The following is a 50591-nucleotide window of genomic DNA, read 5'->3' on the forward strand; positions in this document are numbered from 1 at the left end:
GTCAAGAGATCAATTTCATCTAGGTTCCATGTCAGGGAGTCACTCACCATGTTTTCACCGCCAGCCATGCAGCTCCGCCACCATCACGCAGGCAGCAGCGGTTGCCATGGCACTGGCGCTATTTAACGCCTTTCTTCATGTGGGGTGCTGGGAAAGGGAACCTGCCATCACCACCCCTGCCCTTCGGTGGCCAGGCAGGCAAGGCTTGCTGCAGGCCGGACCGAGATGGAGACAACTGTGGCTTTTTTATAAGGTTTTAATAAACCTTTCCAAATTTTTGGAAGTGAGTAGCATTTCTCACAGTCCCCTGGTCTGTGATTTGACAGATATTGATAGCCAAAGAGTCAGTGGTAGATTCCTCCTTGCTCTTTTGGTGCTGTTTGCCCAATTCTTTCCAATATTATCTTATCATACAGATATTTTTGCGTTTTTACAAGTACTTTCAATTAATATTAGCCATTTCACTATGGTTAGTTAGTTACAAAAATAAGGCATTAGTTATTATTTCACAACTACAATTACTTCCACAAAAGTTAATGTTATAATATACAGCACAAAGACTCTATTTTAATATTTTGCGAAAGCCTAAACTATATTTTATCACACTAAAATATACAATCTACGCAGGGATTATGGCAACCATAAAAGTCTGACAAATTATACTATGTTAAAAGCAGTTAAAAAGAGTTTACAAACTCTACTATATCAAAATATTTTGTAAAAGCCAATATATAATAACGAAAGCCAACAATTACACGTTTTTTTTATAACACTAGGGATATTGTGTGAGAAGTTTTGGGCTCTGCCCGAGACTTCACTGGGGGGGGCGGGTCCGCCCCCCCTTTCTGCCATTTCTGCGGAGCAGAGGCAGCGGTCGCGCGGTGCCGTGGGACATTCGTGGCGCTGTAGGACAGTTGTGCATTCGGCTCCAGGACATTGCTACGCTGCAATTTGGCACTACGGTTGAATCTGCCTGCTTCCCCTGCTTCTTCCAGCTGCTCCTTGGCAGTGGTGATATCGAATTCTGCCCCTCAGCTTGCAAAAGGAGCAATTTCCTTCCTTCCCTCCTGGAGCGGAATGAGGGGATCATGGTATGCTCTCTGTCTCGTGCCCTGCCGGCCATGGTCATAACTACACCAGAGGGGAAACACGGCACTCAGCAGTTGTGAAACTTCTGTTTCTGTGGTGTAGTCTGTTCTGCTGTCTTACACAACTACACATATGCATATTTTCCAGTAAAGAACTGTTACTTCCTTTCCTGTATTTTTGCCTCAAAGCCCTGTAATTTCTAAGTTACAATAATTTTGAAGGCGGGATCATCTTTGTATTCCAGGAAGGTTCCCACCTTCCTTGGCAGACATTTGTCTTTTAAACCAAGACACTGTGTCACCAAAAGCTGGGAAATAAATTCTACAAGCAGTATGCTAGGTTACATAGCCAACAATAATTAATTCCTAATAACAACAAATCATAATATCATTATAAACATCAGTTTATTCATAATAATATAACTTGTTTGGTAACAAATTGCCCCTTTGAGACTTTAATATAATTTCTTCAAATTTTCATATCCACTTATTATATTGGCCTAGTCTATACAGCAGTATGTATTGCAACAAGTGATCAAGAGCATGAGTTAAAAATAGCACAATAAGTACAAAGAGTTGTTTTAACCATCATAAGTTGGGGAGCCACAAATCTACTTCTTGCACCTTCACACAAGTATTGATGGTTAGCAGCACTTGATACGGTCCCTTCCACTTTTCTTGGAGAGGCTCGTCACTCCAGGTTTCGAGGTAGTCTCCTGGTTGGTATGGATGAGCTGTGATGTCCAGTGTCATGGATGCTGCCAGCACAATGTATCTGTGGAGAGAAGACAACACCTGCCTGTGGGGGCCTGAATATATGTATGTGGGGGCCTGAATATATGTATTGTTATGGAGAGAGTCCCTGTTAAGATCTATGTATTGTAGGATCTATGTATTAAATAAGTGAGTCCTTATGGAGAGAGTCCCTGTAAGATCTGTGTGGGTCCTAGTTACTCCAAACGAGCTACAGCTGCAAAGTCCTTAGTTGGGCAGCAGCTGTAGCTTGTGAAGGTAACTGGAATAAATAGGGGTGGGTCGAGAGCCCAGGAGGAGCCCCTGCGAAGACACATGAAGGACTGTGCTGCAGAGAAGAACAGTTTGGTACAGCTTGGGACTTGAGAAATATGAAATATAACAAGAATACAACACCTGCCTGTGGGATTGAATATATTCTATCAGACTCTGGTTTATTCTTCCTACTTTCCCACTAAACTGAGGTCTCCATGGAGTGCGGAAGCCTCACTTTACCCCTAACATTTTTGCTAGGCTTTTGCTATTTCAGCAATGATGTGGACCTCTGTCTGGTGACATTCCCATTCATACTGCAAACCTTGGGACAATTTCCTTCACCAAATCTTTACTAGCTTTGTTAGCGCACTAAGAAGAAGCTTCTGGCCATCCTGAAAAAGTATCTACCAGTACCAATAAATACCTGTGGCCTTTTTACCATGGCAGCTCAGAAAAACCTGTTTGCCAATAGTCTCCTGGACAACTTCTTAACAGTCACAGGTGTGTGTGTGTAGGCTATCTAATTTGATGTGCCTTGTTCTTTAAGTGTTTGGCACTTTTTAACAATGCTTTTTATTATACCAGTCATTCTTATGTTCAAAACCTGAGATTTCATTGCTTCTACCATAAACTCTATTCCTCAGGGAGTTACCATGTGTCCTTCTCCTGAGATTTTCTTCATAAGGTGTTGGGGAATCACGATTTGTTTGCTGGATGTAATCCACCATCCTTCAGGACTCTTGTCAGTATCTAACTATTCTGCCAATTTCTCATTCTTAGCCTGGTAATCAGAAGCCTGCTTGTCCAAATGCTGTTATTTCTCAGGTAAGACCAAAAGGACATCCTCACCAGCAGCCTTCTTGGCTCCTTTGTCAACCAGGCAATTTCCAGTATTTACTGGGGTCTTCTTGACTTATGAGCTTTACAAAGCATTGATGCCACCTCTCAAGGAGCTGCACCCCCTCTAACAATCACTGTGTTATTTGTCTATGTTTCACAAGGGATGCCTGGGAAATTAACAGCCCTCTCTTTCCAAATAGCTCCATGGGCATGGACCACGCCAAAAGCAAATTTTAAGGCTGTCCATGTATTTACAATCTTATTCTGTGAGAGCTCCAATGGTTTTGTCAATGAAATCAGTTCTGCTTTCTGAGCCAATGTGTTGGGGGTTTTAGCTTTGGCTTCTAGTAACTCATGCTGAGTTACGACTGAGTAACTTGGCTTTTCGGACTACGTTTTTCACAAAGCTGCTCCTGTCCACAAGGAGTTCCCAATCCATGTCTTTCAAGTTCTTTATGTCGTCTCAACAACAGTACGCCTGTTCAGTGCTCTGCAAACAACCATGGGCCAGATCTTTTCATAATGGGTTAGCTGTTAAGAACACTGCTGGATTCAAGTTAGTGACTTTTAACTCCAGGTTAGTTACTTTTAACTCCACGTCATCTTGTTCTAGCAGTACTGTCTGGTATGTTAACATTCTGCTTGGTGATGACTAGTGTCCTTCTTTTTGTTCCAACACCACTACAACTGTACAAGACACAAAAACAGTCAGTTGCTGCCCCATGGTTATTTTATTTTTTTCCTTCTTGGATTTGGAGGACAGCTGCCGCTACTGTCGTGAGGCAGGGTGACCATCCTTTGTTCTTCTAGGATTCCAGATGTTGTGTCAATACCCCCAATGCCAAATGGAATTTTTCCTGCATAAATAGTTCAAAAGGTTTACCAAGTCCAGTAATCCCAGTGCAGGAGCAGCCAATAGAGCATGCTTCATTTACTGAAAGGCTTTGCTGCATTCAGGCTCAGTTCTTTTTTAGAAAGGGGCTCAGCATTTTAACAGAGAGCCTCCTTTCTTTCCTGGTGTTGACTCCTTTGCCCATATGGAACAGCAAATCTCCTAAACTGCAAGTACCCTGCTAGTTACAAGGTGAAACCTTTCCACAGGACAGTTCACCTGAGCTGGCACAGGCCTCTGCAGTGCTGCACCAATCCCTCAGCCTCAGGACAAACCCAACCAGCTCATACTAACAGAGGAGCCTGCAGCCAGAAACTTGATTTTTTTTTCTTTTTCAAGCATAATTTGTGCATTTAATTTAGTCAACACGTCTCTTTCTAGTATTGGTATGGGACATTCAGGTATATAGGGAAATTGATAGGCTAACATCAATTTATCAATTCCAAATTTTAATGCTCAAAGAAAGGCCAATTTTCCTTCTGCTCTGTCACACCAACATGAATTGTTCTGACTAAATTTTCCTTTAGGCATATTTAAGACTGAATACACCACTCCAGTGTATACTAAGAAATTCTATTTGTCATTCCCAGTGTTAATATAATCCCCACAGGTTTAGCTGGGGATGACATCTCCAGTAACCATCACACATCTTCTACCAGTGGGAGCCTTCCAGCCTGATCAGGAGATTTGGGTGAAGTCCAGGGTCCACCAGCTTGTGTTTGTCCCTTTCCCCACAGATTTTCCCATGGCCCTTCTCTTAACAAAATAGCACACAGACCTCTGTACAACTATGCCTGTAATTCCTTCTCTGCCTCTCTCCCATGGTGCCACCATTTCCCCACCCCCTACCCCGCAACTGGGCTTTGTTCTGCTAACACAGCTTTCGCTCCTAATTATTGTACATGTTCCATGCTGCTTCTAACAACTTACTCAGATCCCTAGGAATAACATATCCAATCACCACATAGCTTCACAACTTTCTCTGGGTCTTCCCTACAAGTTTGTGCTATAGGACTAAACCCTTCATGAGTTTCCAAACCCAAAATCCTTTTGTCTACCCGTCCATCATTTATCATTATATTAACTTGAACATTTATGCCTCTTCTGCCTGCAGCTGGAGGAAAGTCCCCAGCTGCAACCTTATCTATTCAGTTAGCCCCTCTTGTCCCCTTGTGGCCTGTCATGGGTCCTCATGGCCCTTCTCTTCCGCAACCATACTTTATACAGCAGCAGCCATATAAAAAACACATTGTATTGGAAAAAGCATTTCCCAATACTACAAGCCTAGGCTCTTTTCTTGCTTTGTCTCTAAAGCTAAAATCACTTAAGGACCCCTTAATAACAGGTATAATAACACTGTGTGTGTGTGTGTGTGTGTGTGTGTGTGTGTGTGTGTGCGTGCGCACACGTAAAACAAATCTACATACAACACCTTAACAATTATGCATTCCTCAACTCCTACCACCTGCTGCAGCAGGAATTGTACTACCTGTGTGCCCCCCTACCACGCTTGTCTGCCCTGTTATGGACTAAAATTTTCACTACCATGATCACCTTCTTCTTCCAATTCCACACCCACTCCATGCCTTTGTTTCCCCTTTGTGCTCCTATTCCTCAATCCAGTCTCCCTTTATACATGGATAAATTGACACTGAAATGGACTCCAGAAATTTTTTGTGCTCTTATCCCCACCCACATGGCTAACTGTCCCTACTGAGAAATCTTGTGCAGTTTGCACTGGAGAAATTGGCAGGACCTCAAACTTTAAACAATTTACACTTTCCTTGTTTAATAGAAGTAAGCTTGAGAGAGAGAAATGTGGTTTGATTATGATCATGTGGTTGAATCACCAGCAAAATGACAGCTGGTGGCAGATCCTCTGAACCAGGTTAGGCTCCTATTAGACCCATATGAGCATTTGCAACTTCAAGATGCACTGCCTGAGCATGATGATTAAGGGGGATATGTTAATTGATGTGAGCAGAGCCAGAAGGGAGTATATCAGAACATCAGCAGTGCAAATGTTCTGATATACACTTCCACAAGACAGTACATCCTGTAAAACCTACTGTGTTTGGTTTTACTGGAATCAATGTCACTGACTCCATTCACCCATTTATTTTCCTTTTCCCTGTTAAATAATGACAACTTGGATCTGCTGTATCATATATTTGCCTTAAGTCTGTACAGGTTTTGCTGGCTAGTGGTTCAAATGGTTCTGCTTATAAGAGGTCAGTAGTCCAGAAGTCAAGGGAAGAATGACGAAATATATTAATTGTGGAATGTGTCCACCCAGAAGGCAGAGGAAAGAATGAAGAATAAATCTCATTCGTGACAGAAGGAATTTTAAATTGCCTCTTCCACCAGCATACAGGGTGTATTACAGCTAAATAAATAAGAAAAAATGAACAAAGACCTCTTTGAATTTTTGGACAAGAGCTCTCTACTTACTGTCTTTCTCACTAACTTCAAAGCATTTATAATAGCAGAGAGTCTATGTCACCTTGGCTACCACCAGCTCCAGGTACAGATTCTTTGTACGTAACGTACAAAAACCTTGTAAAGATTGCTGAGCGGAGTCAGGTTCCTGTAAAAAGAAACAGTTGACATTAGAACACAGAATAAGGCAGAAGGGAATTTTTGTGCCTTGTTCTTCTCTAAATATAATTTGAATCTTCCACTATTGCTGGTTTATCTGGAGTATTTTTCATTTCCTTCTGTCTGCCCTGAGGTTACCTCTGGTCTTTGCCTACGATTTCAGGATCATCCCTTCCTTGCTCAACTTTAATTTATTCCCTCTCTTCCAAAGGAGCAGCCCCCTTGTTTTCTGGACCCTTTCATCATTTTTTTCTTTCTTCTCTACATTTCTCCAGCCCACTGAATGAGTAATAACATTTGCCTAAACACAGACATTTTCCACCTCAATAGATGTGAGTTACTATAATATATCATTCAAATTCCCCCAAAGTCCCCTTTATTTTCATTAAATAAGAGCAGGAAGATATCACTGGGATTTCCCTCCTTTTGTTGCTTTGATGGAACAGGGCACTTCTGGACAAATTTATTTTAAGCTGTGCAATGCGCAGTTAACTGGACTTCCCTCTAAAATCCCCTCAGCTAGAGTGAAGGCACGTGAGCACAGGAAACTTGCTAATGCATTTTTCTCATTAAAACAAAAAGAGTGTGAAGTGTGTAGATACATCAGTCTCAAACAACTGGTTTAGTTGCTGGCCTGTTTTAGAGGGACCAAAAAGGGCAAGGCTGGCGGAGTGAAATTTAAGTGATTTAAGACATAGTGATTTATCCTTGGAGGTAGAAAGAAAGGTAGAAATAAAGGTAGTGGTAAAGTTGAAATTTTGTTGAAAAGCCAAGGGGCTTTGGTCAGTTAGTTGGCAGAGGGAAAAGGTTGCACTAAATCCAGCACAGTTGTGGGGAAGGTGTCTCCAAGTACAGCTCTACGCATCTGGAAGAAACACTGCCCTGATCTCCAGACCCCAGCCAAAAGTTGGGCCAAATCTGTTGGGGACAGCAGAAGCTTTCTATTTCTACGGGTCAAAAGGCACTCCTTCGTGCACCAAGGTACTGAGAGCAGCAGGACAGGTGATGTTAATACATGGTGAGCCCAGGGTGACCCAGGAAAGCTGCAAACATCACCTTCTTCCTTAAGACAGTTTAGTAGCATTGCTCATAATATTCACGTGTCTTAAATAAGAATGAGTTTCTAGGTTTATGTAGGCATCTTTGTCCATTAACTTAGGTAAGAGGCTGAAATTGTGGTGTTTGATTTTTCCTGTGAGCAATGATGGCTTAAAATAGTCTGGCAAGATAAATATTGCAAGTGGTGTGAACAGTGTATGAACGTGTGCATGTGTATGAAAGCATCTGAAGAAAGAGCAGGCACTGAATGTCCTGTATTGATCACTGAGAATGCTGTTTCTAATTAATCAGATTGAGAAATGTGTTGTTTCTGCCAAGCCTGCAACAAGGCCTAATAAGTTATCCCTGTTGTAGTTTTATCAGCGGAAGATCCTAATCTAACAACACAAAAATAGCACAGAGATTGTCCACTATCCCTCCTGCTGCGCCTTTTCCTCCCCACCCAACAGGAAGGTAGCAGCGAAAGCAAAAGACCACTCCCAGTTACATATGCGATATAGCCTAAAATAATTTGTTACTGGGCTGTTATGAATAACCTTGAGGGAAAGGTTAGCGCTGGATGGGACACCAGCTCAGCTCTGGAACAAGGACCGCGATGCGGTCTGGGAGCTTCCGCCTCCACGGGATTTATGTTATCTTTCTCCGTGTTTCCACGTACTTGGCTGTGAGCAGCCATGCCTGTCGCTTCCTTCCCCGGACGCATTCCTACGTCCGAGGAGGGTTTCGGGCGGAGATGAGCAGTGAGTGCCGGGTGCGCGTCAGCCTGACAGCGCCGGCGGGAGGGGGACCCTGCCGTGGGGACGAAAGGCCGGACGCACTGCCCGCGTGCCGCGTCTCCTTCCTCCATCCTCCTCCCTTCCTACTCGGGAGGGGCCTCCAGCTGCTGGGCTCAGTCGGCAGCTGCCTTCGAAAACCTCTGTGATGCTAACAGCGGGCAAGTTACTTTGAAGTTAAGGGAAACTCCCAGACAGTAGTGGGGGGCGGTTTGTCCAGGGAGCGGCGCAGACCGTGGCTCAGGAGCCCTCCGAGGTGCGGTTTTGGAAGACGCAGTAAAGGATTTGCGCTATGCTTGCCCCAATCTTTAACGGTTTTTTTTTGGTTGGTTTTTTTTTTTTTTTTTTTTTTTTTTTTTTCTTTTCTCTTTTTCTTCTTTTTCTGTTCGTTTTGGTTTGTGTTTTCTCACTCTCTACAGCACCCGTGACTGGAGTTGTGACCTAAAGGGACTTCTTTCTGTGCGTGGTATAGCTACACGGTATAGCCTCGTTCCTCACTGTGTGAATTCTTGTTGCTACCCCAGGTGTGTGCAATGGTGCATTAAGGGCTTTAATGGGTACTAAAGCAGTGAAGCAAAGGATTGTTATTGAAAACTCTGCTTACCTGCAGGCGTGGTACATCTTCCCGTGCTTTATAAAGAAGCTCTGTGACTCGCAAGTTTCTGCTTGCTATGCTGGCCCTTGATTTCTCCATGCTTAGGGGAATATTTGAATTTCTTATAGCCGTGCTCAAATATCTGATTACACAAACTTTTTTCATTGGGCTCGTTGCTGATATGTTCTTGTTTGCTGATTCTACATGTAACATCTTGGTCTCTATTTGTTCTTGGTAACTGGAGAGTTATATGAGGAGTTGTTTTAGCGTAGTGTGTTTAAAATTTAAATGCAGGCTACTGGTTGTGAGTGTACGCAGTATGTACACAAGTTCTTGGCAATTTGTTTTTAAATACTTTTTTCTTTGTCTTATTTATTGATTTATTTACCAGCCCTTCTTTTTTAACCTGTATAATATAGAAAATGCTTGTCAGCTGACTGTCTCTTTTATTTTTTGAATGTTGTGAAAATCTTTAAAAGGTTTAAATTCTTGACAGAAGATGGTCCCAGGATGCTTCAGCTAGTTTTGCAGGCATTGACAAAAAAAAACTCAGGAGTGGGTAGAGTGTGTTACAGAAGTATGTTTTGCAAAATTGTGTTTCCTCTTGACTATAACACCAACTTCAGTTCCAGGCAGGTCTACAATTCAGTTGAAGGAAACAGGGCAATAAAACTTATCAAGTCTTGCTGTCTGACCCTCGAACTAGATTCTTTTTCACATGAAAAATCTACTGTTAATTCTTGCACCCTGAATGTACAATATCACCAGAGGATGATCTGTCATCTCTGTTTTTCTTTAGGTGAAGCAGATTTTCTCTTCCAAAATGACTTTACAAGCTCTGGTTTTGTGTTTGGCATATTCTGGGCTTGGAAAGGCAAATGGTAAGTTGAATTTCCTGAAATCTGCTTGAAATTGTTTGGGGAACTGGTTTCAGGTTTCTGAGGCTTCAGCAGAGTAAGAGACAAAACTAGGTGAAATACAGATTGCTGGTGCTGCTTGACTTACGTTCTTACATAGATGAGATAGAGACATGGAGCTGGTAGTTGTGACACAAATCCTCCTGGAGCAGCATTTAGAAATGAGAAGGACAAGAAACATCCCATATTGACAGTGACACTGGACACCATCGTTAACCTGAGTTGACAGCTTCCAAGAGTGGGGCATCCGAAAAGGACTTCCTTCCCTCCATCTCAAATGCACTGTGAACTCTGAAACTACAGTTCAGAAAGTCTTTTAAAGGCATTATGCTGTTTACTTCTCTGATAATGGCTTGTTGCATATTTCTCTTAGGCATTCAATCTTCCTCTAGCTCTTAGGAAACAAAAATTGAGTATTTGCTGAGAATAGGAAGTCGTGAGCTGATTTAGTAAAACTTAATAGGGAAGTCTGCAGATACGGGTACTGAAACAGGTACGTCTTTTTGTTTTTTAAGTAGCTTAGAAGAAAGCTAAAGTCTCAGCCAATGCAAATCAACATAACTTCATTGATTCCTAGGAGTATGCAGGAGATGGACTTTTTTGTAGGGGAAAGCCACAGAAACAATATGTAACTGAAGGAGTTGTGTCTGTGGGTAATCCAGGCCTTAGAATCAACATTAGGCTTCTGAATGTGTGATATCTGCCCATTTCATTAACTGTTCACTGTCATTGCAGTGGTTCCACAGGCTGGATACACAACAGTGAGGATGGGTGACAGTGTGACTCTGAGTTGTGCCCTGACAAAACCCATGGATGTTCTGCAAGTGACATGGCAAAAGGACTCAGAAGAATTACATGATAATATAGCTACGTACAGTGAAACGAACGGATTAAGGATTCAGAAGCCCTATAAAGACAGGATGAATTTCACAAGTTTGGAACTCAACAAGACAAGCATAACTTTTTGGGACACTAGAATGGATGATTCAGGATGTTACAAGTGTCTCTTCAATGTTTTCCCTTCTGGTCCTCTCTCAGGAAATACCTGCCTGAGTGTTTTTGGTGAGGTTCTCTGCAGGGATATGTCTCTAGTGAAGTGTTTTCTCACCCACAGTATTTCCTTGAGCAGATTCATGAATTGCAGTGATGGGAGCATCCCCTGGTGGAACGTGATGTAGAAACAGAGCACTACTGCCGTGAGAAAAAATTCTGTGGGTCATATTCAAGATTATTGTGGTCATTTTGGCTCTTGTTTGTTACTCCTTGAGTAGCAGCTGAAAAACAAGGAGTGGAATCTTTCCAAGTCCTTGATCAGTCCCATCTGGAACTTGGGCAAACCAACATTGCCCATTGGAGTTTCCTTTTGGTGCACAGTACAACTCCAGTGCTGTCAGCTGCTCTTCCAAACCCTACCATTGATAGGGAATTAGCAGATAGGACCATAAATTATATTACTTAACAGATTATTTTAATACTCGGATTTCAGACTGAGTGAAATCTTTGGGGTGTACTACTTCAGTGTGGAGGAAGGAGTATTGAGTCATGGAAGGGATCTTACCCGAGGAACTCTTCTCTTCTTGCATTCCTTGCCATTGGGCTCAGTGTGAATGCAGTAAGCTTTGCTCTAATTTGTAATGGTTAGGCTGCTACTACTGCTTACGACCAGGTGCTCACTGTGGTGGTGACTTGTCTCATTTGTGTGTTGGAAGGTCTCAATGCATCTGTCCATCACAACATTTCTGAAGATCATCTGATAGTCATCTGTAATGCTAATGGCCTCCCAGAGCCCACCATCACCTGGAACAACCTGTTCAACTCTACTCCTACACAGAAGACAGTCAAGCACAAAAATGGGATTGTGTCCATCACCAGTACACTGGAAATCTACACTATTCAGAGCATCAGTGCACAGGATTTGATCTGCAAAGTAAGCAACACAAATGAAACATTTGAAATACCTGTGAAAATAAAAGGAGGTAGGTGATAAGTACAGGCAACTTGTTAGCATTCTCTTGGCTTCCATGTTTTGCAGTAGCATATTTGGATAGGAATCTTCTGGGAAGTAGAGGGAATGAGATGTTTATATGTCAGGAAATCCTATTTGCATCCACTGTTGTCTTTGAGGTAGTAACATATTGGAGTCCTATCCAAGAAGGGAAAAAACCACACTAATCAACTGGGGAGATACAGGGTGTAGAGGCACCATGCATTGTACAACAAGTTGAACTTAGGTTTCCACATTGAACTTAGGTTTCCACGTAGGCCTTCATAATTTTTTAACAGCTTAAAAATAAATATAAATATATGTCAGCTAATATCCACGAGTAGAATGATGAGTAGAAACTCTATGGGTTGTTGATCAAGTCAGAAATTTTGAAATTCATAACAAACTGTCTCTGAATCAAATGTTCAGTTCAACTTACTGCATGTTTTGTTGTATATAATCTGTACATGATGTTTTGGTTTCTCTGATTTTTTGCCAAGGCGCATGTCCACTGCAGTAATGGTCAGAGAGGAGCAGTATTTTCAGGCATACAGGGAGGGGGTCAGTTGAAGATACTTATGTTTGGTTTATACAAAAATCTTAGATATATTAATGTAACATCTGAATATCTTATAGTGTTAATTTATTTCTTTTTCCAACATTCTGTTCTGCTGGAAAGACTTTGACCCTGTTTCTGCAGATAAGAAATAGAAACATTAAAAGCTGAAGAAACATTTTTACTTAATACAGGAGCATTGACTTGAGTGATTTAAAATTCACATCTCTGTATATAGAGCCTTAAATTGAAGACCACTTGTAGATTAGCAAGACAGGAAAAGCAGCTTGTAGCTGTGGGTTGATTCTGAAATTACATGCTCAAGAAGTGATTGTTATAGGAATAGTAGTAAAGAGCAGGATCTGATTTTTAATATCTGCTCTCTTAAACATTCAAAAGCAATTTAGTTCTTAATTCTGAATTACATTACAATTCTGAAAAAAACATACTAATCTTTTTGTCCTGTCCCCAGTATTCTTTTGTTTTGGTCTTCTAAAAAGCAAATGCATATCTCAGAAAGCAGAAAACTAAGACTGTTGTTATGTCTTGTTAAGTGGATAAAAAATCAGCTAAGAGCTTTTTGTTTTAACAATCTTATATTTTAGAGGACAAGAAGTTCAAAGAAATAGCTCAACATAAATTTGTTAAAATACATAATCGTTTTGGCTCAAGTCAAATAAATTTCAAGTCATACCATTTTCCAGCTAATATCAGTGAACATTGAGATGAGCCTTTTGATTAATAGCAGTCAAATGAAGTGGTAATGTCTAACCAGGGAGGAACATTTACACTCAGCTGTTGGGTAGAGCTATTTGCAGGCAGCAAAACATAGCCGGTCTTATTTTCTTAAAATTATTGTTGCCTTTTCATCGGTGTTTAAAGGTTTAAAAAGTGTTTAAAAGTAAAAAGTGAAACAAAAAAAAAAAAACTCTTCTGAGAGAGTTAAGACTTGTATGAAGTTCTACTTATGTGTGTATGCCAACCGCTGTATCAGGTATAGGAATGGCAGTATTCTTTGCCATGAGCACATCTTTTCTTCAGATTTTCTGTGGAAAAGTAGCTTTGTTTTTGAAGACACATGGGTTTATTTTCTCTTTTGAGCAATTGCTGCTTTCATTTATCCTAGCAGTACCTTTAACAATATCAGAGGAACCACTGTCATTAATCAGACATCCTCGTGGTTTGTTTTGCTTTTTTTCACAATGAGATTAATTTGCTGTGGATGTGTTGTTGTTTTGTTTTCACAGAAGAGGGATCATCATTGCTTTGGCTGGTGATTATTGTGGTGCTTTTAGTAGTCATGATAGTTCTGATTCTGTTCTGGAGGAAGATCCTATGCAGGAGGAGTTGAAGTGGTGAGTCACCAATGTGTGGAAACTTGTGGTTTTCCTGGAGCCCATAATAAGGTCTGATCATCTGCAGAGAAGAACAAGACTTTGTTGGGATACCATTTGGGGGTTTGAGAGTGTCATACTGGACAAATTAGTAATAATAAATAATAATAGTAAACTTATTAATAATAAATAATAATAGTAATATGTTTACAGTTTTCAAGGTTGCCTCAGTTGCATGTAAATTTAACAGCTGTTTTCCCACTGCCAAGGGACAATCCAAGACTGAGAATTGTGAGGGAAGGATCCAAGCAGAGCATGCTGCACTTTCTTTGGAAGTAGCAGTCTCAGCAGAAATAATTCGCTCATTTCAAATTTTCCTGGAAGCTTACAAAGTGTAGTATGCTCAGATAATTTTTGGCAGATGAAGTAAACATTGGTGAGGAACCCACTCATGCAGAGTGATGTCCCTTCAGGGGAATAATTTTCTTCTGGTCATGGCACCATCTTTTTATTTTTTAAGATAAACGGTAATATGATTAAGAAGTGTGCTCAAATTTGGCTTGAGTGTGCTTTCTAATGATGAGTCAAGGAGAAGTTGCAGTGTAAAGTCAGTGTAATGTCTCTGAGTGTGTAATAACCTGGTCATGGATAAATTCAATTCTCTAGTTTTAATTAGTAGTAACATAATGAACAGAAAAAGACTGGAGGGCAGGGGGTGATGAGGGGGACACCATAAGCTTCAGAAATCACAGAAATTTGATGGTCATTGGTGGTTTCACTGTTGTTTAACTAAATCCACATTCCATGTCTGGCTTTAAATTCCACTAATATATTGAGAAACACCAGTACATATTTACTCAGTTCCTGCCTAAATACCTGCTTCAGGGCAATAGTACAATTTAAAGAAATGCTTCAAGGAGTATCACACCTATCTATTGTGCATTTGGACCTACAACATCTACTATTAAGAGGGTGTGACCTAATGAATCTGCTGTTACCAGAGATGCAAAAGTCTCCACTGAGAGGAAAGAGAAATGAACACTTACTGCATCCCAGATAGAATGTCTTAATTGTAAAATGTATATGAGGCTTTCATTGATCCGATAAACAACTCAGAAGGTAAAATTTCTGGCTGAATTTTCAGACCAACCTGGAATTTAAAGTGCAAGGAGTTTGTTCCTAAACCCTGCTTTTTAAAGGATCAGAAGAAAAATGTGAAATGCTTACAATAAAAACGTATCTTTACTCTAGAACAACCATTCCAAACACAAATGAGCTTGTACGAAGAATACTGTGAAGGAGAGACCTTGAGATGGAGGTGATCTGGTAGAGCTTTGGGATCACTCCGTGGAGCAGATCTGAGACTGACCAGGAAAAGAGTGCTGCTTTGCAGTGTTTTGAAGCCGCTTGGCTTCTTGCGTGGCAGATGAGAAACACACTGGCACGCTGCATCTGGGACTGGGGCATGAAGCTGGACCAGTGCCACTCAGTGAAATGCTACTTGATAGGACCAGGTTGTTCATGTTTGGAGTAGGCTGAGGATCTTAACATGTCCTAGCATGATTCTGGCCCATGGGTATTAGTAGTTCCCTGGGCAATGCCATCAAGTGGGTTCAGCAATAATTTGTAACAGGGTCATCCCCAGCAGGCAGCAGGTTTCTTACATCTTACACCACCCTAGGTATTGGGCTTGGAGCCCAAGCCATTTTGTGCATCCTTCTTCCCTGACGTGGCTCATGTAATACATTATTTACTGCTGCGGAGACGCCACTGTGATGCGCACAGCAGCAGAGCCTACAGTATCCCTTACTTGGGAAACTGAATAGATCCCACTTCCCTGCCTTGTAAGGAAAGCATAAGACACAGAAAAGCATTAGTTTCAACTGAAAGCATTGTGCCTCTTTTTCCTTAGCTAAGGGCTCAAAGCTTTAAGACCCTCTGTGTCTCCAAAGAAAGGGCATCTCATGCCCTGCTGTCTGGGAAGACATCAAGATTCCTGGTGCCACATGCATGCCAACTGTCACAAGGTCAAGACTTAATGTAAATACCTGTTCACTGGAGCAGGGAACATAAATTAGATGAGCACTGTTTAGTAGTGGGTGTTTGTTGGATTAAAGTTTATCAAGAAAAGCAGGATTTGAATGACATCAGTTATTTGTATTCCTTCCCATTTTTCATGGGTTTTGTTTAACTGTGATGCCAGGATGTGATTTCTGCAGTGAGGTTGTAAGTCAGTAATGTTCTTTTAATGTAGTCCAGTTTTTATTAGCCATAGTCTATATCTTTTCAGTCGCTCTTTGGCCTTTAGTTTCAAAAATGTATTGCATTGACCTGGATCAGTTTTGAATAAAGGCAATGTTACTTTATCCAGAGTAATTTTTACCAACTGAACATATTCCTTCCTATGTGACCATCTAAGTGAAATATGTAGAAGGTCTTCCTAATTTACACCTGTTTCCTTGAAGGCATTATTAATTAGTTTGCTGTAAAACTTCAGTGGCAGTGCAGTTTGATCACTGTCACCATCTGATTTTTTTTTTCCCTCTCCCAGGAGGCTCTTTTCTGCTGGTGGCTAAGGGCTGCTAACAGTTTATCTTGTACAGGATTCCACTTTGACTTTCCTGGGCATCCTTAGAATACTAAGAATATCTGTGGAGTTACAGTAATTTTTAACACTGTACCTACAGTGTGTTACCACTCCACAAGTACTATGATGAGGAAATCCTCTAAACTTCTTAGCTTTAGATCCTAGTCTGGTTTTGTGGTGACTTGTTTTTCCTTGATCATCTGTAAAATATGTTTATGCTTTTTTAAGCATTGGTTGTAGTTAGTTCACCTAAATAATAACTTGCAGAAACCCCTTTTCTGGTTTTACCCTCTGTTGTCCTCAGACTGGGTGGAATGAGGAGCAGCACCTACACATGTACTTTTGGAAGTGCTGTTTGTAACACCACAAGAGAGAGCTAACAATAGAGAGCTAATAGCACTGGCTCAGGAATACCAGGGTCTGTCTGGGGCTTCAGTACTTCTTTTCGTTCTGCAGTAGATAAAAAGCACAGCCTTTCCAGGCTTGTCAAGATACTAATTTTTTAAAGTAAAACAGTAGCTTTTTATCTGGGTGGCTGGGGAGCCTTCTCTGACAAAGTTTCTTCAAAGTACTTTTGCATCTGAGAATGTGGTTAGGTTTTGCTTTGCTTTTGTTTTTGTTGTTCCCTTCCTCTTCATGGTAGATACTTGGGAACCAGGTATCTGGGGCTGAAAGTCAATGTCCCATCCCTCAGGCATTTGCCTTGTGTATCTGTTACAGAGCATACATACATTTTGATTCACCCTGAAAATGTCCCCAGTGAAGTGTCTTCACAACATTTGTGGATAAGTGACTTATCTGGAATCAAACTGAGCGGTCTTTGTAGCAAGTGCTGACATAGGAGCTTTGGAAAACTTGTATCGCATCCTCTACCAAGTAGGCAGGCAAACCCAGCTGTGCCCATCGTTTGATGTAAGTGCAATGAGCAGGCTGCAAAAAAATCACCAGGCATAAATTCTCCCATGCCTGAAGTCTCTTGATACTGCTCATCTGATAAAAAGTTAAATCCTTTCATTCCTTACTCAGCTAATAGAGCTTAACACTGAGATAAAACAATCCAGTTAAGAAGCTACATGCCTGGGTAGAAGCAAAATAAAGGCTATTCGCCTGAATAAATTCCTGTGACTTACCTGTCATTTATGTGTCTTCACTTGAATGCTTTCCATAGCATCACTTGCTTATTTCATGGCTTGCAGGATACTCATATTTCAGCCTGGACAGTTAAAAAGCTTTATAGTTAATTCTCAGGATGTATCAGTCTGCAGGGAGATAAAATTCCACACATACGTTTTTTCTGGAGGCTTGTGGTAGCCTGTGAGGAAGGACTATGTCACCAATGCATTTCAAGGCCAGAATGTTGTTTTTGTTGGTTTTTTTTTTAATTTGGTTTGGGTTTTAGGAATTGGTATGTTGATCTCTCTTGGGTAGCTTACGCAGATTTTGCCATGTGGAAAGCTTCAGAAATATTCAAATAATATACTTGTGTTTAAAAAAACTATAACAAGGGGGAAAAAAATTGGGACTTGAAATTTAGTAGATACGATACTGAATAGGTAAGAAAGCTGAACAGAATAGGTTAACCTGGAAGAAGAAAACTTGAGCAGTCATAGAAGAAAACTTGAAGAGTCATAGAAGAGAGTAGGCCAGATTAAAATTCCATTCTGCAGAAAGCAGCAGCATAGAAATGTGGTTTTCGTGTTTGGAAATCGAAACATTCAGGCTCTCCTTCAAGTGGAGATTTTATGGAACTCAGATGTAAGCAGCATTGCCTTTACCTCTTAGTGCTATGGTTTACTTGACATGGTGGTGTTTGGTCAAAGGTTGGACTTGATGATCTTGGAGGTCTTTTCCAACCTTAGTGATTCTACGATTCTGTTTGTGTCTGAACAAACCAGTTATCTGTATTCCAAAGAAATGCTAAATCTCCATGTGCTTAATATGTTAGACAAGTACTCCAAAACAGGTTCAAAATACCTCTTTGTTACAAGCTGGAGATCACTCAATACTCTGAATAGGAATTTAAGATTCCCTGATTGAATTCGATAAGATTCAAGATTCCCTTTTGAATTTGACAGTTGCTACAAATACCGTATAATCAGGTCTGGTAAGTGTAAAATAGCAGTTTGGCTGATCAGCTATAATATGTGGATATGAGAAACCCAAATATTGGTGGTCAAATATGTCCTGGAAGGCTGGGAAATAAATACTATGCAGGAATTCCCAGTTTTTGAGAAAATTTATAAGAACAAGTACTTGGTTACGTTTTTCATTTCTTTGTTTATAGTAAACATACTAATTCTGGAAGAGTCATTATAGCAGTATTCTCTAGTCTCTATTCAGTTTGGGGAAGGCTGTTTGAAGCTCTAGCTTAAAAATTACAATAATTCTTATTTTATCTTACAACTTCAGAGGTTTCTCCTGTGTTTGCTTTGACATCTGGTTTTCTTATTAGTGAGAGATTCAGTAGTTGAGAACAATATAGTAGCAGCTTGGTTTTAGAAGAATTTTCAGAATAGTAATTCCAGAGAAGCCCACTAAATACCAGATTTTCAGATGATAAACTTGAGTTATAACTCCCTCTTTCCTGAGGCAGATGGATATAACATGCTTCCTCTGCTCACAGAGGAATGGGTTTCTGGCTCATTTTAAAGTAGCCTTGGTTTCCTCTTAAGTGTGGCTGTTATGGAAGTAGGAGATTATATTTGTCCTATTTTGAATTCCTGAAAAATAGCAAAAACTATGCTATGAATATACAACAGCTGCATTCCTTTACCCTTCTTAATGCTAAACCAAAAAAAATAAAAACCAAACCAAACCCAAGCCAACCAACCAAACAAAAATCCCAAAACCCAAAAATGCCACAGAGTAAAAACAGTATAGATAAGCAGACCTAAACAGAACTACTGAGCGGAGGAATTAAAAAACCAAACAACCCTCATGACAAAAATGTCAGTGAAAGGGTAATTCTGCTGTCAGGCTGCCCATCAGTTTTCCTTCAGACATAAATATTTTGCAACTCAAGTAAAGTTGTTTTCTGGGCTATATCACACACTGTTTTAAGACAACTCTTGTTACCTAGTGATTCCACCTAATTTTTTGTTCACAGAAATGTGCCTGGCAGTACCCTCTGGTCTGTATCATATATAGAGGGAGGATGGGCATACTTTGCAAGCTTTCCATGCTTTACTGCTGTCTGTTTTCTTTGTGAAGGACAGGGATGGCAGGTGTTTTGTTTGTTTTCCCTGTCACATTTTGCTGGAAAAAGCATGCTCCTTATCCTGCTTTCCTTTTAGAAGAGCCAGGAAAGGGGGGTGGCAGGAGGAGGAAGGGAGGTGAGGTCACATGGGTGAGTTCTGCTCTCCTGGTTCATGGCTGGGGTTTTTGTCTGGAAGGATTAAATAAATCCTGTTTTGCTACCAACAGGATGAAGGTAGTGGTGTAAGAAACATCTTGGAGTTTGTCCTGTGCATCTAAAGGAGGGCATGCCACTAGAACACAAAGCCCTTTCTTTGCAAATAGGAAGGCTCTCATGTGTCTAGTACAATTGCTATCCTGTACATCATATTTGTGCTCATATTGCATTATGAAGTAATTTTCTGGTCCTTCCTTCTACTTTTCATTCCAACAATAGGGCTTTGTATATAACAAGAAAATAAAATGGCTGGCAACTGAAAGGGAGAACAAATGGCATTCCTGTAATATGTGAATAGTTGCCTCACTGTTTCAATTTTTCATTCACTTCCTTGGTAAGAATTATTTATAAACTCGATTCCAAAGTCCTTTACAAAATACTTTGTCTGAATGCAGGGTTATTAGATATGGAACGTCTTTCATACTCTTCTACATGAAAAGTAAAGATACCATATATTTTATTACTGTCTTCAAAGCCATGTAAAGATAGTGTTGTAGACTGAATCTCAAACAGATAAAAGATATTCTGAAATATCAAACTATTTATATACTCAATATATGTGAGTTAATTAATAACTGGTGTATTATTACTAGTGAGGAAAGTTGGTTTACTTTTCACAGTTTACAAATCCTTTCAGGGTTTTGTATATTCATTGTGTCACATTCTGAATTCTGCACAGTGTGTGATTTCCAGAATTAAAAAAGCAGGGAAGTTGTTCACCAAATGGTGGGTTTGTAACTGTTGCTCCCCACTTTCCCTCCCCACTGTGCATTTCTCCTCCTCCTGTCCCAACAGCAACCACACTGCTAAGCAAAACCTGAGACAGCAACACAATGGCCACAATTCATCCTTTCCTGGTGTTGTTTTTGTGTTTCCTAGGATCCTTGAGGATTTCCATCCATCTACTAGATCATTAGAAGCTAGCAGCCTGAAGTCAACATTACACATAGTGACTTGACTGGCTGGAAAAAGCAGCAAAAAAAGAAGACATCATATATACTGCCCTATCTGGAAGCTGAGTTGATCACTGAAACAACTAACACAGTGTTTGCTATTTGGTCTAGGCCCTTAATCTTAATATGTAGGACTGGAGGGACTACTTGGTTGACTACTCTGCAGAGGAGGAGATTTTGTCAGGCAAAACCTTTGCCCATGCCACTCTTGATACTGCTGCTGGGCAAAATGTATTTGTCTTCTTCCAGCTGAGTTCTGAAAATGTCCGGGGATAGAAGCTCTGCAGACTGTCTAGGGATTCTCTTCCAGTGCCCAATTGCTCTTGCATTAGAGAGTAGAGAGGATTTAATTTTTGCCAACATGTGTCTGCAATTTCACTTTCAGCAACTCTTGAGTTCATCACCCTCTTCCTGTCATATGGTTTTTCTTCTCTTATCCCGTTATTCCAGCTCCTTTTTCTCTGTTTAGAATATCTGCTGGACTCAAAATCACAGGACTCAAACTACACAGCATTTGGCAAAATTATAGGGGAAGAACAATAGGTTTCCAAGCAGGTGACTAAATCAAGGCAGTAGCAGCCACAATTTGGAAAGAAGAATTGTAAATAATTTGTACAATATATAAATAATTTACTTTATTTTACTTTTTTTCCTAATCCTAGAGTGTTTTCTTCTGTGTTTTATGAGTTTTTTGGAGATGTGTGTGGTGGGGTTAAATATGTAAGTGAGGAGAAGACGGTTACAAAGCCCAGTAGTGGAAACATTGTCTCTATTGTACTCCTTGCTGCGCTGTCAAAAGGCATGGATTTTGTCAATAGTTTTTGTGCTCATCTTACGCACTGTTCAGAGTAGTCTTCCCTGTCTTCATCCATTTTTATTGTGTCTTTTTAAACACAGATAAATTGCTTAGCTGGCTAAGAGCCATTATTCCATGACTGGACCTCATTGGGTGGGATGTCACACGCTGAGTAGTGTCACGCTGTCCTGTGTCACCACTGTGGCTGCAATATCAGCTGGCAGTCTTACAGAGACAGAGATTACTGATTTGTCAGGCTTTTGGGAGCAGACAAAGACACTGTACTATTCTTAGGAGCTGGGACCTAATTCTGCTCCTGTCCCAGGCTGGATTGCAGCTTCTCTCCCGCTGTTCCAAGTTGCTTATCACTGCCAGCCCAAGCCTGCTGGTCTGGCCATTTCCATGCTTAAAGTTCCAGGTGCTTGACCCCCTCTGAGCAGGCTGCTCAGGAGTGCCGTGCACTCCTGGGCATTGCCCTGCAGCTCCTCATCTTTGTGAGGGGTTGAAGGCTCCAGGTGTCCTCTGCCTCTGTGCTTGTTTTGGTTGGGACAGAGTTAATTTTCTTGATAGACATTAGTATGAGGCTGTTGTGGTTCAAATTTATTTTATTGATTCCTTGTTAAGTGGTTTGTTCTGTTGTACCCCCATGTTCTCTCCAAGTTGGTTTCCCCCGGGGTTTTACCCTCCCTCAAAGCTGTCCCTCATGCCATTCCCTGCCTCTTGTTCCAGCTCTTTCCCTGTCTGTCAAGGCAACCCAACCCTTGATTCCCAAACGTTCTCTGCTACTTAAACCTCGGGCCAATCCCTGTCTGCAACATCCCTTTGGAGTTCCCCTACTCCTGGAAGCCCCGTTGGCCCATATGACCCACCCTCACCCTCCTACCACTATTGGACCCAGACACTTGATGTAATCCCCTCCCTCCTCCCCATAGGGTTCCCTATTGGTTAGCTGTTTGTACCCTGACTTGTATCTGGCCCAAACTGCTTGTACAATGGAGCCTGAGGCTTTCTGTCCCGCTCCCTTCACCTGGAATAAACCATTCCTTGTGGAACCTCAAGACAGAGAGCCTCCTCCTTTCTCCTGTGCCTAGTCCCTGTCATGGCTTGTGTCTGGCACCTTAGAGCAAGTGACTCTAAAGGTTCTGCCTCTGGTAAATTCCCATACCGAGGCAGGTCCCCACTCCTGGCGTGGCACCAGAGCTCTAAGAGCTAGCCCAGGTTCTGGCAGCCACTTCATGAGGCTACCGTTCTGACTGTCCCCTTCCTTCCTGGGGGACTGTGCAAGCAGCTGAGTGGTGCTCAGTTGCTGCTGGGGTTAAACCATGACAGCATCTGAGCACCTTTGCAGGGCTCTGCACCTTCTCCACAGGGCAGATTGCTAAATGCAAGCCTACCTCTGGATGTACCTTCTTAGTGGCCCATGTTTACTGACAGGACAGACAGATGAGAGGACTGCAAGGGATCCTCTGGTGATTTTTTGTTCAACTGATGAGTGCTAGAGTTTAAGGTGTTTCTCGTTCTGTTCTTCCTTCTGTCTGAATGTTTATCATTGTATCAAGATCACTGACAGTATTCTCTTTTTCTTTTGGCTTTGATGAGCATTTGTTTGTGCATCTGAAATACTCCTTCATACCAGAGTGTGTAGCATTTTGGATTGTGCCTTTTTATCTTATATGTTTCCTAAGGGTACCAACTGTCAAGCTGAAAAATCAGCAATAGAGATTTAAAACTTAGTGTTCAGAACAAGTATTTTGCTGGTTCTAAAGCTGTGGCCTGTGCAGAGTCTGGAAAAAACTTTAGTGTGTCTGTCTGCTTGTGTTGCTGAGGATGTGAGGGGTGATCTTTGCTCTACTGTTGTCTGTGCAATATGAATTATTTATTTGTACCTTTCACTTTTTCTAATTAAAATAAAAAAAAATCAGATCCAACCAAAACACCAACTGGTCCTTTTTTTTCCCCTACTTTTTTAGGATACTAAAAATGTATCCTTGCAAACTAGGCTTTTTAGTAGTTTTGATTTATAGTTTGCTTCCTTTCTGAACAGAAAATGGGAGTTAATGGGGGTTTTAGGGTGTTTTGGGGCAATCTTTCTTTCTAAAAGAATATTTTGAACAAAACTTTTGAGATAAATTTGCAGAAGTATTTTTGACCACAGCAGCTGCAGTTTAGTTCAGATTTGAAAATAACTTCAGTCAATTAAAACAGTGTATTCTATATTTTTACAATTATTGTCTGTGTCATGTGTGTTCCTTAATTATTTTTTATCTAAAGTTACATGCTGTACTGATATATTGTCTGTCTTGTTTTCTGTATTTCCTTGGATGAAAAGAAGCCAAATAAAGCAAATTGAGCATAAGGCCACATAATTTCTTTCATTTGTAGCACAGTGTTTGTGAGATTTTATAAATCAATGAGAGAAGTATTATTCATGAGTTCTAAGTGTATGACTAATTAATTTGGGAAAAGCAGTAGTGATCCAGTGTATTCTTTAATACGTGTGGCCTTTAAAGATCAATTGTGAAGCCACAATAATTTTTGTTTGCCGTGACATCAACTTGTACTTTTCTTCTTAAAAGATGTGGTAATGAGAAACTTGAATATAGTTAGAAGGATGTGTCAATGGTACTGTATCCCTTGAGGTGCTGAATGTCCTGGGATTGTATCCCAGATGTGCTTGTTGGAGCTATGTTTGTTGGTAAAATACAATAGACAGTGATTTCCAGAGGTTTTCCAGAGATTGCAACATAAAATTTTTATTTTCTCAAGGATACAAATGGTTGCTAGCGATGTTTTCTGAAGAACTTCCTCCTGGGTGCTGGCCAAAGGTGCTAATCTTATGTCTGCAATATCTCACTCACCCTGAGCAATGGGATTTTGTAGTTCCTTCTCCTGGGAATTTGTTGGTATAGAATAAGGCATTACAATTTTAAACTAAAAGAGAGTCAATTTAGATTATGTATAAGGAAGAAATATTTTACAATGAGAGTGGTAAATCAGCGGAGCAGGTTGCCAAGAGAGATGGTGGATGCCTTATGCCTGGAAATATTCAAGGTCAGGCTGGATGGGGTCTGAGCAACCCGGTCTAGAGGAAGATGTTCCTGCTCATTGCAGGGGGAGGTTGGACTGGATGGCCTTCAAAGCTCCCTTCCAACCCAAACTCTTCTATAATTCTAAGAGTCTGACACACTCAGATCAGAAGGCAGCGATCCAGCAGTGCTGCTGCCCTGAGCACAGTGCAGGGCAAGCTGTGGTTTCCCCAGGAAGAAAAGCAATGTTTGTTATGCATAAGAGCAGAAGGGCTGTTTGCCTGGCCAAGGAGCTCCCGGCACAGCTGGCTCAAGTGCTCCTTAAGCCACCAGTTGCAGGGTGGGTTGTGCTGACAGAGCAGGGCAGAAACCAAACTGTGGGCTGAGGTGGTTCATGCTGAGGCTGAGGTATGGTAGCACAGTTAAGTGGCCTTAGAAAGAGTAGATTGGCCACCCTTAACTTCACAAAATGTAAACATGTGCAGAACAGCATGTTTCCTCAGGGAAACCTCAAGGTCACTGTAAAATCTATAAAAGGTTGCTTTTTTGGCTGACAGCCTGGTCCTTAGAACCTGTCAAAACATTTGCCTTGCTTTTCAAGTCACAGTGCATTGTTTAATTCCTACAGATGTCTCTTCTCTTTGTGTTATTTTATCCCTGACATGCTCAAGGATGTCATTACTCTGAATTGTGCTGACATAAGGGACAGGAAGGTAAAGTGTCTGTGAGAGGTAACATAACCACAGGGATGTAGAGAGGGTCTTCAAACCACCAATACACAGAGCTTGGTTCCTATAAAAGACAGAATTTGAAAAAAAAAAAATCACTTCTGATCACACTGTGAGAATGACTTCCTTTTTGCCTTGGATGTTTTGAGTGTTTTCCTGTTGCCTTGCCACACTGACCACCCAGCCCAAGGTTAGGCAGCTGCTTCAGCTGCCTCTGAAGTAGTGAATGCATATTGTGTTTTTTCCTTTCTCCTTATCCTTCACCAGCCCATGAATTTTGCCTCTGCACATTGTTTCCAGTTTCCAAGTCTGAGAAGTAGACTTGGGATGCTCCTGGGTGACTTTACCATATCATATCATGCCATGTTCCTGCCTTCTTCACTTCTGTGTCTCCCAGCTGCTATTCTGCCAACTAAAATGCTGTTTGCTTTGAAAGCATGGTGGCAGCTGCTCTCAAAGTCTGTTACATAACAAGACGTGAGGGAAGGAAGCTAAGCTAGAAACTAAGAGGATGTATGGTGGCGGTTTGTCTGGATTTTTTTTTCCTAAGATGGATTAAGTTGGTGGCAGAATTCACACTGAACAAGAACTTGCATGTTGATGACCAGTATTTTTTCACCCAGAAAGGTCTGAAAGTCCTGCAGCTTCAAGTTGAAAGCGCTTAGGTTTTTTGATGACCATATTCAGTGAGCATCCTGGGAGAAGGTAATAAAGTGAATTTGGTGCTTTGAGACACTCTGCCTGTGAGAGAAGGAAATGTGGCCACCTGGACAGGCAGAACTGGGAAATAAAGAACAGGATTGCCAGCCCAGCCTAATCTGGGTTTCCTTAGAGGAAAAGGAGGAGACATATTTCCTTATTAATTGCAGTCTCATATATCACTTCTGGAAAACAATGTATCTGAGTGTAGTGGTTGACAAAAGAAAGTTTCCCACTTCTCACTTAAAACAGAGGTTAAGCAGGTTGGTCCTTGCTTATGAAATATGGATCAGACAGATTGCCTGTTTTTTGTAAGAGTTTGTTATTGTAATTTGATAAGGAAACACACACTGAGATAATGATTTATATTTTATTCACTCCTAAAGTGATCTTGATTTCAGCTTCCTTCCTCCTGATTTTGCACTTCGCTGTTCAGGCTTCCCTGATTTGTTGTTTCTCTTGGTCCTGGACAAGTTCCTTCCTGATCATTCTTGTTCTTTGCAAAGGACTTGGCCTGAAGCGTGGTATTTTCTTGCTCATTTGGACACCCTCTCCATCTTTCCCTCTCTGGTACTTGAGTGTTCACAACAGTCACTCCATCATTGGAAGGTGTTTTCATCTTCCTGGTTGACAGTAATCACAATGTGAAAATGGCTTCTTTGAAAGCTTGTCTTTGTTTCCAAACCAGGAGGCAGCCCCTCAAGGAAAAACAACATACACACCAGTAAACAGACCTAGGGAGAATGTCCCTGCTCCTGTCTGTCTGCAGGAGCTCCAGAGAGCCCAGATCCTGGGCACACACTGCCTGGAGTTCATGTGGAACCCACTGACATGTGTCTGCCGCCCTTGCTGGGCTGCGTGATTGGTCCATCAAAATGTACAGAAAAAGAAAATGTGCAACTGGGGGCCTGAGTAACATGGTTGATGTCTCAGCATGGAGTAAAAGGAAGGCATACTCTCACGACTGTTGCATGTGTTAAATTTGATTTCTGTTAAGCAACCAGTTATTTCAGCTGACTGATCCTGTCTAGGGATGATAAATATTGGCATTTTCTGGTGTCCTTTATCTTGTCACAACCTGACATAAATGGCTCAGTTAGCGCATGGTGCTAGTGAAGCCAAGGTGGAGGGCTAGATACCAATATGGGCCATTCATTTCAGAGTTGGATTTGATCATCCTTGTGGGCTGCCTTCCAACAACTCAGAATATTTTGTGATTCTGTGATAACTTTGAAATTCACTTAGTCAGTCTTATTTCCTTTCTGGACTAATTAACCTAGGAGTGAGAAATCTGTGATGATGATAGCAGCAACTAGGAGAACTCATTAGGCTTTGATCAAAACAGAAGAGAATACTTTCTTGGACAGCATGGAAGGCATAATGTTTGGAATGAGAGATTAGAAGACTTGGGGTGAGAGAAAGCTGGCTTGTTTCCCTGACAGCTCTGGGTGTCCCAGCATAGAGTATTTGCACTGGAGAGATGAGAGAGAGCTGATGTGTCCTGCTCTGTCTCCAAGTGATGTGCCTGAAGTCAAGTAGCTATTTGTGCTGTTGTCTCTGTGGAAGAACAGGATTGGAGTTGAGTCAAACGAAGGTAAATGTGTTCTGTGTGACCTGAATTGATAGTAAGATGTCAGATGAATTATTCAGGAATATTTTTACACTTAGGTATATAGTGCTTCTTGAGATTGATATTTTAATTTTAGAATTTTCAGTTTGTCATAATGTTATTTATTATCAATAGGGTAAGAGTGCTGTTGGCCAGGGTTCTTCTGTTGTAAGCAGTTCCCTCTCCCACTGCCCTCAGCACTCCCATCTCTTCCTAATTTGCAGCTGAGAGTTCTACCTTCTATGTAGCAGACTCCATAGAGCTTGGGAAAGCTCCATGGAGGACTGAGACTTAACAGTAGGAACTGCTGAGTCAGGATGAGACAGCAAAATAAGCTCCTGTCTCTGACCCCCTGCCCCTTAGCCTTATCTTAGTAACCTCATAGGTCATTCTCCCTAACCCTTACTATTGGACAAGTTTGGATCCCCCTATACCCTATAAAAAGGGGCTGTTTTAGCCCTTTCGACAGAAGAAGAGCTGTTGCTGAGACCCTTCACAGACTCCCCCAATAAAACCATCGCTGTGAAACACCTCTCTCACGTCTGCTTCAGCCTCAGTCAAGGGCACCCTAGCAAGCAAGCAAAGAGCTGATATCCTAAGAGAGCTGATAATCACTAAAGAGCTGACAATCACCAAGCTTGCTAAAGGGTAACCTGCGGCTACGGCCACGAGCTAACTGGGCATTCGGGCACTCTGTCTCCCAGAGGGACTGGGCTCCCGGACCATCCTTGCATTGCTCGATAATAAGGCCAAGATCGAGATTTTATTATACTTCTAGACTGATTTCAGCACCAGAAGAGATAAATCTTATTGCAACTTCTAGTAGTAATCATGAGCTGAAATCCTTTTCCCATTTGCTTCACTGGAAGGAGGATTTGTTGCTCTGCCTGTACTCCCCAGCCATGCTTTGGTTTGGCTGCCTGTCGGAACTGCAGTGTTTATACAGTGGCTGTCTGGCCACTTGAGCAACTGAAAAATTGGAATTGGATAAATTTAGTTCCTTGAGTAGGTTGGCTGCTTCTTAGGCGAAAGTTGAGTTTTCCCTGGAAGAGCAGAAATCCCAGTGTCAAGGAAGAGAAAAGACACAAGTTCATAAGGTTTACATAGGAGCTATTTGGTGATCTACCAAGAATGAGAAGCATTGAGGGGGAATCCTTCCAGTGTGGTCCTAGTCGGGGCTTCTAGCTGGTCAGAGTGACTCTGAGAAAAGTTGGAAAGTCTCTTTTTTCAGCCCAGCACTTGAAGAAAGAGTCAGGGCTCTTCATTTCTCAGTCTCAAGGTTGTTTATTGTATCTTATCTATAAAATTCTTTCTCTTGTGCTGCTGAGGTCCACTCAGCAAGACAGACAGAGGCATTTTGCCTGCCTCCGGGGCAATGTTATGTCTTTATACTAAAAACTATGTATACAGTGTTTACAATAACTTTCCAATACTTATCACTTATGTTAGACAGTCAGCTTCTACTCTAAACTAATCTAAAAGTGCCAACGTCACAGCAGAAGATGGAGGCTAAGAAGAAGAAGAAAGGCTGGATACACCCAGATCTTTCCATCTTGCTCTTCTGAATTCTTATTCTAAACTCCAAAACCTACTTTTTCACCTTGTGATAAATTCACTATCATTCTACTTAATTTGTCATGGCTTGCAGATCTTCATCTAAGGTTGGTAACTTGCTCCACGGGTCATAATCAAAACTACAGGCATTTTTGGGCTCTGTGTCAGGGTCTCTGAGACCCCTGGCAGGGGTCTTGGCTGCTGAGGACAGCCAGAGGGATGTCCTGGGTCCTGACAGTCCTGTCTCCTACAAATCAGTAAGGAAGCAGAGGTGATGTAAAGCCCTGTGACGGACATACAGCATCAGGCTATAGAGGTTACTCAGCATGGTCTTGTCGAACTATCAAGGTTGAGGTTTTTGCCAGTCTCCTAGTTGGATTCCTGTGAAGTGCTTTTTGGGACTGTTCAGGATCACGTGAAATCTGGACTCTGAGTTTTCCAACACATTTGTATTTGTGCTGTGCAGACTAAATTTCTGTGAGAAACTTTGATCTGCTATTAAATTTTGGAAAGATTAAATTCTCTGCTGTGGGATGAATGTTATGCCTAACAGTCCATATAAAGGACTTATTATGCCTTTATTTTTTGTCATTTAAGTAGCACTTCCATCTATGGGAATAATCTAATTCCAAGTGGGAATTTGAAACTGTGTCTCTGCTGGCAACCCAGATATTTTCCCTCTCCCTTCTACATAGCTTTCCATGTTAATCTAGCCAAGAGAAAGAACCTAGGGGTAAAAATGAACCCTAGTAAACTGTATGGGCACCCTGAAAATTTATTATGCTAAAACTAGGGAAGGCAGAGCCATTGAGAAAGATCAGATTTGGAAATCACAAATGGTTTATGTAAGCAGCTGACTGAATCAACGGGAAGAGATTTCTGGTTTCCTGAAAACAATTTTCAGGATGTTTCCCCTTGTGTTTAAAATGAGTTTCTGCTTCAAGATCTTCCCTGCTCAAACTTTTCTGTATTGGTTGAAGGGTTGATGCTTTAATATAAGAGGGAAGACATTCCTGGAAACTGCACAATTGCTTCTTCTGTTTGTTATGACCTTTTTAAAGTCTAAAAATTTGAGGGGCTAAGTTCTAAAAAATAGGCATAAATTTACTTTCTATTGGCCTAATTTGTATTATGTGGATATTATGACAAATTATTTAACATTAGCTGTAAATCCTCTGCTCCATTGTTTAACTTCATTCTTGGGGTTACACAAGAAGGCTCAGTTTAATATCCTTGCTTTGTTTGCTTGCATTGTGTAGAGTGGCTGTTTGGATGGTGTGTGCATAATCCATGCCATTATGGAATGGGTTTGGGCAGGCACAGCTTTCCTATAGTTAGAATTTTGTATTTCTAACTGGTTATATTGGTAGACATTTGTTAGCCTTTTCTGACAAAATATTTGGGAGAGTTTTAGAATTAAAAGCGTTTACATCCTTTTGAGAAGGTAACTGGCTTGGAGCTGTTTCTCAGAGTAAATTCCACTGAGCATTTGGAGAAGTGGGTCTATTTTTATAACTCTGTCCCAAAACACTGTCTGTTTTAGTTCAGATTTGGTATTATTTAGCTGCTTCGAAAGCATTTTTGTCTGCTGGCATTCATGTATATGGTGCATTCTGGTTTTGAAATTAAGAGTTTATTCAATATTTATAATTACAGTGTAAATAATGTTGACTCAAGAAAAGAAAGTATTACTTCACCATCTTCACTGCCAGAACTTTTGCCTCTAAAAATAGGGCAAGTATAAACAATTGCCTTTCCCACTGAAATGGTGGAAAGTTCCTTCTGTGGACTAAGCAAATATCTTACAAGAGAAGTATTTCAAGGTTTAATAAGTCTTTAAGTTAAACTGTTCCTTAAATTTGATTTTAACTTTATAAATTGCTGTGAACTGTCATGGTTTGACACTGGCACAATGCCAGTGCCCCCATGAAAATACACCCTCCCTGGTGTCTGCTGTAAGATGTGACCAGGAATAAGCAAAGCAGGCTCCCCCTTAGAAACAAAGACGACTTTATTAACTAAACTACAAGACGGAAAAAAAAACCACACAAGGAAAATGAAAACTCGTCCTTCCCACCAAGTTTCCAATACAATACATTCCCCAAATCACCAACTCTTGGTCTGGCACTACCCTTCAGACAATCAATCTTCAGTTCATCAAGAGGAGAAGGAGTCCTTCCTATGCCATGGTAACCACTTCCTTCATGTCCAGTGCTCTCACCACTGAACACGGACCAGAGCTGCTTCCAGGGTCATCTTTTAAGGATGCCTTGTCCCATTCCAAAAAGGGCACAGTCTCTCCTTTGGGACACCTGTCCCCCCCAAATTTTTTCACGCCCTGGGACCGAGGGGTACCAACACTGAACCCTCCTGGTTCTGAGGCATTACCTCCCCCCTGAAATGCAGTCTGTGTATCACAAGGAAACATGGTTCTGTCCATGGCTATACAAAAAGAGTCCAGCAAAAGAGCCACTCCATCATCTCTTCCACCCAAGGTTCTTCTCCATTCTTTTCAAATCTCTCCCATTCAACACTTCAACACATGCTCAGTTCCCTCTTCATCCTCCATCTCCCCTCCAGGAAAGGTCAATACTCTGCAAAGTTTTCATTGTCCACAAAGGGGTTAAAAGCTCCTACAAGCGGGGATTCGCTGTACCACCTCCACCTTCGCCGCAGGCTTGGCTGTGCCACAGCACATGGTATCAAATTTCAAGATAACCGTCCCCGGCACGGCTCTCTCTCTCTCCGTCTGGTGGGGGGAAATACCTCTCAGTACTTCTTCCACCCTTGGGCCAGGCGTGTCCCATCTCTGTCCCAGGCCCGGCCTACCTCACAGCCGCATGGCTTCCCCCCCTCCCCCCCAGCCGGCAGCTGGAACGGGGGAAGAGATCCAAATCCTTTTCCCGCCAGAAATCCCAAGTGAGCCTTCTAGGGGAGAGCTCTGCGTTTAACCTCTGTGTTCTCAGAGGCGGATCCTATGCCCCCGTGGCCAAACTGGGGCGTAGATTAAAATCTGATCACCCATTGGCCTGACCACAGCACGCCAGAAAACCTATTTCCTGTCAAACCTCGTCGCTGTTTTATGATGAGGGATAGCTTGTGAACAGCCCTAAATAATGCCTATCTACATATTCAGACTCTAAATTGCTGCTCTGGTTCAAGATAAGAGACTACAGTCAAGGGAAAACAGAGAGCAATGATTAGGATGTGCAACAAACAGAGTAAGCTTTTCTGAGACACCAGGTAGAGGTTTTAGAATGCCACTTTAGAGACTTTAGGTAGAGGTTTGACAAAGCCCCTGGGAAAGGAGATTCATCAAAATATGGAATAAAAAATGAATTTATAAATATGTGAAAGAGTCATAAATATTAATGAGGTTCATTAAAATATAAAATAAAGATACAAATTCATAAAAATATTAATCTCTTTTGCCAATGGCATTCTCAAATCAGTAACTATGTGGAAATAAAATTGCTTCTTACCTGACTTGAAGAGGAATTGTCTTAAAGGAAGAGCCAAGAGCAATCTCCACATGACTCCGTGTCCTTGTCTTCAGAGCACTGACAGACACATGATGGTGAAGCCAAGCCCCCGGGTTAGAGGAGAGACTCTGAGCCTGCCCTGTGTGGTATGGGGTGCCATCAGCACTGGGCTATAGAGCAGGAGAGGAACTACAGCAGGTAGCAGACATGATTACGGGAATTATAGAGGATTATGGGGAGAGTTTACTTTTGTGAAGAGGAATTGAAGGAGGCCACTTCTTTCAGTCATGGGGAACATTTTGATGGGAGTGCAAGTCAGAAATCAGGTGCAATTTGAAGTACAGGAGGAGAGCCCCTTTGAAAAATCTATGCCTGATATAGGATTTCTGATTTTTGCTGCCTGTGTGAACTCACCTGTTTCCAGGTTGTTTTGCTAATGGCTTCTGTGCTAAAACACCCCAAACCAGACCCACACAAATTCTCATGTGTACAGGATAATTTCTGTTTATATGACTTTAGTTCTAGATATGTCATTAGTTCTAGCTAATAGAATCAAATAGAAATATGTGGAAATATAGATGTTTGGGGTTTTTTCTTGCAAAAAAACTTAAAGAATACTCCAGATTCCTTCTTGTGGTACATGTAGCCCTCTGTTTTAAGATGAACACACATGCATACATATGTACATGCAACTAGTACTTTACTATGCCGCTTGCCAACTTCTGTGATAAAATCCTGAGATGGCTCCAGCTTTGACTTCAGGTAACCCTATTCCCAAGACAAGAGCTTCCACTGATAAACAGAATGACTTGTAAATTCAAAAAAAAGTAGGGTTTAGTTAGTATTTAAGCTAGGAGGCTTCACATTCTAGAAAGAGAAAACTGAGGTGACAGAAATAAAGGGCCTGTGTGTATCCTTTTCCCAGCTTGCTGTGTCCCTCTAGGCAGGTCCTTGCTTCTAACAGTGCTCTCTAGGTGCATTGAGTCCAGGTTGTCCACGATATCTTGTCTTCCAGAAGGAAAATATCTGATTTTGCTATGTATCAGAGATTTTCATCTTTCCTAGTAGGCGTTAGAGAAAACCTCAGACCACTGAGTCTTCTGGGAGAAAAATATATGAAAATAGAAAATGCAATACTAAAAAGAAGAGATGTGACATAACTCAGTTGCATAAATCTGGTGAGTTCAGGCTAGAAAAAAAATCTTTTGGTGTGGAAACTTAGATTTTTTTCTCATGTTATTTGTTCTCCATATGATGAAGCAGTGTAATGTAGAAAAGTACTAAGAGTGACACTTTTCTGCCCTTACTTGGAAGAAAAAATATTTTGTCCTGTGGGGGTAGTACTTAAAATTTTTCACTAAATCCTAATTTTGAGTTTGTGTTTTCTTTCTCATTCATAATCTCCGGAGAGTTAGCTTCCAGCAACACTTTGGCTTTTCCATATCCTGAGAAAGTTTAGATTGCTTTCTTCACAGCATTTCTTTTTCCCTTCCCAAGCAGTTGAGCAGGAAGGCGCACAACTACAAGTTTGCCTTGTTCCCTGTGAGCAAAGCTGTTGATACAATGATCCAGTCCAGAGAGGGGCAGGAAAGGGGGGAAACGTCTCAGCCTTGCAGCAAAACTTTTGAAATGGTGATCCTTTGTTTTTCTTACAGGTTTCTGGTGGCTACCACTAATTTCCTACAAGTAGAGTGCAGAGGAAGGGCAGATGACAAATGTATATGTGGATGTGGATTGCTTACTGAGCTATTTTCTTATTTTGTAGCCTTCACTACTTCAATCCATGAAAGGTATCTGAAAATTGCCAGGGGGAAGAGAATGTGGATCTGTGAGTTTCAGGTTGCAAGAAGTGATTAGGAGGGAAGGGGGAGTGAGAGCCAGAGCAGGTCATTGATGTGGGTAGGAAAGGAACTTATATAGTGACTTTTGTGGTTCAGATTCACAGATGGGTTTTCTCTGTCCCCATCTTGCATATTCTCTGTTCTTGTGCCTTAACTTTTTTCATTACCCACATTCTCTCTCTAATTTTTTTTTTTTTTTGTACTTCATAATTTGGGGCTCTTTTGACTGTTCACTTGCTATTGTTTTTGTTGTCCCCTAGTGCCACACATAGTGCAGTGAAAATAAGCCAGCAATGCATATTTTGGCTCTCAGTGGATTGCGTACGTTTTGGAGGTGTTGCTCGGATGCCTGCAGATCTTTATTAGTGGGTTTCAAGCTGTTGTGGTTGTAATGGAAACATTTGCTTTGAGCTGAAGAAGGGTGTGGAGACAAGGCTCAAAGGAAGACTTAATGCCCTTTATTTTCAGCCAGGACAAATGTGCTGTGAGTGTTGAGGTTAGTCCAGTGCTATCAACCCTTTCGATGAGGATTTATAAAAAAAATTACAATATTTGTACAATATTAAGTATTTAAAATATCAAATGTTTTAATGTTTATTTTAACAATAAAAGGCAAAAAAGTGGGAGGGAGCCCCATTTTTTCAGAACCTGTTACTGTAAACATGCTGAAAAGATAATTATAAAGGAAACTAGTGCAGACTGTTGTTGCAGCTTGAATTGCTGCTAGTAAAGTCCAGGGTAAAGAAGCCAAAAAGGCTTTTGCATAATATCCATAGATGTTTAATTCAGCTGCACAGTGAGATGTTCTCCTCTCAGACACACTCTCTCCCCTAAGGTCCCGCTCTCTCCCCCAGGGGCCTGCTGGCTGACCTTGGTCTCCAGGCAGTATCAAGGTGAGGCTGAATCAGGGAAAAGGGAGGGAGAGCCTCAGGAGCACCGATATTCAGGCATAGGAACAGGGGAAGGAGCCAATGGGGTGTAACTTAGCAGAAGCCCCTCCAGGGCCTCCACAGACTGTACACCCTAGTATTTCACAAGTGACTTTTATCTGAATGACTCAGTCCACGTCAAAGAAAACAACATGGCATTAAAGCGCTTCACTTCCAGAACTGAGATGCTCTGATTAAATGTCATAAACTGTAACCTTTCTTGTTATTTTTTCCAGTTTGGTTTTGGTTTGGCTTTGGGTTTTTTTTGGTGGTGTTTGGTTTTTTTTTTTTGTTTTTTTGAGGAGGGGGTTTTTTGTGGGTTTTTTTTTGTTTGTTTTGTTTTGTTTGTTTTTTTGTTTGTTTGTTTGTTTGTTTTTTGGGGTTTTTTTTTCTGATATGTAGATGTTTTGCCGCTTTCTTTTTTAAATGAGAACAATTGAAAAGCTGTGAAGATTAAGAAGGAAATGTTTTGTGCCAGTACTCATGAGGTTCATTCTGGGAAATAATAATTATAAACCAATTTTTAGGAAGATAGGGGAAATGTTTTCAGACATGTAGTACAGTACCACATTCTGCTTTCACTTCCATAAATGCAGCTGTGCTGAAGTCCTGGAGCATCAAGAATACCATGTGTATTCTGTTATCTCATTTTACCTATGCCTGGGGATGCCTCTGAACGTGACTATATGTTAGGAACCAGTGGAAAATCCCTCTTTCCAGGGATAATGAATCTGACTAGGTCTAGTCCCTTACTTCATATGAAGCTCCGGCACAGCGCTAAGCTATTCTCAGACTTTTGGAAAATCTTTTGCAGGGTAAGCTGGATGGCACCTTGATAGGTCTTGTGAGCGAGGCAGAGATGCAAGAAGGGAGAGTTAGGGGGGTATGGTAACTGTGTCATAGCAACCCTCAGTTGCCAGTCAAGGCAAAATGATCCTCCACCTCAGGCAGTGGCACCCTTCTCCTGAGTTTTTGACTAGAGGAAGCATTGAACTAAGCACACTGCTCACCTTTACTCATTGATACAAAATAGGGGGTGTTTTATGCATGTACATAAAACACTTATATGATTCAGGATCACATTGTGAGGTTTGAATCCTGCCCTGCCATCCTGTAGGAAGTGATTAAACCCCAGTCCTTAGGTTTTGTGCTTCTGTTCACCAAAACACTTAATTTATTAATCTGAAATGCTTATACACCAATGCACACAGTATAAGAAACAAATAGGATGAACTTGAAGCACCAGTCTGTTCCCAATCCTGTGACGGCATTGGTGCTATTTAGATGTGGTGGGATGAGTCCCACAGGCTGCTCAGGAGGGACAGGCAGGGCAGGTGAGGTGAAGGAGTTGCACTGTGTGTGAGGGAGATGTGTGGCTGTACAGTCCTTACAGTTAGAAATTACATGTCTGGGAGCTTCTGGGTAAGGAATAGTGGGATTGGAAAACAAAGTAAATGTTGTAGTGGGTGTCTACTATGGGTTGCCCAGGCAGAATGATAGGACTGATGAGTTATTCTGTAGTCAAGATAAATATCTAGATCCACAGCCTTTGTCCTTATGGGAGATTTCAACTTCCCAGACATCAGCTGGGAATACCATACTCATGTGACAAGCAAGTCTGGGAAATTCCAGTAGTTCGTTGAAGATAACTCTTTCACAAAAGTACTCAGTGAGTCAGCTAGGAAAGATGCCCTCCTTCCTGGACTTACTTGTGACTAAAGAAGGACTCAAGGGGCATGTGGCAGTATGTGACTGTCTTGGCCACAATGATCACAGAATGGTTTAAAATTGTCACAGAAAGTGTTTAAAATTGTCACTCTAATGAGAAAAAAGGACATTAGAGTTTCTACCCTGGACTTCAGGTGAGCAAACTTTAAGCTATTCAGGGAGCTATTTAGCAGAGTCCTCTGGGAATCTGCTTTTGTGGGCTTGGGGGTCCACAAGTGCTGGTCAGTTTTCAGCAACTGCTTTTTAGAGGCACAGGAGAGTTTTGACCAGTCAAATAAGCAGGGAAGGAGACCAGCTCGTCTGAACATGGAGCTCAGAAGGAAAAAGAAATAGCACAATCTCTGGAAGCAAGGTCAGGCTTCACAGGAAGATTAGAGAGCTCTATTTGCACATGCAGGGAGAAGACATGTAAGGCCTGTCTCTACAACTGGTAACCATCTTGCTGTTACTGTACACTGTCATCAAGTATTTATTTAAACAAAGTGTAAACTTATTTCTATTTACATAGCTGTCAAACCAGCAGCCTTCTGTTTCCAGGAATAATATTTAGTAAAAAGAGGGACTGGTCCGTGTTTGGAGTACCTTGTGCCCTCTACATACTCTGCTAGAGGGCTGGTGAAACAGAATTTTAATTGGAGAGAGATCTGTCAGTGCAAATTTAAACACTGGTATCTTTGGCTTTCAGCAGGTTAGCAATAGAGTGCCAGGGTCCCCTGACTGCCTCTGGATTTGTTACTGTCTCTTCCATCAGCTACAGCAGAGAGGAAGAGGCAGAGGGTGTTGCTTCTCTTGCTGAAAGACATCTTACTCTCTAGGCCAACCTGTGGATGCATCCGTAGCTCCTGTAAGAGCATGTGCACAACATGTATCACCAATTAACATCTTAGCTCAAGGGATAAAGGCTTTTGGCAAGTAGTCAAGCTTCAGCCTTCTTGATAGCCTATTTCATGTAGAGCCTGTGGTTGCAGGGCACAGTCTCCTTTTCTTATTCGGTGATAATTCTGAGACCTTTGATGTGGAGTAAATTTTTCTTCTGTGAATTATACTTATTAATTACGGGCATGTGAAACAGCTGCATATAGTCCATTTTGTGGTTTTACATTAGCTGGATCTATTGTTCAGCTCATACAAAGATGGGTGGCAGGCACTGATGGATGTTACACTGTAGTACTGCAGAATAGGTGTATGGTGTGTGATTTGCACCAGGCTTCAAAGGTGCTAAGCTCACCCTAAAAGACTTTATTCATTAATTTGCCCAGTATAAATAATTTTAGAAGACTTTGGCTGTTAGCTGCAATCCTAGAGGAACTCCAGCTGAAGATTTAGTCTCTCATAAGCAAATAAATAATGCAAAACCTGGAACAGCTTGCAGCAAACATTGTAATAGTAGTTCTTCCAACCTGGAGGCTGACGTTCTAATGTACCATGAAGATAAGTGAATTCCATTTTAAATTATGGGATTTGTATATAATCTTGGATTACATACATAGTATATATTTATACACACACACACACATGTATTTATGTATAATATATCTATATATAGTGTATATATATGTGTGTATAGTCTTGAATGTAAAATTGAACACCCACCTACTTGGAGGTCCCAAGCAACACAAAACACTTATTAAGCCATTGCACACTCTTTTGGCAAACTCTGGAAATTTTTAAGAATCTTGCATGGAAAAAATGCATATGTGCTAGCTGAGATGGAGCAATAGCTCCTTCTTACTTAAATGAAAAGATGTAAGACAGAACTATGTGACTCTGCCATCCAGAGGGGCCTGGACAAGCTTGAGAAGTGGCCCATGAGAACCTCATAAGGTTTAACAAGATCAGGTTCAAGGTGCACTTGTGTTGGGGCAGCCCCCTGTGTTGGGTATCAAAGCAGGGGATAAACAGATAGAGAGCAGCCCTGCCGACTTGGGGATGCCGGTGGATGACAGTGTGGATATGAGCTGGCAAGGTGCAGTTGGCTGCCCAGAAAGCCAAACATGTCCTGAGCTGCATCCAAAGCAACATGGCCATCAGGGCAAGGGAGGGGATTCTGCCCCTCTGCCCCCCTCTGGTGACACCCCACCTGGAACCCTGAATCCATCTCTGGGGTCCCAGCACAGGGAAAACATGTGCCTGTTGGAGTGAGTCCAGAGAAGGGACACTAATATGATTAAAGGGATGGAGCACCTCTCCTATGAGGAGGGGCTGAGAAAATTGGGGTTGTTCAGCCTGGAGAAGAGATGGCTCCAGAAAAAGCTTATTGTACCTGAATACCTCAGTACTTGAATAGGAGACTGCAAGAAAGATGGAGAGGACCCTTTTACAATGGCAGGTAGTGATAGCACAAGGGATATAGGCTCCAAACTGTAAGAGGGTAGGTTTAGATTAGCTGTTAGGAAGAAATTCTTTACTGTGAGAGCAGTAAATTCTTTAAGTTAATTAAGTAAAATTAATTAAGTAAAATCATTAAGTAAAATTCTTTACTGTGAGTGCAGTAAGGTTCTGGAACTGGTTGTGGATGTCCCATCCCTGGAAGTGTTTAAGGCCAGGTTGGATACCAACCTGGTCTGATGGAAGGTGCCTGTGCCCTTGGCAGAGGTGTTGGAACAGATTATCTATAGGGTGTCTTCCAGCCCAAGGTGTTCTATGATTTCTTTGTCCCTGCTTCTACTCAGCTACGCAGGAGAATTTTCTTGCCTATTAGCTAGAAATATATTATTAAAATACTGTGTGATGTTCAGATGAGATTGGTGATATGTTCCATCTTGAAGAACCGCAAAAAATATCCTTCTTTTTATGGGAATGCATATTTGGGCTGCCCCTTGTGTAACCTGCCATCCTGACATGGTAAGAGGCCATCCAGTCTTACAGATGATGTCAGTGCCAGTAAAGATAACCAACAAAGTATGTGGAACTGAGATGCAATGCTCTGCGTGAAAGTAGAAACGCCTCACTAAAACGAAACAAAATTTATGTATCAAAACTTTCTGAAATGTTCTGCAAACATTTATATTCTTTTCTTTGCTGAATAAGTAAAAGCCAGAATAATAATAATATTTACTTTAACATATTTAGCAAAACCCCTGCTAGTTCTCCCCAGGTCCTAATTTGCCAGCTGGCATCAATTTAAGGCCAAAAATAATTAATTATATGGGTAGCAGCTCTTGGCTGACCTAGTCTGAAGCTGAGCGAAATTAGCAAAGAGATCCCCTGATCTACACTCTATGTAAAGCAGTCGGTGTTTTAAAGGCAAAACTCCCTTGAATTCCCAAAAATGCATAAATAGCAAAATTGCCTCCGAAGAGGGGACTTCCTGAAAATTGTGCTCAAAATATCCAAGCCTGGGTGTTAGGTAGCAAGCAAATATGTTTACTTTTGTCTGCAACTTACTGAGTTTCCTGGATTTGCTTGGACCAGAATCTGTCCAGTGATGCCACAAAATATTCTGTGAGGCCCAAAATATAGTTTGGGTTATAGCTGAAGAGGAAGACTGCTGCACTCAGGATGCTGTTACAAAGTAGTTCATGGAGGGCATCAGAAAAGGCAATGTTTTTTCTAAGTGATTTCTTAAACTATGATTTTGTTTACTTTATTGGCAAGCCTAATGGGAGTTGGCAACAAGGATCCTGCTGAGGAATGGGCAGCAAGCAAAACACAGGAAAAGGGTGTAGGAATTCCTCTTCTGCATTGACTGTTTGAAGCATGTAGAATGGAAAAGACACGACCAAAGGAAGCACCATCTGCCCTTGAATTAAAAAGAGGAAAGGAGATCCTAAAAGAAATGTGTTGCCCAGGTAATAGGATGAATAACAGGGAAACCAGCATTGTCCCCTTGTGTAAATGGAAGGTATGAAATTGTAAAATGAAAAGTTTATGCACGTAGTTTGCACTTTGGCTCCTTGGGTGGACTGAATGAACATAGTCTCAGCCTACATTTTTCCATGGGGCTCTCCCACATGTGATGGCAGGACAGCAGTCATCTATTTTGATGTTCAAGATGTGGTTTTCAGTGGCTTTCACTGCTCTGAGTGTTCTATTTCAGTGTTTCAGAGGCCCAACTCTTCCTGTGTCCTTCTCGTCTCTCCTGAAGAAGACACCATGGATATGTAGAGTGCTCTGGAGTTACATGGGAGCCTGGGCGCGGTGGGCATTGGGCCTTGGCAGAGGGTCAGGAAATGAGTAACCTGCAAACAGGTCCTTTGTCTTATCTTTCTTTCTGAATCATCATGGAGATAGACAATAATTTTACCTTGGTGGCTGCATAAAGATGGCAGATTTCTGTGCCTGTCAGAAAAGGACTATTTAACTCATCCTGTAATTTCCTAACCAAGACAACCACTTCTGAAGCAACAGCTGCTGTGGTAACGGGCTAACTAGTAGGTCTCAAAGCAAGCCACACATTAATTAAACCTGCATTTTTAAATGAAGAGAATATACCACCTTTTTAGACATAGAGGAAATGACATTTTACAGTCTTGCAGAAATGTGTTTTATTTTCATTGGGTTGTGTTTTTTTCTGAACATTTCCATGAATATTCTAGGAGAACTTAGGAGGAGACAAAGTTTGTAAAGCTTTCCTATGGGAAAAAGTAAAGGAATCATTTAAGATGACTGCATTAAACATTACAGGCATTACAGGTACCACTGACCTGAGCCGCAGTGTAAACTATTGAACAGAGCTGTCAAACACCTTTTGTGTTTCTTTAGGTAGAATAGCTGTTTTCATACACCTGATATATTTCAAAACTTTTTTCTCCCCTCCTAAAGTGGTTGAAGCCAGTTTGGCGCATTGGCAGTCTGAACAGAATTCCAGAGGTTGGCATGTGACTGTGGCCTGGCTATGCCGATGTTGACTCCTTCCTGCCTTTTTGGGGCCACTTACGCTTCTGCACTTCCCTTTTCTTTCTGTGGCTGCTGACAGAGACTGAGCCTGTGGCCTAGACATAGCAAAGAAATTATGCAGTGACACAGACATCCATGTGTCTATGAAAATTATAGGTTATTGCTCTCTGTGTGTCAAACCCTGATAATAGTCCTTCATCCACTACAAACATAACCTTCTGCCAGGAACAAAGCAGCATTTGCAATAAATTCAGGGAAAACAAGATGACATGGTAGGAGAATATTTTTTTTTTTTTTAAGGAATGATGTTAAGTCCTCTGGCATCTGTGCCTGCTCATTATTCCAAAAAATCTTGCAAGCTCTGGACAGGCTCAGAAGGAACTAAGATTGTTTATTTCTCCTTATCATAGACTTTCCGCTCTGGAGAGGGCCACAACACCGTCATCATTTTTAAGAAGAAAACCAGAACTTCATCATTTAGATCTGTTTTTTGTTGGAAGACTTGCCAGGCACCAATTGCTCCCATCTGCTCTAAGAGTGCCCATTGTGTGCTACCAATGTAGATAGCTTCACTTGTTTCTGTGGGTTTTGTGAACCCTGAGTGGGTTTGGAATAGATCAAAACTTGCACCAGAGCTGTGTGCCAGATCAGATAAACTAATGAGAGCTCCCTGTGAGCTTTACCTGTCCTTAACCTCAGGGACACTGCCTGAGGTAGCCCCGTAAAACACTGCTGCCTTTGCTTCTTAACAACTAGCAGGCATAAGCTAAGGGGGCCCAATTGCAATGTGTGGATGGGGGACGAGTATTTTTAGCTTGGCTGATTGCAAAGGTCATCTCTAAATGAAGGTTTCTGACTGTCTGCCACCCTTTTTCTTTGGGAATGTGGTTGTCCCAGTTTCCCTCACCGATGAGTGAAGCTCTGTAAGAAAGAAAAATACTCGAAGGTCAAGATAACCTCTCAGTATATGCAGTTTTCTCCATGGTAACTATAATGGAATGGTTGGTGTAGTAATGGTATCCAACGTGGGACTACATGTGATAATAGACAATTTTTGAAACAAGTCTATCTGTATTTAAGAAACAGACTAATCTACTAGGGAGTGTATCTACTACTTCATATTGCCAAAACAAAAATTATTAAAACTTAAAGAAAATCTAACCCTGTACAACTAGTAAGCAAAGGTTTTATGGAAAAGGAGCAGCTGGCAAAAAAAAAAAAAATAGAAAAAGAAACGTGAGAATTCTAGGGAGATTAATTTTATATATCTTGCTAAAAAAAAATCAGAATTTATTTTGAATAATTACCCTCCCCCAGATCTGGGAAAATTGCAGTTCTCTGGAGGCCTGTAATAGGTCATGTTTGTTTTCTGTTCTTTGGGACATAAGTGGTATTTAAGTGCAATAACTGTTTTTTCTGGCTCTGGAAAGCTGTACTTGCTGGGACAGTCCTTTGAGTGAGGCATTTTATAAGGATTAGAATAGTAAATTTCCACATTGCAGTCTTCTTCAGCTCAGACCCAAAGTGCACACTGCCAAACACAGGGTTGGCTGTTTTGGGGGTTTGATACTGCCTAAAAGGCGGGCACCCTCAAGAAACCATTCACTCATTCTCCTCTACTACAGGTTAGCAGAGGAGTGGAAAAGAAAAAATCTGAAAGACTTATAGGGTGAGATAACAATTAGGAGAAAACACTCTAAGGGTAATACAGGCTTAAAACTTAAAAGGCAGAAATAAAAATTTATTAATAGAATTAAAAGAGGAAAATGAGTACCAACATAAACCTTTAGAACACCTTTCCTTCCTGCCCTCAAGCATTTCTTTCTTTCTTACCAACAGTGCAGGGAGACAAAACATGGGGTGTTTTGTCAGTTTGTCACTAAGGAGACCCTGGGGGGCATTCCCTGGTTTAGGGAGACACAAGAAGCTTCCCTCAAAAAGCTGTTAAGACCCCGCTGGTTCCTTCCGCTGTTCCTATGTCCCTGAGCCTGAGCGTCCTTATTTCCTGATTGACCCTTATCTTTGTACTGCCCCAAGACCAGGTTGATCCCCAGGTCCCTTGGCAAGAAAAAACCTCGAGTCCCCCCATGAATGTGCCTGTGACCCTGAACATCTTACCACATGGCTGAATTAAACATCTGTGGATATTATGAAAAGGCTCTTCTTGCTTCCTTACCCTGGACTTTACTAGCAGCTATTCCGGCTGCAACAGTCACTTCTGAAAGTCTTTCTTCTGTTCACTTAGGGAGGGACATCTCTTCTGCTATGTTGTGGTCACAGGTTGCAGGTAGACATCTACATCTCCCCATGCACTTCATGAATTACAGTGAAACAGTTTTTTGTACTTTAGTTCTCACCACAGCTTGCAGAAGAATCTCCGCTCTGACACTCAGAGCACCTCCTCCTCCCCCTCCCTCCTCTTCACTGCCCTTAGCATTGCCATGTTGTTCTCCTCACATGTCTTCATCTTTTTCTTTTCTCTGACTTGGGAGAGAATTGGTGTCCATAGGTTTATTTGTTCTCAAATTCTATCACTTGAAAAGTTTTTATAGAGTTTTGCAGTGCTGAAATGTTGATCCCGTCTGGGCTCTACATCAGGCAATTGCTCGCCATGCCCTTCACTGCTGATCATGGGGTCCCTGCCGACCCCACACAGGCCACACCAGCTGCCCTTGCCTTTCTGGTTAAAAGCAACTAAATAAATAAAGTTCATTGCAAGTCATGCCAAGATGGCAGCGGCCGCAAAATCCTGGCTGAGCTGCCCCGACTGTGCCATCCTGGCCACATGGCTGCTACTGGCGCTGGGATGAGCCAGGATGGGCTCCTCCCGGCCATGCCAGAAGACTTCCCGGAGGCCTCCTCCCTACCCCTTGGAGGAAGAAAGAGGGCTTGCATACGTTTTTTTCATTTTTTCATTTGTAATTATGTGCTCACAGAGGCGTTTCTAACTTCTCTGATTGGGCTGGCCAAGATGTCTGTCGTCAGAGCCTTCAGGGATTGGCTCTGCTGGACACAGTAGAAGTTTTGAGGAGCTTCTCTTTCAGAAGCAGCCTCTGTGGCTTTTTTTACATCCCCACTAAAAGCCAGGTTGTGTTAAACTAACACAGCTGCTCTTTCCATGCTTGCGCTGATCTCCTGGGTGGAACTTGTGTAAAATTCCCTTCTTTCCTTGTCTACCTTCCTTCATTTCTGCAATTCATGAAAGAGAAGTTATCTTAAATGGCTGACCTGGTATTCTCTTGACTTCACAGCATCTCTCTTTGACGGTTCTTCCAGCAGCCATGTCTTTAGCTAGGAAAGAAGGGAAGAAGTAGCAGTTCAGGATTTAGTCTTGAGTTTTCCTTTACTCTCTACAGTGATGGATGAGGGTTTCTAATGGTTGTCTTTCAGTGATTTTAACAGACTTGGTCTCACAGTAAATCATGCCATGGAATTTAACATTCTTGCCCTCACATATTTTAAGGAAGTTCCATGATGGAAAGAGGTTAATTCTAGATGCAACAGCTTGCGTGGTATGTCTGCTACCCTCAAAGGCTCTCTGTTTAGACAAATATGAAACTATGAAAATACTCTTTTCTATTATCTATTATCTTCTATTCCTGAAGGGGAAGGCAGCACTTTTCCATGTTTACCTAGAAATCTGGTCTCTTGCTTCAGATGCCACAGGGATTAAAGGACACTTATGATCTGGCCTGAAATTTTTTGTGCACACAAATGTTGGATTTCCTTTTGCTGCCACCTTGATGTTAGGGAAGAAGGCAGCAGCTCTGTTCACCTGCACTGCAGAGTGGTGGGTGCCAGCTCTTGCACTGAGACCTTCCTTGTGTTACCTGCTCACTGCTTTCAGCTCCTGAGATCAGCCCTGTAGCTTCAGTTGCTTCCAATCCTCTGTGTTTGAAGGGCTGACAGGTACTTTCTGCTGTGATTCATGGTTGCTTAGCTTCCTGCTCAGTTTTTGTCCATAGCTGTAGCAGGACACTCACGCAGGTTGAGGATCTCCAGTCCTGGATCTAGACCCAAAGGATGTCAGACCTAGCAGACAGATCAGGCAAGCAGATCTCAGTGTTTGACCTGCCTTAATTGATCCTTGTGGATGTTTTTTACAGCAATTGGAAAGGAGGCTTGCAGAAGACAGAAAATAAATGCATGACAGCAGATGAAAGGAATTTGTGTTCTTGGTGAAGCTCATAGCAAGGTCGCTGGGGCTGTACTCTGTGGATGGGAAGACTTCCTTCCCAATCAAGGACCGAATCAGCCAGTGATGATGATGTGGTGATTTATCCAATGCCCACGTAACTATGATGTGCACAGATTCTGAGATATGATTAATCTTTCTCCCATGAGTCTCAATGGAGCCTTTTGGTGCCTGGCTCAGATACAATATGCCACTGTAGTTGTCTGCAGTAGGTGGAATGAATCCCACACCAGAGCTGGGCTCCAGGGAGAAGATGACAAGGTCAGGTTTAAGAGACTTGGTTACATTCCATATGACAAACAATACTTTCTTTTACATTGAATTAGTTGCCTCCTGAAGGAAGAAGGAACTCTGGGAAAAGACAACATATTTTGAAATACTGTATCTGTCAGAAACAAACCTGGTTGGGAGTAGAAAATGCAGAGAAATTAAATTTAAAAGAAACATATTATTTTGAGAAAGTCTAAAGAAGTCAATTAGTTTAACCATTTGTTTGGAACAGGCAAATAGAAGCAAGCCTTGCAGATAAGGCATTGTATTTGCAGGTTGCAAGGAGGGGTTGGGACTTGTGGCAATTGGAGAGTCACCAAAACAAAAGATGTTCAGCTCCCTGACTTGGCTTTATGTTGCCAGGCATACCCAGGACTCGAGACAGGGATGGGCCAGGGGACAGCTTTCATCCTTGTAAGGAATTCTTCTGGGTCCATGAAGACAGGAGGTAACAAAGACATTGCTAATAACAATATTGTTCTGTTTGGCATATAACTTTTTGGATTATAAGCGTTCTGACTGACACAGAGTAATGAAAAAGCCTAAGCTTGGAGAAAAGACTCGAAAATGGATAATTACAGTAAAATTATTTTGGTGTTCTTTAGGTTAACAAAGGAGAGTTGTTCTGGATAAAAATGCAAATAAAAATCATACCTCAGCTGGTAGTGCTGTAAACTGCTCAGAGTAAAGACATTTACCCCTGAAATTTCAACAGTTCTGTGGGATTTTCTCTCTGGACACATAACACTGCAGCAAAAAGAGCAAAATATTGAGCAATTAAAGATATAATATACGTTTCTGTGAGGACTTTGGCTTGTTTTTAATCAATGAAAATCACTTTCAGCTGGTGGCACGTTAACCTGTCTTACAGAGAACCACCTGCTCTTCCCTAAAGTGAACAGGCTTTGTTCACGAATCACCACAGTTCAGTGGCATTTCAGAACAGGTGCCATGACTTCTTCTAGCACAGCAAGACAATTAAGCAATACCAAAAACCACCCAAAATATCACCTACAAATAAAAAGAGGAAATTAATTCGAGGACCGTTGAGTGTAGAGGGGTTGTGCCTGTGCTCTGATGCTCTCAGGTGAAGTTAGGAGGAGCGTTCTACAAGCTTGACTCCAGCCAGGGCCTGAGGGAAGCATGAGGGATCCCTTTTGCAGGGAAGAAGGGCACAGTTGGTGCTCAGTCCTTGCCATTTCTTGCCATCTAGTGGCTTGCCAAAGAACCAGTCCTAGGCTGCACAGGTCATGTCTTTAAAACCCTCATCAGAAGGGAGGGATGCATGCCCAGGGAAAAGAACACTGAGAAGGTTCTGCCCCTGCATAGCCAAGTCACCTCCATCCTCCCCACATGCTCTTCTCTGCCCATTCTTCTTTCTTCCCTTCAGAGGATGGCCAGGTTGCAGAGGCTTTGGTCACTCATTGTGACCTTTTCTAGGATGGAGAGGGCTTTAAAGTTTACCTTTGGTGTTTCCTGAATAACTAAGTTGGGCTTTGGCTGGCACTGAAGTGGAGGATGGATTTTTTTTGGTCCTTGGTGCTCATGGGCTGGGTAGAATGACACCCTCCACACCTTCTTGATGCAGTCAGCCTGAGTTATGGGTGTGCTACCCGCCATTCACCTGTAGAAACAGACAGATAAAATTCTGGCATATACTGGGCAAAAATTTCCTGGTGTAGGCAACCTCTCCGTGTGGTCTTCTTTGGTATTTGACATCTCTCTCTTCCGTAGCATCCACTCTTTTAGTGAGATTTTTGCCATCACTTAACTATTTGGGAATAATTGTTAGATTAGGAAGGTGAGCTCGGATGTTGACATCTGTTACAAGAGCAAATGCAGATGATTGCATTGGTCTGACAGTTCACTAAATCCCCCATCTGTGGGAACAGCACATGTTTTATCTGTACACTTTTGGTACATTGAAAATATTTCAAGTGTAAATTACAGAGTATTTTTTTTTCTGCAAGCAGATTCAGGTTATCAGGGTATGTTTTTAGTTAAAACATTTCCCGGAGGAAGTAGGATGCTTTGACACATTTGTCCAAAAAAATCCTGCAAGTAGAAAATGAAAGTATGCTTTGAAAGTCTGGTACTTTCCGCCTTAACTTCCACAGTAATTAGATAAAGTAAAAACAGGAGATTACTTTGTCTTTTTTATTTAGATCCTTTCCCATCCCCCACACAGAGAAAACTGAGTGTATCTAACAGCAGTGGAGTGGGATTACAGATGATTTCTCTGCCTGTGTCAGAGTGCAGTAGGGCGAGGGTTGGTTCAGAGCAGCAGAGTGAGTCCAGCAGCCAGGATTTGTCCTACCTGTCAGCCAGGAGCAGGGCAAGCAGCAGACACTGGGAGCACCTCTCTGGGGATGGGGACAAAGGATCAGCCCTCAAGTGGGGTCTGCTATCAACCTGTTCAAGCCACAAATGAATAACATGCTCTTGGGGATGTGGAGAGGATGTTCATTATTACGGACAGAATGAAGGCTTACTGGCTATGATCCCAGCAGCGGGCAGTCTTGATGTGTTAGGTGCTATGCTCCTCACCTGTTTTTTACAAAGAAATGCTCTGTCTACTGACAGTGGTTCTTTTGGACCAAGGGGGCAAGAGCCATCTCCCTCTCACCTCCAAGTGGCTGAGGTGGCTGTGGCTGCTGTAGTGCCCAGTCAGGCAGTGTAGACTCCTCAGCATTCATGAGCCTCTCCTATAGTTCTGTACCCTGTATATCTAGGAACATGCTTGGAGGTGGCTTTTACAAATTTTAGATAAGTTTTCAAAATTCTAAGCTAAATTTCTCTGAAGTCTGTCTTCAGGATCCATGTCAAAGCATGTGACTCAATCACATTTGTTGGGATGGAGTTTGCTAAGAATTCTTATGATCCCAAACCACAGAGCTTGTAGCAGATGTACTTGTGAGCCAAGTCACCTCTGAAAGAGCTCAGTTATATATTTGTCCTAATCAGTATGCCTTTCTCTGGATTTAAGGCAAAAGTATATTATGAGGGACGGGAAGGGAAGGGAAGGGAAGGGAAGGGAAGGGAAGGGAAGGGAAGGGAAGGGAAGGGAAGGGAAGGGAAGGGAAGGGAAGGGAAGGGAAGGGAAGGGAAGGGAAGGGAAGGGAAGGGAAGGGAAGGGAAGGGAAGGGAAGGGAAGGGAAGGGAAGGGAAGGGAAGGGAAGGGAAGGGAAGTTGTCTTTCTGGTTCCTTTTTCCACTGTCTTTGAAGTAGGTGTTGGCAGGCCCAGGATTGTCACAACTCCTGGTAAAATAAATGGATACAATTTGAAAAATAATTTTTAGTTGTAGAAAGTATTTTCCCAATCCATGTTTCCCTTGACATTATGGCCTTAAAATTGCTTTTGTAGTATTAGGGTGAACATCTACCACTTACATAGCACCTGTACATTTTCTGAAACAATCATGGTGTTTCCAGAATTACAACTGCACAATCTTTTGCCTTGCACAGAGCACCACTAGACTATAAGCAAGTAGAACTGTTGCATGCAATAATAAATAATGCTTAGCCCTCAGATATATATTTCTCAATTTCATGTTTTAAAAACTATTCTTTTCACAAAGGAATATTAGCTCAATTCTATACATACAGAAATGAAAGCAAAGAGAGCCTGTTGAGCATTTCTGAGATTATTATAGTGCAGCCTGAGGCAGAAGGGGGATGCACCATCACAGAGCCTGAACTATTTACTTCACTTTCTGTAACAAATAAGTAGTGCTGTGACTAGAAATCCATTTTCCCATTTCTAAGAGAAATTGCCAAGCCTACACTTGGGTTTGCTGGGTTGAATTCTAAATTTTAGCCACTGACTAGTGGTCTGGTAAGATTAGTGACCCGAGTAGGGGCAGGAAGTGAATTTTATTAGAGACTTGTATAAATATATATACAAGATTGTCACGATCTGTCCTTACGAACGGGTTTCGTGATGGTTTGTGGATTGATCTCAGGGTGCAAAAAAAACTGACACGGCACAGGGGATTTGTAGTAATAATCAAAACAAATGCACTTTTATTGAATGACTACAGCAAAATGTGACAGAGGGATTAAGGGAGAGAAAAAGAGAGAGAAAAGAGGGAGAGAGAGAGAGAGAAAGAAGGGGATATAGATACCAAACGTAGAGGCGAAGTCCTTTGGTCCAGTCCAGCCAAGGATCCGCCTGTTACATCGGGGAGATCTCAAAATCTCTAGCTAACTCAGAGGTTTTTATTATGATAACTCTATTGGAAATTGCGAGGTGGGGGGGACGGACAGATACAAAAAGGAATAGATGTTACAGGTAGTCCA

The 50591-nt window shown here is 41.7% G+C and overlaps 1 protein-coding gene across 7 annotated transcripts; it reads left to right on the top strand.

The window, feature by feature from the left end:
• Positions 1–8150: 8150 nt before the first annotated feature.
• On the top strand, positions 8151–46845 carry LOC134414108 (OX-2 membrane glycoprotein-like). Of its 7 annotated transcripts, none has more exons than XM_063148236.1 (7): positions 8151–8225; positions 8678–8782; positions 9653–9734; positions 10506–10832; positions 11480–11746; positions 13558–13665; positions 20523–23700. In XM_063148236.1, exons 3-6 carry the CDS (start codon positions 9677–9679, stop codon positions 13659–13661), a joined length of 756 nt encoding a protein of 251 aa, XP_063004306.1. In that variant the 5' UTR covers positions 8151–8225; positions 8678–8782; positions 9653–9676; the 3' UTR covers positions 13662–13665; positions 20523–23700. The 7 variants fall into 7 exon arrangements, 6 of the variants coding, with proteins under 6 accessions (XP_063004306.1, XP_063004304.1, XP_063004305.1 ...); XM_063148234.1 differs by lacking the exons at positions 8151–8225; positions 20523–23700 and adding exons at positions 8273–8514; positions 46656–46843; XM_063148235.1 differs by lacking the exons at positions 8151–8225; positions 20523–23700 and adding exons at positions 8273–8514; positions 16952–18466.
• The last annotated feature ends 3746 nt before the right edge of the window (positions 46846–50591 follow it).

This window comes from Melospiza melodia, chromosome 2, assembly GCF_035770615.1.
Source record: "Melospiza melodia melodia isolate bMelMel2 chromosome 2, bMelMel2.pri, whole genome shotgun sequence".
NCBI classification, from domain to species: domain Eukaryota; kingdom Metazoa; phylum Chordata; class Aves; order Passeriformes; family Passerellidae; genus Melospiza; species Melospiza melodia.

Bases quoted from the DNA above. Each gene is read 5' to 3' on its own strand.
- LOC134414108 (XM_063148236.1), top strand. From the start codon at position 9,677: ATGACTTTACAAGCTCTGGTTTTGTGTTTGGCATATTCTGGGCTTGGA. The intron at 10,833-11,479 runs GTGAGGTTCTCT...GTGTGTTGGAAG, and splicing joins TACCTGCCTGAGTGTTTTTG to GTCTCAATGCATCTGTCCAT. The intron at 11,747-13,557 runs GTAGGTGATAAG...TTGTTTTCACAG, and splicing joins ACCTGTGAAAATAAAAGGAG to AAGAGGGATCATCATTGCTT.